Below are 72,089 nucleotides of genomic sequence, written 5' to 3'. Positions count from 1 at the left end.
GGAAATCTCAGCATGGGCGCGTGCGCGCACTTGACGCGTCCGCGTGGATAGAACAACTAGAAGCCGAAGCCAAGCGTCGAGCCACGAGTCGGCTTGCGTAGCGGCTAAGCCATGATCTTCTTGGGCGCGCACGCGTACGTCACGCCTCCGCGTACATTTCAAAATGCATCTGTGGCACGCGCGCATACCTTGCGCGTGCGCGCCGATGTTCGAATGTGATTTTTTTAAGAAGTCACGTGACTTAGGCGTGGAATTGGTTGGGGATCCCATTTTTGGGGAATGCCTTGGCGGGAAAAGCTTAAGAAGACCAGAGGAGCAAGGGTTAAAGACACTTAGTTCATTTTTCTAGATTTTAGATATTTTGAGGGATAGTTGGTTACACTCTTGGAGGAGGAGAGAGAGATCTCAAGCTCTCACTAGGGTCCTTCTTCATCCAATTTCTGAATTTTCACTCGCTCTTTGGTGAGATCCTTTGCAATTCTCACTTTACTTTGTTCATGTCATAGATTTTCTTCTCCAATTTCAAGTAGTAGTTGTAATTGCTAAATTCTCTTAGATCTAGAATTCAATTTTGTGGTTTTGGATTTCATCAATACTTTGAGATTTTGATCCTCATTGTTGCTCTTTGATACTTGTTGTTAGTTCCTTGTGTTGCAATACCTTTAATTCTACTTCTCTTCTCATTTTACTATGACTTTCTTTCTTGCTCATCAAATGTTTGATAAAATGTCAACACTAGTTATGGAGTAGAAAATTCTCACTTGGCATAGGGTTGGGCCATTAGAAGAAGTTGAATAGTTGTGTCAATTGTTGATTTGGAATTAGGGATTGCTAATTGACTTGGAGTGCACTAAAGCTAGATTCCCATGAGGTGAAGCTAGGACTTGTGACTCAAGTTGATTATTTTCATTTAACTTTCCTCTATACCTAGAGGATAACTAAATGAGGCAACGCCTAATTGTTATCTTCATTGAAAGAACTATAAGGATATGAATTCAAATGCCAACCCTAAGCCAATCTTTTAATGATTGATTGCTTGTTTCCTACTACTTTGCTAAAACTTTCAAAGAATCCTAACAATGCTTTCTAATCAATAAGATGCACATTTTGGCAATTCCAAGGGAGGACGACTCGGGAGACTAGTACTCTCGGATATAGATTGTAGGATTGTTTGGTACGAAATCTAAATGTCGATTAGACTATACTCACGATCATATTCATCTTTGAATTCTAAATCGGCATGCTAAATTTCGTTTATCAAAATGGCGCCGTTGCCGGGGAGTTTGCTTAGTGTGCCATGTTATTGTTTGGATTAAGTGTGTGCAGATGTACATAGTTACATTTCATTGTAAATTGTTCAAGTGACTAACCCCTCATCGTTACCATGAATTTCATTTCCCCTTCATTGCATGACGCGTTCACAACCGAATCCGAGCTTAGTCCCTTTTGATCCGGAAATAGAATGAACTTTGTTTCATATTAGACAAGCTCGGAGGCGGCTAAAGTTTGGGAAAGGTGAAGAGGTTCTCACTACCTCAACCACCTTACTCAAAGTGAACATTGAACCGTCACTCAAAGAAGGCATTAGTCATACTTCCATCAATCTCTCTAACAATTCTTCTTTTGTTTTAGGTAATAATACCATGGATGCTCCGAGGAGAGTTACCATCAAGGAAGCGGGTGCACCGGATTATGTCCTTCAACCCCTTCATGTAACTCACCCCAACTTGAATGCTAACTTTGAATTGAAGACCGCTTTGATCAACCTCCTACCTAAGTTTCATGGGCTTCCCGCACAAGACCCTATTCGACATCTCAAGGACTTCCATCGCATATGCTCAACTACTAGACGGGAAGGGTCCGATGAGGTTGCTATATGGTTGTTTGCTTTCCCTTTTTCTCTTGAAGACAAGGCTAAAGAATGGTTCTACACTCTATCTAGTGAAGTCACCTCCGATTGGGACCTACTTAGAAGAGGATTCTTGGACAAATTCTTGCCCCCGGAGAAGATGGATAGGCTAAGGAAGGAAATGTCTTGTATTGTGCAAGGTGAGACGGAACCACTCTACGAGTATTGGGAACGGTTTCGCAAGCTACTAGACGCATGCCCTAATCACATGCTTGATACTCAAGTATTGCTTGGATACATATGTCAAGGGATGCGAGAGCAAGATAGAACTCTCTTGGACACATCTAGCAATGGTTCTTTGTCCAAATATAAAACAGCGGAGGAGGCATGGCAACTCATCATTGACTTAGCCAAATCCAATCAACATATGAGACGAAGAGTCAACCGTCCAAGAACCGTGAATGAGGTATCAACTAGTAGTGAAACCACCGCTTTAACTCAATCCTTGAGTGAAATGACATCCATCTTGAGGCAACTCCAATTGAACCAACAACAACCACAACAACCTCAATCATACCAACAACAACCCCCACCCCCTCAACAACACAACCAACAATTGGTCCCTCAAAAAGTATGTGGCATTTGTTCTTGCTATTCTCACTACACGGATGAGTGCCCAAGCCTTCAAGAAGACAACACTTTGGCGGCTACCCATAATTTCTATGACCGCCCAAATCAAGGATACTACCAAGGCGGTAATTCTAACCAAGGGCACCCTTATCAAAGAGGAAGCTACAATCAAGGGGGTGGGTACCATAATCAAAATTGGAGAGACAATCACCAACAAGGAAATAGGGACAACAACAACAACGGAGGAGGTCAAAGATGGAACAACAACTCACAAAATTTCTCACAAAATCGGCCACCATACAACCAACAAAATCAACCATACAACCAACAAAACCCACAAAGAAACTACCAAACATACCAACCACCACATCAAAGACCACCACCCAACCAATCACAAGCTCCTCAACTCACATATACAACCACCCCCTCCAACCAAGACGAAACACTCCGGACCATTATCCAAGGCCAAAAGGAACTACAAAACACACTTGCTTCCGGTCTTACCGGCCTCACCTCTACACTACAAGCTCTTCTTGCACGCATGGATACACCATCAAACCCCACTCCTCAACCCCCAATCCAAAGTGTTATTCCCTCTCAACCCCAACCAAATCCAAAGGGGAGCATTAATGCCATCATCCTTAGATCCGAAACACAACTAAAAGAGAAGGAAGCAAAGGACTCAAATCCTATCACAACCACCCAAGAGGAGAGAATGGATGTGGAAGAGGTAGAGGAAGAGGAGACACCACAAGTCATAGTTGAAGATGAAGCCCAACCAACATGGGAGACAACTAAGGCCAAGAGAACCTTGGAAGAAAAAGAAATTGCTCAACCACTTCCATTTCCAACACTTGCAAAGAAAGCTAGAAAGCGCATAGAACTCGACCCAAAAATGGTAGAAATGTTCAAGAAAGTTGAGGTAACCATCCCCCTCTTTGATGCTATCCATCAAGTTCCTAGATATGCAAAATTCCTCAAAGATCTATGCATAAACAAGGATAGAATTCTTGAATTGGAAACCATCCCATTGGGGAGTTCTATTTCCGCTTTAATGGGAGCATTGCCCGAGAAGTGTGATGATCCGAGCCCTTGTATGGTCACTTGCACCGTTAACGGAGTTCAATTTATAGATTGCATGTGTGACCTCGGAGCATGTGTTAGCATCATGCCGCTCTCCGTCTATCGAGTATTGAAGTTGCCACCACTAAAAAGGTCGACGGCAAGATTTGTCCTAGCGGATAAAAGCATAATAACCGAAACGGGTGTTGCGGAAGACGTATTGGTGAATATTAAAGGGTTGGTGTTTCCAATTGACTTCTATGTCCTTGAAATGCCATCAAGCGAAACCGAGAGAGCATCGTCTATCCTACTTGGAAGACCATTCTTGAGAACTTCTAGATTTAAGCTAGATGCCTACTCGGGAACCTATTCATTTGAAATAGACGGGAGAGTCGTAAGTTTCAGCCTAGAGGAAGCAATGAAACATCCGCCGGAGAATCACTCTCTATTCTGGTGTGACCCAATTGATAACATGTTTGCCGAAGTGCACCTTGCAAAGTTAGATGAGAAGTACATGATTGAAGAAGCAAACGAAGATCCAAGCAAATTAAACACCACACACCATACAAACCATCCAAAAACTCAAACTTCAAAGAATGAAAAGAAGATAGAATTGAAGCCACTACCACCCCATTTAAGATACTCATATCTTGATGAAGCCCAAGAACTCCCTGTCATAATTGCAAAAGAGTTAACCCCTCAACAAGAAGACAAATTGCTAAATGTATTGAGGAAAAACAAAAGGGCAATCGGGTGGACTTTGGCGGATCTGGTGGGAATAAGCCCCCAAGTATGCGAGCATCGCATATTTCTTGAAGAAGGAGCAAAACCGGTCCGACAACCTCAAAGGAGACTTAATCCAACTATTCTTGAGGTTGTGAAGAAAGAAGTCACTAAGCTACTTGAAGCGGACATCATCTATCCCATCTCGGATAGCGAGTGGGTAAGCCCGGTTCAAGTAGTGCCAAAGAAGTCCGGGGTGACTACAATCAAAAATGAAAACGGTGAACTTATAGCAACAAGAGTGCAAAATTCTTGGAGAGTATGCATAGACTACCGAAGGTTGAATGCGGCCACAAGAAAAGATCACTTCCCACTACCGTTTATTGATCAAATGCTTGATCGACTAGCCAGTAAATCATATTATTGTTTTCTTGATGGTTACTCTGGTTACTTCCAAATTCACATTGCTCTAGAGGACCAAGAAAAAACCACATTTACTTGCCCCTTTGGAACGTACGCTTACAAGCGTATGCCATTTGGCCTATGCAATGCACCGGCAATGTTCCAAAGATGCATGATGAGTTTATTTGTGGATTTTCTAGAACAATGTATGGAAGTTTTCATGGACGACTTTAGTGTGTACGGTGATTCATTTGAGCATTGCTTAGGCAACCTTGAAAAAGTCTTAGAGAGATGCACCAAAACAAACCTTGTCTTAAATTTTGAAAAATGTCATTTCATGGTCAAACAAGGCATTGTTTTGGGACACATAGTCTCCAAAGAAGGCATCTCTGTAGATCCGGCAAAAGTAAATGTCATATCTAGTTTACCTTACCCCTCTTCCGAGAGGGAAGTCCGCTCTTTTCTTGGACATGCAGGATTCTACCGGAGATTCATCAAAGACTTTAGCAAGGTGGCCCTACCTCTTTCTCGATTACTACAAAAGGACACTGAATTTGAGCTAAGCAAAGAATGTATGGAAGCATATGACAAACTTAAAGTAGCATTGACATAAGCCCCTATTGTGCGAGGACCAAATTGGACTCAACCATTTGAAATCATGTGCGATGCCTCAAATTATGCGATAGGAGCCGCGTTAGCACAACGCGAAGGTAAGAATCCCTATGTCATAGCTTATGCTTCCAAAACATTAGACGGTGCCCAATCCAACTACACTATAACCGAAAAGGAACTCCTAGCCATTGTTTTTGCTTTGGACAAGTTTCGAGCCTATCTTCTTGGTTCCAAGGTTGTAGTGTACTCGGATCACGCAGCACTAAAGTATTTGTTGACCAAAAAGGAATCAAAATCGAGATTAATTCGTTGGGTGCTTTTGTTACAAGAATTTGACTTGGAGATCAAAGATAGGAGTGGTTCCCAAAACCTAGTGGCGACCATTTAAGTCGCCTCGAACACACAAAAGGCGACACCACTCCTATCAATGACTCTTTTCCTCTAGATGGTTTGCACACAATCTCGGAAGTAGTTCCTTGGTATGCCCCAATAGCAAACTACTTGGTTTCACGCATCTTCCCTCCCAATCTTAGCAAACATCAAAAGGATAAGCTGAAAAGCGAATCCAAATACTATGTTTGGGACGATCCTTATTTGTGGAGGTGTGGAGCGGACCAAATAGTGCGAAGGTGCATACCTCAAACCGAACTCCAAGCAATCTTGGACGCTTGCTATGCTTCCGAAGGAGGTGGCCACTATGGCCCCCAAAGAACGGCAAGAAAAGTCCTTGATTGCGGATTTTGGTGGCCAACTCTTCTCAAAGATGCTTCCCTCTATTGCAACTCTTGTCCCCAATGCATTCAATTTGGAAATATTTCCAAGAAGGACGAAATTCCCCAACAAAATATGCTTTTTTGTGAAATCTTTGACGTATGGGGAATCGACTTCATGGGACCGTTTCCAAATTCCAATGGCTTTCTCTACATCTTGTTAGCCGTCGATTATATGTCAAAATGGGTGGAGGCAATCCCCACCCGAACGGATGACGCTCATGTTGTTTATTCTTTTGTGAGGAACAATATCATTTATCGCTTTGGCTCCCCAAGAGCAATCATAAGTGACCAAGGATCCCACTTTTGCAACAAAAAAATGGAAGGCCTCATGAGAAGATATGGCATCATACACAAAGTCGCCATGGCTTACCACCCTCAGACAAACGGCCAAGCCGAAGTTTCTAACCGGGAAATCAAGCATGTGTTAGAAAGGATTGTGAAGCCGAATAGGAAGGATTGGAGCACCAAACTCTCCGATGCACTGTGGGCCTATCGAACGGCTTACAAGACACCTATTGGCATGAGCCCCTTTCGGCTTGTATATGGTAAAGCATGCCACTTACCGGTAGAAATCGAACACAAAGCTTATTGGGCAATAAAGGAATGTAATATGAGCTTGGGTGGAGCCGGAGTAGAGAGAAAGCTTCAATTAGCAGAATTGGAATGCTTAAGATTAGAAGCCTATGACAACTCTAGACTCTACAAGGAAAAGTTGAAAGCCATCCATGACAAGAACATTAGGAGAAGAGAATTCCGACCCGGTGACCTAGTTCTCCTTTACAACTCAAGATTGAGATTACTACCCGGAAAGCTTAGATCAAGGTGGGATGGACCCTACCAAGTAGAGAAGGTAGAACCTTTTGCGGTCTACCACTTGCGCCATCCATCAAGTCCGGAAATTTTCAAGGTAAATGGGCACCGTCTCAAATTGTACCATGGTGAGCAAAGAAAGAACTCCAAGGAATTTGAAGTATTCCTCTTGAGGGATGCACCTCTTGAACAAGAACTTTGAGCTATTGAAAGTCCAACTTAAGGACGGTAAACAAAAGTGCTAGGTGGGAGACACCCCACCATGGTAAGATCTTCCTTTGTATATAGCCATTGCATCATTCTTTGATTGACACTAGCTTAACACTTGACTTTATGTTTGATAGTTAGATTTCAATCCTAATTCTGCTTCATTTGTTGAGTTCATTGGTAGTTTATCAAGTTAAAACGCCTTACTATAGTACTGAAGTGGCTGTTTGGGGGTTGGAATGTCATAAGTGGTGCAAAATCATGCAAAATTTTGAAAAAGCACCCTTCTGCGCGTGCGCGCACCTGGCGCGTGCGCGCCCTTGAGGCATTTGGCGACAACCCACGCGAACGCGCACCGTGCGCGGACGCGTGGGTTGCGATAAACACCCCTCCATATATTTACCCGAGAGTTACGCCCACACCAAGCCAGCACCATGCCTGAAGCATAGGCAACTCGCGCGTGCGCACACATGACGCGTACGCGCGCTTGGGCGAAATCTGCAGATCGACGCGCTAGCGTACTGTGCGCGCCCGCGTCGATCACTTTGTTGCACCCCTGGTACATATTCCAGAGAGTTAAGCCACTCTCGAGCCCGCACTAAGCCACCAGCCCAGCACCTCTGCCACGTGCGCGCTCCTGGCGCGCACGTGTCCATACACTACCAACACAAGGTGCGCGCGCGCGCCTTCGCCGCGCCCGCGTCCCTGGTTCTGCACTTTCCTCTAGGCCACTCCATAGAGAGTTAGGCCCACCCCAGGCCGATATCATGCCTGGGGCATACCCCCGTTGACGCGTGCGCGCACAGTGCGCGTGCGCGCCGTCAACCCTGTCGCCAACTTCTGGTACCTCGTCCAGAGAGTTGTGCCTCCTCTATGCCACCATTGAGCTACCAGCCCAAGCGCATGGACGCGTGCGCGCAGCATACGCGGGCGCGCTTTCACTCCACCTCGCCCCTTCGCGCGAGCGCGCACCGTGCGCGCACGCGCGGGTGATCGACGCCAACTTAAGAAGGGAGCCTACTTGCCCCCTTCATTTTTCTTCTTCTTACTCTCTTCTTCTCATTCTCTCTACTACCCATCCACTTACTACCATCTTTTCTTCCAGTCAACCACCTCCCACCACCCACCTCCGGTGGCCCCACATCACCCCACTCTACAACTTCTTCTTCCATACCCTCTTCCATCTTTCAAGGTACTATACTAAGGTACCCTCTCATTACACCTATCTCTTTTGATTCTTAATCATTTGGTTTCACTTTCTTTTAGGTAGCCTCTTTCCTTCCCTCCTCCCTCCTTTTAGTTATTCCTTTAGAGTGTTTTTTGTTTTCCTTTTCTTTTCTCTTTCTCAATTTAACTCTTCATAGGCATTTGGGTCTCAACTTCTCTTGCATTGGTAGATGAGATGTGTTGCTTGATTTTCTTACACCCATTGTGCACTATAGTCATTAATAATGGATTGTGGAATGTTACATTGCTTTCACCTTCTTCTAATCACATACTACAAAAAGGATGCACGCCAAGTGTTCGACGAAAGGCATACTTGAGTTTTGAGTCCATTTTGACTAAATTGCCTCTCCACTAATCACTTTTGCGTGCATCCCCACATTCCCCATATGCCTCTCATGCTTTTTACTTGCATGCCTAACCTACTCTTGTACCACATGCAAATGAATTGCCTTGCTCTTCACATGTTATCTTAGTTACATGTTGCAGCTGTCATGTAATAATGATACCCACAGTTTATGGCATAACTTTTCATTGCATCACCACATTTAATTACGCTTCTTTGGGTTTGATGTTATCCCCTTTCTTTGCTATCACAGGATGGTAATCAAAAAGAACAAAGGGAAGGCCCCGAAGAAGCCAGCTTCCACTAAAGCGCACCAAGAACCTACGGCCAAGCTGCTCTTAAAGAAGACTAAGGGCCCCGTTGATGTTCTAGAGAAGGACAACCCTCCAAAAGATTCAAACAAGTTCCCCAACCGCTACTGCGAACTTGTTTATTCAAAAATGATTGAAAGGAATTATCACCCGGAACCCCTCCTAGTCCTATCGGCTCACCTCCACCCGATTTTGATGCCACACATTGACCGGAGGCAATGGCGGTTCCTCTTGAGGCAACCAAAGGAGGCCAATCTCTCATGGGTGGTGGAATTTTACTCCAACTACCACTCACCCCTTCTCACATCAATATTCGTGCGCCGGAAGCAAGTATCAGTCACAGTGGAAACCATCCGAGAAGTCCTTGGGATTGGGCCATCGGCGGATGGATATGATGCCTACCAAGAAGTCTTGGCTACATGCGATGACCGTGCTTTCGATTGGGGCGCGATCCTCCGCGTAATTGCTTTACCCGACGCATATTGGATTCGGAGAACCATAAAGCAAAGACCAAAGGGTTTAGACGTCCGCCACCTCACTCAAGAAGCCACGGCATGGGCCCAAATTCTAGCTCACTACGTGCTCCGAAGCACCCATGGGTCATCCATTACCGCCGAGCTTGCCTTATTGATATGGTGCATCTTAACCGAGAGACCGGTCGACATTTCGCATGCCATTCGGCAATCCATGGGGCGTATTCATGCCAAGGGAAATCTACCATTACCAGCTATGGTGACCGAATTAGTTGCAAAGGCCGGCATCAACCGAGAGGCTAAAGATAGGAGAACCTCGATTCCGGTCGAAGGTGATGTTATTCCGACCAAGAGATGCCTCAAGCCTCCGGAATTCACCAAGGACATTGGTCTACCCACACTGACTCGCAACACTACCACCTCATCTACACCACAAAAATCAGCCACCCAACGCCTTGAAGACCTTCACAAGAAATTGGACTGTTATGAGAGGCGTAACCAACGCCGATATGCTCATGTGAAGAAACTTCTAAGCGTAGTCACACCACCTATGGAGGAGCCAGATATCTCCACATCCACCGCAACTTCAAGCGGGGATGCCGATGACATTGGAGATGAGGGACACTCGGGACTCGACCACCCACTGCGCCTAACCTATAGCACGGAGGACCGTGCTAAGTTTTAAGTGTGGGGAGGTCGACCGACCGATCTCCATAGGTAACACCCAAATAAATTCTTGTTCCTTGAACTCCATCATAATTAGGATAGGTTGCATGATTAGGTTTTAGTTGGCACCATTCGCATGATAAGTCTACTTGGTTGGAACAATGAAACTCTTTCTTAGGAAACTAATACTTTGGGGCAACCGTGGCATTGCTAATTTTAAAATACTTTGATGCCAAATTTGCATGAAGAATTATATTTTGGAACATGGGTTTTGAGTTAAGAACACAAGCTAGTGAGTTTTGAGCCTAATTGCGTGGTTACATCTTATAACCACTTATTCTCCTTCTTGTGTGTATTATTCTCTTTCTATGATTGTAATCCTTGATTTGTTTGATTCTTTATGTCCGTTATTTTGTGTATTCATGCATTTATATGATTGAGGCCATCATTTCATTAGCTCACTCACCCAAATGGCCTTACCTTTTATCTTCCATTGTTAGCCAAATTTGAGCCTTCAATTAACCCACTTTGTTCTTAATTTAGCACATTACAAGCCTTAAAGCGAAAAACAACAAATGTCCTCATTTGGATCTTTGATTAGCTTAGGCTAGAGTGCGTGAGTATCATTCAAGTGTGGGAACCTTGGGACATTGGGTGAATAAAAGGGTAATTTTGTATTGTTATTGAAAATATTGGGAATTGGGTACATACTTATGTATTGATCAAATGTAAAACCTTATGCATTGATGTTCTTGTATATAAAAAGAAAGAGAAGAAAAGAAAAGAAATAAATATGCAAAAGACAAGAAAAAAATAGAAAAGAAAAAAAGAAAGAAAGAAAAAAAAAAGGGGGGGGACAAAATGCCCCAAAGCAAAGTGTAGCTCAATAAAGTCAATGCATAAGTGTTGTGAAATGAAAAGGAAATACATGAGTATGTGAAAAAGTGAAAAATGGATAGTTGGGTTAGAACTTAATTGTATAGGATGTCGTAGGCTAGGTGGGAAGTCTAAGCTTATCAAAGATTCAAATCTCAAGCTCACTTAACCAAATATGCATCCTACCTTAACCCCAACCCCATTACAACCGAAGAAAAGACCTCATGATACTTATATGCATACATGAAATATATGTCAATTGTTAGAAGAAAAACAAATCTTGGAAAGCATGATTAGGGGAGAATTGAGTGAATCAACCCCAAACACCGAGCGGTTAGAGTGTAAACACTTCCGGTGAGGGTTCGATGCTCAATTCCTTGATTCCCGGTTCTCACGAGCATTCCTCATGCAAGGTTGCATATACCGCATTTGATGCTTAGAAATTGGCAAGTCCCATATCTTGACCACCATTGTGTCCCATATGCTCGCATATGTCATGGGAAGGTTGATTTGTTCCTAACCAAGTAGAAAATAGCACTAGTCATAGTTGCATTCATATAAGTAGGTTGCACTTCATGAGTCTTATACTTTTGTGATCCCTCGGTCTTCTGTGTTTCTTTTACGTTTCTCTAAGCATGAGGACATGCTAGAATCTAAGTGTGGGGAGGTTGACAAACCCCATTTTAAGGGTTTATCTTGTGCTGATTTCAGGGGTTTTATCAATGATTCCACACACTTTCTGTATGAAAATACAAGAATTTGCATTCCTTTCCTAGTTTTGCCCCATGGATGAAAACATACTTATTTTGCACTAAAATAAATACATTTCTAATCTTCTCTTGATGCCATTCGATGCCGTGACCCGTGTGTTAAGTGGTTCCAGAATATAGGGCAGGGATGGACCGGAAGAGAGAAGGAGGATGGGAGCAAAGGAAGGGAGCAAGAGAATTAAGCCTTGGAAATCTCAGCATGGGCGCGTGCGCGCACTTGACGCGTCCGCGTGGATAGAACAACTAGAAGCCGAAGCCAAGAGTCGAACCATGAGTCGGCTTGCGTAGCGGCTAAGCCATGATCTTCTTGGGCGTGCACGCGTACGTCACGCCTCCGCGTACATTTCAAAATGTATCTGTGGCGCGCGCGCATACCTTGCGCGTGCACGCCGATGTTCGAATGTGATTTTTTTAAGAAGCCACGTGACTTAGGCGTGGAGTTGGTTGGGGATCCCATTTTTGGGGAATGCCTTGGCGGGAAAAGCTTAAGAAGACCAGAGGAGCAAGGGTTAAAGACACTTAGTTCATTTTTCTAGATTTTAGATATTTTGAGGGATAGTTGGTTACACTCTTGGAGGAGGAGAGAGAGATCTCAATCTCTCACTAAGGTCCTTCTTCATCCAATTTCTGAATTTTCACTCACTCTTTGGTGAGATCCATTGTAATTCTCACTTTACTTTGTTCATGTCATAGATTTTCTTCTCCAATTTCAAGTAGTAGTTGTAATTGCTAAATTCTCTTAGATCTAGAATTCAATTTTGTGGTTTTGGATTTCATCAATACTTTGAGATTTTGATCCTCATTGTTGCTCTTTGATACTTGTTGTTAGTTCCTTGTGTTGCAATACCTTTAATTCTACTTCTCTTCTCATTTTACTATGACTTTCTTTCTTGCTCATCAAATGTTTGATAAAATGTCAACACTAGTTATGGAGTAGAAAATTCTCACTTGGCATAGGGTTGGGCCATTAGAAGAAGTTGAATAGTTGTGTCAATTGTTGATTTGGAATTAGGGATTGCTAATTGACTTGGAGTGCACTAAAGCTAGATTCCCATGAGGTGAAGCTAGGACTTGTGACTCAAGTTGATTATTTTCATTTAACTTTCCTCTATACCTAGAGGATAACTAAATGAGGCAACGCCTAATTGTTATCTTCGTTGAAAGAACTATAAGGATATGAATTCAAATGCCAACCCTAAGCCAAGTCTTTTAATGATTGATTGCTTGTTTCCTACTACTTTGCTAAAACTTTCAAAGAATCCTAACAATGCTTTCTAATCAATAAGATGCACATTTTGGCAATTCCAAGGGAGGACGACTCAGGAGACTAGTACTCTCGGATATAGATTGTAGGATTGTTTGGTACGAAATCTAAATGTCGATTAGACTATACTCACGATCATATTCATCTTTGAATTCTAAATCGGCATGCTAAATTTCGTTTATCACTACACTCGGCCTATCTCATACCTCTTCTTCTCTGGGCAGCTATTAGCCAAGTGTCCAAGCTGTCCACAGGAATAACAGACTCCAGTCCCAAACCTGCATGGCCCTGAATGGTACTTCCCACATCTGTGGCAACTCAAATCCTGTTGTGGCTGCTTCCCCTGTCTTCTTCCCTGATTAGCATTGGTATTAGGCCTCCTGAAGTTACCTTGTCCTTGGTTATTCTGAGGGACAAAGCCTCTACACTTGAACTGTCTGCCCCTAGGTGCAAAATTCCTCCCTGTGGTCCTCTGGAATTGCATCCTCATACCCCTTTTTCTGCTGTAGCCCTTCTGACACACTCCTTAGCCACCCTGCTCTTATTCACAAGCTCAGAGAACACCTGAATCTCCATAGGTGCTACAAAGATTTGAATGTCACTCCTAAAGCCTCCTTCATACTTTATGCACTTCCACTCAGCAAAATCCTCAGGAGTTCCCTGACAGATGCGTGAAAAATGGCATAGTTCCTCAAATTTACTTGTGTACTCAGTAATGGTCATTTTGCCCTGTTTCAGCTGAAGCAATTCAAATTCTTTGGCATTTCTAACTGAGTTGGGGAAATATTTCTTATAGAATTCTTCTCGAAATAACTCCCAAGAGATCACAACCCCGTCAGGCTGCAGAATGCGCCTCATGCCCTGCCACCAATGCTGAGCTTCACCATGCAGCTGGTAGGTTCCAAACTCAATCCACTATTCATCAGGAACCTGCTGAGCCTGTAATGCCCACTCAATAGCTTGTATCTAGTTATCCACATCAGTAGAGTTCGAGGTCCCTCTGAAGGTCGAAGGGTGAACTTTCAGGAAGGAATAAAGTGACATTGGACCATTATCACCATTATTGCCATTATTTCCATTATTAATTTGATATCCCAGGGGTTCAGTTGTCGCTTGCATTTCTGCTGCCATATTGCCTAAAGCATCCATGAAGTCTACAGGGTTAGGAGTATTCCCTGATGCTTCAGGCATAGCATTGCCTATTCTGCCTCTACCTCGCCCGCGTCCGCGTCCGCGAGTAGACATCTGGTCCCTATACACACCAAACAAGTGATATCAAGTTGATCAGTCTCGATATCACAAGTCCAGTGCTTTAAGTCCCAAATGCATGCTCATGAATGTTTATGCCACATGTATCAGTTAGATATCCTACTAGTACATAAACACATACACAGAGAACGCACAAAAGCACAATCAAAATGTCCTCAGGCTCTATAGGAATGAACTACTCTGATACCATAATGTAACACCCTACTACACAGTGTTTTACGCCTAAGTCGTAGAATAGAGGTAGTGTGATGTTACAGACCTCTAATCAGTTAAAATATACATATAATAGTGAAAGAGATAATATACTAGGAGCCTTGAAAAATGGGTAAAACAAATTTGCAAAATGAAAAGCGCAATGCTAAAAAAATAGGATTACTTGCGTGCTAAGGAACCTAAAAGGTAACGATAGAGATAAGCAAGAGAGTAAAGGAAAGCCAAGAAAATAGCATAACTAGCTCCTGACTCAGCCTGCGAAGCCAAGACTAGCCGAAGAATATATATACATACATATACAGATATCCCAAAATACTCAAAACTCAACATAAGACCCTAGCTCTCCTTTAACCTCTATGAGGAACAAAATAAACAATTTTCTTGGAGAGCAAGCTAAGTACATAGGTACATATATATACAATCATAGAACCCAAAATAACTCAGGGACTACTCCGCTTCAAGATCCAGACGCCTAGCAAAGAGCCTTACGACCTGCATCTGAAAACAACAATACAGTATGGAATGAGAACCGGAGGTTCTCCCAATGGTAAAGGTGCCACGCGTATATTAGATAAGGTCCTGGGAATGCCAGAGGCAATCCTAGACCTCCGTCATACAATTGTAAAACTTAATTTCTAAACAGAAGCCATAAATAGGGGTAGGTAATCTAAACCTGCCTAAACTCACTCAATTGTAAACCTATAACATAACACTAAACCATTTCACCCTTTTCTCTATCCCTCCGTCATCCATAATTCAGCAGAGACTAGCAAACAAACAAGTTCACGCACAAGTGATAAGCAGGTAGTGCAAGTAGCAAGTATAACAGGTAGCAGGAGGTGTATATTCAATTAGGCAAACCCAGGAAATGCATAGCAATCAAAACAAACAAATGCACATGATTTATGCCTGTCCTATGGCTGATGAGGCTCATCTGTTGGTTATCCATCCAACCCGACAAGTCCGAAAACCTTAGACTGTCCCCCGTCGCGCATTCCCAAGAGTCTATGCATAGATTTCACATTCATTCATCATATAATCACTCAATGTGGGCTATCTATACCCGGAAATCTATACGTGCCCGATCACCCTTACGACGTAGGGTTAACAAAGTATCGAGGTTCAACCTGGAACACGTGGTGGCAAGCCCGGTTCTTACCCAGGAAAACTCGTATCTCAGATATCATCATTCATAAGACATTTCATATAATTAATATATAATCATTTATCAAGCCATGGCATTAAAGTTCATTTAACATCCTCATCTCCTTCATATAACTCATCATTTTACCTCTTACTTAACCCCCAAGTTATCTTATTTTCCTAGCTCCAATTAGCTACTAAACTTAGTACTATACTTTAAGTCTTAAAAGGAAGAAAATAGAGATTTAGAAGTGAAAATCTGGTTTAAAACAGCCAAAATCCAGTTTTGCAACAAATAGAGGCCACGCGTACGCATAGGTCACGCGCACGCGTGGAGCAAACAGCAAGTCATGCGTATGCATGATCATGCGCCTTAGCTTCTCACGCGCACGCATGGCTTCTCGCGCATGCGTCATTAAAATGCCACGTCACGCGTACGCGTGGGCCACGCATACGCATGGATGGACGTTTTTCCAAAATTGGCAGAATGCCCAGAAAGCTGCTATAAACCAGATTTTAACACCTGCATCACAGTTTTATATACCAAATTTCCGTTGTCCATAACTTTCTTCACAAAATTCTGTTTTTCACAAAATTGGTATCGTTCAAAAGTTTATTAAACTATCTTTCATTTGAAATGAACCATAATTCCATCCAAAATTTGAGGAGCAAGTTATGGACTTCCAAAGTTCACCAAAACTCACTTTTTACCAAATAATACCCAAACCTCATTTTCACCAAATTCACATTTCCTACCCATAAAATCTGCATATTATCAACATATCAATCCCATTCATCAACAACCACTCCCAAAATTACCTTTAACTAATTCAACAAGTCTTAACCACCAATATATATCAACATATAACACATATATGATCAACCCTTCATTAACATGCATCAACACTTCACATATATTATCCCTTTAACACATATATCAACTCTTTATTAACACATATCAACATCTTCATCAACCCCTCATTAATGATCTCAAGAACACATGTTAAATACTAACAATTCATGCTCATAACTTCCAACACTAGCTCAATTACAAGAAACACATATTCAATAACTTCAACAACTCATAAATTCCAATACAAGTTCAACCATAAATTTATCCAACAACTTCACAAGACTAATCATTTAATGCATTTAACCAATTCAACTTAACCTATGGTTCTCTAGCCTAAGTTTTCATAACACCTTAAATGTTAAATGCGTGAAACCTAAACCATACCTTGACCGATCACTTTATTCAATCCAAGGCAGTCTCACAAGCTATAAAACAGCCCCTCAAGCTTAGAGTAACCAGCCACAAACATAGCGTCAATCACCACCAAGCCTCCAAATGTTCACTTTTCAAGTTCAATGCTTATATACAAACTTAATTCATACCTAACACACACATATATATCCAAATTCAGATTTGTACATAATGACATCAAGATTAGATTAGGGTTTAGGTGGTCCTTACCACACCCATATGCGTAGTAACTCAAACCCAATAAGCTCCACAAGCTAAATCGAACCGAAAACACCAAATTGGGCAAAATATCACCATAGGATTTCAAATTTATTAATAGAAAGGGAACGGTGTGGCAAAAATGTAGAGCTCAATGCACTGGACGCGTGGCCGCGAACGGTGCGGCGATCGTAGCTCAAACGAGGAAGTTATGGTGGTTGGAAATATTGAAGAGGGTTAGGGAAGCTCTCCTCCTCTCCCCTTCTATTTTGGCATCGCTGAAGCTAAATGAGGGAGAAGAAGCTGCTACTTCTTTTAAGTTATGGGTCCGGTTGGACCCACAGGTCCGGTTGGAGCCACGGGTCCGATTTGGGCTCTGGTTCAACCGGTTCGGTCCTTCTGGTCCAATTTTGGTCCAAATTTTTCGAAATTGGTATCAAAATTCTTGTTTTGAGGAGCTCTATCCTATTTTGATATTAGTTTTACATTTTTTATTTTTTTAATTAAAATTCAATTTATTGACTAATTATTTATCGATTTTAGCGGGGTTTACAATTATTATTATCTTTGAGCTGTATTTTTTTTTTGAAATATCGAAAATTTTGTAACAGACATGATTCTACTCCTAAAACCAATCTATTCTTAATATATAAAAGTAGATGGATAATTTTACCCACATTACTTGTAAGACATCTTTCTCTCCCTATTAATGTCATGTCAGCAACATTGCTTATTTGGCAAAACCTTAGAAACAACCACTCAATCTTTGCCAAATCAACTATTATTTTCAAATCAGCAAAAAAATAAAATATACAAGTAATAGAAATATATGCAAATTAGACTACAAAATTACCATTAACAATGAAAATAATTAGAAATTAATAGTGTCTAACCAAATTTTTAAGCTACAAGAATCCATATCCCTATATTTATTATATCTTACCGTCATACACCAATGATTAATTTATTAATTTTTATAAATAACTCAATAAATGTAATAAATATTCATATTACAAATGTCATAATAATCTATTAATCATAATAAATTTTACGTTACAAATATTCAAATTCCATACTATTTGAACTACTTACATAAATTTCTTATTACTATTTCTTCAAATAACATGAAGCACAAGAAATTTATTTTCGCACTACACAACATCTCAAATTTACTCAATGGAGCATCATTTTTTGGACAATATCACCAAACAAATGCAAAGTCTATAGAAAATATTAACACCCACAAATGAAGAAGAGTCTCTTTGCTTAGAAATGAATATATTAGATGAAAAGGTACAAAAGAAACATATTTATTGTATTTTTAAATTAATTTACGAAAAAAAATACTTTTAATTATTTTTATTTTTTATACTTTTTATATTATTTTATAATACTTTATATATAATTGTATTTTAATATCGTTAAAATTATACTTCTTTCAATATGCTATTCATTGTTCCTTTTCTAATAACTTAAAAAAATGTAATCAAACATTATTTTAAATTTTCTAACTCTGCAGGAAACACCTCTTCATGTAATTGTGAAGAGAAATATGATGAACAAATTCAAACATTTGTTACAAGAAGAAAAAGTCTATGCTATAGACTAATTAAAGGTATAATGAAAGCAAATTTTTTACTCACAACTGTTGCGAAAGAAATTAAAGATCCAGTTTTGAATACTTTACAACATTATTTTAAATTTACATCACTTGAGACATTGTCTAAAAGGGTGGGTCAAAGAAAATATTAACAGGTAATTTCACTTTATACTATTTCAATTATTCTTATTAAAAATAACTTATTCGAAAAAGAATTCTACACATTTTTGTTCTTTTTATTATAGATATCATTGAAAAACTGCATGCACAGCAAGAGATTAAGGAGAAAAAAAACCATACAAATTCAAGACACATCTTCGGAAGAAGAACATACATGCAAAAATAGAACAAACAACACAATAGAAAGTGCATACAACTCAACAATTCATAAAGATCATGACTTTACAAGAACCTATGACAAAAAGAAGAAAGCAATAACTCTAACAATAACCAATAAAAAAAGGAGGACGAGCACCACATAAAAAGATTAAGTCCATCAACTAAAACAAATGCAAAAATCAAACCACCAAATAAAAATATCACTTTATATAACTCTAACATCCAAATCTTTTGTACTACAAATTATTTTAAATAAAACACCTTTTAAATTTAACTTTAATTTATATATATTTAATTTAATTCTACAAAATATAACTATCATTAGTATTTATTATATACTATCATTAACTTACCGTTAACACATTGCACGAGTCTCATTCTAGTGGTTAATTAAAAGGAAAAAAATATCAATTACTCTAAACGACCATGTGTTGTTCAAAAACTCTAATTTCAGTGACAATTGATGTCCCTGCTATCATCAACCGTGGAGTATATATGATTTTGGACCTTTGTGTATAAATCTTTCACCTATTAACAAACACAATTGTTCAAAAAAAACTCTAATATCAGATTTTATTGAGTTTAAATTACATTCCAACCCTTGAATTTGTTCCCCAGTTAATTGTTCGTTGAATTATGGAATTAATCATTTTCTTTTCACCTAAGTTCACAGGGTTTACCAAGATGCATGAGATGGCAAAAATCAGAGTCAGCATGAACGCCCAATTAAAATACATATATATATAAAAGAAAAAAAAAAGAAGGGGCATGTTAAATGGCCCTCTTTCATTGTTAGTTTTTATGAACAATTCCAGCATTCCAAATCTTCAAGAGGATTACTTTAAAACAAACCATTTACGTGATGGAAAAAATTAGCCACTTTTTTTTTCTTTCATAAAATCACCAAAATCATATTTTGTTCCTGTCTGGTACATATTGTAATCAATATTTTCCATTCTTCAAAAAAAAGTTAGAAAAGGCACAGGAACAAAGGCTCTAAATGGATTTCCACAATTGCAATAATAACAAACTATAAGAGTAATGATAATAAAAGATGCAGTTCATTTAATTGGTCAAAAAAAAAACGAATCAAATTCTGTTTTCTTTTTCTTTGTTCTACAAAGATACACTCTCTCTGTGAAATCAATTTTAAACATGAGATTTGATTATCTTTTTTTTCTTCTCACTATTTTATTTAATTTATCTTATTTGTAATCTTTTCAAATCTTGAAATTAACTTACCATTTTAGAAACAGAAGATACTGATTGATTGAAAGATTTAATTTTAATTTGTCAAACCCTATACGGAGGTGAGACCAAATTCCTATACGCGAGAGTTTCCGAGACAATTTTTGAAGGGAGTACTAGAAGAGGAAATTGTTTGATCAACTATTTCTCAGTGGGAAGCGCCGGTTATGCCGGAGAAGAAGGAAGAGAACGACAGGAAGCCTTATGCAAAGAGAGTGTACCAACGAACTTTCGCGACTCAATCTAATCTTTCTTTTGAACCTACATTGAAACTCTATTCGGAGCTCTTCCTAAATGGCTTGATTACCTTTCTAATTTTACTCCTTATGCACATGATTCTTGTTTCTTTCAGGATGAGTCTGAGCTTGTCTTGATATAAACGCGTAATCCTTGAATCTTGTGTGCTCGCTGTGAATAGAGTTGCTCTTATTCGCAAACCGTATTCTTCAAAGTCAGCTGAGATTCTTTTGACTCTATACATTTTGTTCTTTCCACCAAAATGTCATTGATTTGAAATCTTTTCTTGAGATGCACTTAGGATCCTCTTCTTGTGCATTTCATTATTTTAGTACAACTCTATTTGACCGTATACGAGATTTTCTTTCTGATTTCTCACAAACATCATTCGTATTGTTTATTCATCTTTCGAGCTTAATGACTTCTTGAAAATCAACTCGAGTCTATACTAGTATCGCGTATGAATCCTAGATGTAATCGTAGAAATGTTGATTCCTTAAGAGCAAGACTTTTGGACGCAAAAGATGAAGCATGTAAGCGTGCACAATCAATAGGAGTTTTGGAGTTTTAAATTCTTGCCACCCATAATGTCTATAATTAAGTTAATGCACTAGCTAGAATGCACTGTTTTCATGGATACCCGAATGCAAAGAGAGCTTTTCAAACTCCAAAATAAGAATTAACCATTGTGCTAATAGTCATGATACCCGAACTTAATTAACTAGTCGAAATTTTTGCGATGCATTACTAGAGGGGTTGAGGATGCGTGCGAATACAACATCGTGAAGTGGTGACGGACGCCTTGAGCAAGAAGTTCTTGAGGAATGCTTGGATATAATTTTCGGAGGAAGGAATGCTAGAAAAGTTGGAACTCTAAGTTGGATATCGAGAGTGTAGCTGAAGGAGTCAAACTAAACCTATTAAAGTCTTAAAACGTGGCAAAGACGAGATACAGGAAGCGTAAGAAGACGATAAAGAGCTACCGAAGATGTCGAAGTCTGGTAAATAAACAGAAAATCAAGAAGAAATCAAGGGAAATAAAGAATGAGACTGGGAGGAATGAAGAAACATATCAAAAGTACAAGAAGAGATTAGTATGCCTAATGCAAAGAGTATGAACATAAACCATTGTCCGAAACCATTAAGGACGGATCTCAATTCAACCAAGGATTGCTAAGGTGTATCACAAGTATAATAAGATAGGGTTGAGTGTTCGATACGATGGATAATATGACGACGCGTGTGACTGAATATCTGACATGTTCGAAGATAAGAAGCAAGTACCAAGAGTCATCTGAGTTGTGATAACCATGGAAGGGTTCACAATGAAATTACAAGGGATTGCTACTGATTATGAAATGGGTTATCGGGGACTAGGATAGGAAGTAATGTTGTTAGGTGATCGTGGGTCAGTCAACCCAAATCTATTCCACCCATCGGGACAAACTGTTTATTGAAGATATTAAACGAGATTAGACATCAGAAAGTAAGTAAGGCTTCACGGTGCGCTAAAAGCCTTTGTGCTGATTTGAGACTGAAGCATCAAACATTTTCATTTCCTGAATCTGATAGTCGAGACGATGGAGAAAAACTACAACAGATTCACATTAAGATTCTTATTATGAAAAGCCGATAGAAGAGTTATGCGAACCTAAAGAAAAGACTTTTCAAGTTTGAAGAAGGAAGATATGCATTTCTAAAGATTACTTCAACGAACTAGAATCAAATAAGCAATCAAAAATTAAGAAGTTAAACACCGCTACATTGGTCCATTTCAATTTTGGGAGAGCATTGATGGCTAGTGGCATATCAAATAATTTTCCTGCCGTACTTTTCGAACCTTTTCGATGTACTCCATATTTCGTAACTTCTGAAACACGCTTCTAAAACAAATTCATATCTTACAACCTACGTTAGTTTAAATGAAAGGAGATGGACGCTTTGAGTGATGAGGTCAGCTTCAAAAAACTCTAAGTATTCGGAAGGACTACCCACACCTCTTTTTAGATAACTGAATCTGAATTTTGAGGGCAAAATTCTTAATTATGTGGGTAGGATATAAATCCCGCAAAATTAGCGAATAATTAATCAATAAATTAGAAATGTAAATTTTATATTAAAATAAGATAGAGCTAATTAAAATAAAAATTTTGACATTAATTTCAAAGAATTTGGCCCAAGATTGGGCCGAACAGACCAAACCGGTCAAACCGAACCTGAACTGGGCCCGTGGGCCCAACTAGCTCACTAAATAAAAATGAGCTGAAGCTCATTCTTCCCATTTTTGCATGCAAAAACATGCTGGACGCAAGCAAACAGGGGGGGAGAACAAGTAACAATCCTAACCCTCACTCATATAATCAAATCTCAATAACTTTTGATTTGGAGCTCCGATCGTCGTACCGTTTGTAGCCACGCGTTCGCGTCGTCGAGCTCTACAAAACCCAGTCACTAATTAGGTAAGAAAATCACTTCTGTATTCTAATTTCTTCCTTCCCAATTTTGAATTATATAAGCAATTATGTTGAAAATTGCTTAATTCCGGTGTTTAGGTTCGAATTAGCTTAAAGAGAACGTTCAATCTTGCTTCTTTGGTGCTTGTGCAAGGTGAGAATCCTAGAACTCTAGCTAATTCATTAATTTTGTGTTTTGGATACTGAGTGTTGGGAATATGTTTGTGATAATTATGTTAGGTGCATGTAAACATGTGATATGAGGCAATTGAATATGTTGGAAGCTTAATTGGAAGCTTGGAGTGAGTTCTAGTTGCTGGATTTTGGTAGTTGGGGCTTACAATTTCGCCTTGTGGGTTGTCTTGGATAATACGTGGAAATTGGCCAAGGTATGGTTTAGGTTTCTCGTATTTAATATGTAAGGTTTTGTGAAAACTTAGACTAGATGACCATAGGCTAGGTATGAATGTTTGAATGCGTTAAATGTTTAGTACTTTGATAATGATTGTCGATTTTGGTTGATTATTAGCTTGGTAACTAATGTTGGTGATGGAACATGATGTTATATGGTGAACTAGTGATAATTGGCAATGTATTAAGGAATGAACTTATATATGTGATGAAGGATGATGATCTTGTTGTTTAGTTGAGTAATTTGTATATGGGATTGTGCATATGAGAGTATAATTGATTAATCTAGGAGGTGGAGGTTTTTGGCATTCTAAAGTGGTATGTTGGGGTGTGGGTATTGAGTTTGTTGTGGTAAAAATGGAGGTTTGAGGTTTTGAATAAAAACTTGATTTTAACGAACTTCGGCAGTCCATAACTTGAGCGTCAAATTTTGGACAAAAATGAAGTTTGTTTCAAATCAAAGAGGGTTTTACAAGCTTCAAAACGATATAAATTGTGCAGAAAACCGAATTCTGTAGAGAAAGTTATGGACGCCAGAAATCTGGTACAAAAACTGAAAATTTTTAAAATACAGCAGAACCAGAATTTCTGGTGTGTGCCTATGCACACTGATGTGCGCACGCACCCAGCAGTAGCAACAACTTCACTTGTGCCTACGCACGCTTTTGTGCACACGCACACCTGGTGTTTTACCGAAAATGTGCATACACATGCCATGGTGCACACGCACGCACTGGGGGATGCTTTCTGCTGGTGGCGCTCGCATAAGTGAGGCGCACGCACATTAAGTAGTTCCTGGTTGGTGTGCGCACGCACAATTGTGTGCATCTGCACACACTCTATTTTTGCCACTTGTATTTTTATGATTCAGATATGATTTCAAATATCTAAATCTCTATTTTTATTCTTTTAACGCTAGATCTTATTAGTAAGCTTAGTGATAAGTTGGAGTTAGGAAATTAAGGTAACTTGGAGGTGAAGTAAAGTTGAAAAGGTGACGATTTAGGTATGAGAAGATAGATGGCATACATATATATGTATATATATCTCTTAAATTATGAAACTGGCTAATGAAAGGAATAAATGTTACATCTGAGCACTCTTTCTCGAAAGAGTGACCCCAAGAGACAGTGGAAGGTGAGGATCCCCTTCTTTGTTCCTCTTGGTATTGTAAAATCGCCCCCATCGAGATGGTGGGAGGTTAGGATCCCCTCCTTTGTTCCTCCTGGGTATATGAGAACGTATCTCCTAGGTAAACGCAAGGGTTGTGGTTCCGCCCCACTTGCTCCAGGTTGGTTAGTATAGAGGCTCCCCGGGTAGACACAAGGGTTGTGGTTTTGCCTCACTTACTCTGGGTTATGATAAACTATGTAAAAAGATGCAAACATATGAGATGTTTATGAATGAATATGAATGATGATCTGAGACACGAGTTTCCCTGGGTAAAGAACCGTGGCTTGCCACCACGTGTTCCAGGTTGAAACTCGATACTATGTTGATCCTACGTCGTAAGGGTGACCAGACACGTATAAATTCGCGGGAATAGTAGCCCCCATTGAGCAAAGTTTTATATATGAAAGTATGAGTTATGAATGATATGAGAAAAAAGCTATGCATAAACTCATGGGGATGCGCGACGGGGGACAGTCCAAGGGTTTCAGACTTGTCGGGTTGGCTTAATAACCGACAGATGAGCCTCATCAGGTATAGGATAGGCATGCATCATGTGCATCTTGTTTGAATTGTTTGATTGTGCATTAACTGGGAATGCCTAACTGCTTATAACATGCTATTTGATATACTTGCTATATGTACTATTTGTATTCTACCTGTGTTTGCTTTTGTTTGCTTGTTTGTCTCTGTAATATCATCAGAGATGGAGGAACGGAGGAAAGGCGGAGAGATTTAGGAACCTAGTTCAGTTTTAGTTAGATTTTAAGGAATCAGTTTAGTTTAAAAAGCCTTAGAAAACCACCCTACTTTATAGCTTCCATTTTAGTTCTTTAGGTTTATAATCTTACTGTCGGCATTCTAGGATTGCCTCTGACATTTCCAAGACCTTATATTTTATGTGCGTGGCACCTTTACCATGCTGAGAACCTCCGGTTCTCATTCCATGCTATATTATTGTTTTTCAGATGCAGGTCGAGAGGCACTTCGGTAGGCATCTGAAGTTTCTACGGCGAAGTGGTTTACCTTGGGATTCCTTTTTCTTATTTTGATATATGTATATATGTATACGTGTATAGTTTCTCCTCTTATGTATAAAAATGCTTTATTTATGTACCTCTTAGAGGTTTTATGGAGAACCAGGATTATGTATGTGCATTTTTGGACTTGGGGATATATATATATATATATTCTCTGGCCAGCCTTAGCTTCGCAGGCTGAGTTAGGGGCTTGTAACCTTATATTCTTGACTCTCTGTTCCTATTTTATGTTTAGTCATGCCTTTAAATCTTAGTTTCTTCCCACGCAAGTAATCACGTTTTCCTGAGCATTGTACTTTTATATTTTGCGGTTTTTGCTTTACCTTTTATTCAGGGCTCCTCGTATATTAAATCCTTTCAATTATTATACTATATATATTTTATTGTAGAGGTCGTAGCGCCTCGCCACCTCTGTTTTACATCCTAGGTGTAAAACTCTGTGTGGTCGGGTGTTACAAATTCAATGGAACAGTACAACGCCTCCATAAAGATCTTCTATTCTGATATTTGGTTTAGGTTTTTTTCCCTAAACTTCTTGATTTTCTATTTTTTTATCATTTTTATTTCTATTAGACAATTTTATGGCTATTCATATTGGGGTGAAACGTTTGTTACGGTGAGTTAGATTATTTTTTCACGGTGAGTTGGATTATTTTCTCTCATAATTTATATGTGATTTGCTCGTCATAAGGTCTACTGCAATATTGTTGTATCCAGTAGTCATGACAAGAGTTGGTATTCATCCATATTTTATATGTTTATATGTTTAGTCAATTTTTCTAATAAATAGTTTTAGGGAAGTGCGTTAGAATTGTTGTAGATGATCCTCTCTAAAATATTTTAAATCTAGTAACATGTAGTTCCAAAACCAATTTATATTTTTTATTATTGTGGGACAGAATTGCAGAATAAATAAATAAACAAAATACTAAGATTAAATACAGAAAGAACAAACATGAGAATTTGCAGACCTTCATGTGCATTATGAAATTCAAATGGAACATTTAATTGTGTTGGTTGCAGTGATTCTTATAATCCTGTGCCTAAGGTGATGGAAGGTGTGCCTTCTTCAAGGGATTATAATGGAGGGTTTGTGTAACAACGCAAGTTTTTGAAAATCAAATAATTAGTTATTTGTGATTTGTTTTATTTGTTGATAATTTTACTTGAAGAAAATTATTTTACTAAAGGTAATTAAATAGAGTTTCATGATAATTGAAGTTTAAATTAATTATAATTTTATTATAATTTTTATTATAGTTGAATATTTCACATAATTTTGATAATAAAATAAAAGAAAAAATGGTATAATTTAATTTAAAATAAATTCTATTATAATAAATTATGATTTAATTTGAGTTCTTTAATTTTAGAAAATAATCTATCGAGCATGATTAAATTGATTTTATGAATACTTTGGGTTTAAGTTAAATCATATTCTTGTATAATTTTTTAAATTGATTATTTTATATGATTTAAAATTAATGTTTCGGTGATAGAAAAATAAATAAAAAATTATATCATTTAATTTGAATAATTAACATTGAATTTAAACTATATTTTATAAAAATGTGATTAGTATGTTTATTTTATATTTTAAATTAAAAATAATTAATTGAATTTTGTAATATAGTAATAAACAATATTTTTAAATATTTTTAATAGAATACATTTAATTTTAAAATTATTCTATCCTTTAATTTTATTAAAATAACTATTTATATATATCCATATTAATTTATAAAATCTCTAATTTCTAACTCTAATTTTCAAATTGGATCAAAAATCCTAATTCCCAAATTAAGAAACCTAACCCTAAACCCTTATAACCCAGCCACCGAAACCCCTTCCCCAAACCCAGCAGCCTAGACGCACACTGAAAAAACGGGAAACAGAGAGAGAGACAGAGCCTCAACTTTTGGACAAAAACGAAGTTTATTTCAAATCAAAGAGGGTTTTATAAGCTTTAAAACGATATAAATTTTGTGGAAAACAGAATCCTGTAGAGAAAGTTATGGACGGCGGAAATTTGGTACAAAAACTGAAAATTTTTAAAATACAGCAGAACCAGAATTTCTGGTGTGTGCCTACGCACACTGATGTGCACACGCACCCAGCAGTAGCAACAACTTCACTTGTGTGTACGCTCACTTGTGTGTACGCACGCCTTTGTGTGCACACACACCTGGTGTTTTACAGAAAATATGCGTACGCATGCCATGGTGTGCACGCACGCACCGGGGGATGCTTTCTGCTGGTGGCGCTCGCATAGGTGAGGCGCATGCACACTAAGTAGTTCCTGGTTGTTTTGCGCACGCACACTTGTGTGCGTCCGCACACACTCTGTTTTTCCAGCACTTGTATTTTTATGATTCAGATATGATTTCAAATCTCTAAATCTCTATTTTTATTCTTTTAACCCTAGATCTTATTAGTAAGCTTAGTGATAAGTTGGAGTTAGAAAATTAAGGTAACTTGGAGGTAAAGTAAAGTTGAAAAGGTGATGATTTAGGTATGAGAAGATAGGTAGCATAAATATATATGTATATATATCTTTTAAATCATGAAACTGGCTAATGAAAGGAATAAATGTTACATCTGAGCACTCTTTCTCGAAAGAGCGACCCCAGGAGACGGTGGAAGGTGAGGATCCCCTTCTTTGTTCCTCCTAGTATTGTAAAATCGCCCCTAGCGAGATGGTGGGAGGTTAGGATCCTCTATTTTGTTCTTCTTGGGCATATGAGAATGTATCTCCTGGGTAGACGCAAGGGTTGTGGTTCCGCCCCACTTACTCCAGGTTGGTTAGTATAGAGGCTCCCCGGGTAGATGCAAGGGTTGTAGTTTTGCCTCACTTGCTCCGGCTTATGATAAACTATGTAAAAAGATGCAAACATATGAGATGTTTATGAATGAATATGAATTTTGATCTGAGATATGAGTTTTCCTGGGTAAAGAACCGTGACTTGCCACCACGTGTTCTAGGTTGAAACTCGATACTATGTTGACCCTACGTCGTAAGGGTGACCGGGCACGTATAAATTTCCGGGAATAGTAGCCCCCATTGAGAAAAGTTTTATATATGAAAGTATGAGTTATGAATGATATGAGAAAAAAGCTATGCAAAGACTCATGAGGATGCGCGACGGGGGACAGTCCAAGGGTTTCAGACTTGTCGGATTGGCTTGATAACCGATAGATGAGTCTCATCAGGCATAGGACAGGTATGCATCATGTGCATCTTGTTTGAATTGTTTGATTGTGCATTAACTGGGAATGCCTAACTGCTTATAACATGATATTTGATATACTTGCTATACGTACTATTTGTATTCTACCTGTGTTTGCTTTTGTTTGCTTGTTTGTCTCTGTAATATCATCAAAGATGGAGGAACAGAGGAAAGGCAGAGAGATTTAGGAACCTAGTTCAGTTTTCGTTAGATTTCAAGGAATCATTTTAGTTTAGAAAGCCTTAGAAAACCACCCTACTTTATAGCTTCCGTTTTAGTTCTTTAGGTTTATAATCTGAGTGTCGGCGTTCTAGGATTGTCTCTGGCATTCCTAGGATCTTATATCTTATATATATATATATATATATTTTATGTAAATATTCTCCGACCAGCCTTAGTTTCGCAGGCTGAGTTAGGGGCTTGTAACCTTGTATTCTTGACTCTCTGTTCCTATTTTATGTTTAGTCATGCCTTTAAATCTTAGTTTCTTCCCACGCAAGTAATCACGTTTCCTGAGCGTTGCGTTTTTATATTTTGCGATTTTTGCTTTACCTTTTATTCAGGGCTCCTCGTATATTAAATCCTTTCAATTATTATACTATATATATTTTATTATAGAGGTCGTAGCGCCTCGCCACCGCTTTTTTACATCCTAGGTGTAAAGCTCTGTGTGGTAGGGTGTTACAAATTCAATGGAACAGTACAACAGTACTGGCCTCCATAAAAGTCTTCTATTGTGATATTTGGTTCAGTTTTTTCCCTAAACTTCTTAATTTTCTATTTTTTTTATCATTTTTATTTCTATTAGACAGTTTTATGGCTATTCATATTGGGGTGAAACAAATCTTAAGTTTGTTACGGTGAGTTAGATTATTTTTTTACGGTGAGTTGGATTATTTTCTCTCATAATTTATATGTGACTTGCTCGTCATAAGGTCTACTGCAATATTGTTGTAACCAGTAGTCATGACAAGAGTTGGTATTCATCCATAGTTTATATGTTTAATCAAATTTTCTAATAAATAGTTTCAGGGATGTGCGTTAGAATTGTTGTAGATGAACTTCTCTAAAATATTTTAAATCTAGTAACATGTAGTTCCAAAACTAGTTTACATTTTTTATTATTGTGGGACAGAATTGCAGAATAAATAAATAAATAAAATACTAAGATTAAATATAGAAAGAACAAACATGAGAATTTGCAGACTTTCATGTGCATTATGAAATTTAACTGGAACACTTAATTGTGTTGGTTGCAGTGATTCTTATAATCCTGTGCCTGGGGTAATGGAAGTCAAGGGATTATAAAGGAGGGTTTGTGTAACAACGCAAGTTTTTGAAAATCAAATAATTAGTTATTTGTGATTTATTTTATTTGTTGATAATTTTACGTGAAAAAAATTATTTTACTAAAGGTAATTAAATAGAGTTTCATGATAATTGAAGTTTAAATTAATTAGAATTTTATAATAATTTTTATTATAGTTGTTCACATAATTTTGATAATTAAAAAAAAATTGTATAATTTAATTTAAAATAAATTCTATTATAATAAATTATGATTTAATTTGAATTCTTTAATTTTAGAAAATAATTTATCGATTAAATTGATTTTGTGAATGCTTTGGTTATAAGTTAAATCATGTTCTTGTGTAATTTTTATAATTAATTATTTTATATAATTTAAAATTAAAATTTCGGTAATCGAAAAATAAATAAAAAATTATATCATTTAATTTGAATAATTAATATAGAGTTTAAATTATATTTTATAAAAATGTGATTAGTATGTTTATTTTATATTTTAAATTAAAAATAATTAATTGAATTTATTGATAAACAATATTTTTAAAAATTTTTAATAGAGTACATTTAATTTTAAAATTATTCTACCTTTTAATTTTAGGAAAAATATAGGTACCAATATATTATCTGCCAACTTATTGCCAATAATGATTAATTATTATATTTTAAACACATATATAAAGAGACACATCCAAAAAATATATCTATAAAGACACTTCTATTAAACACAGCTATAAAAAAAATATTTTTATTAGACACATCCACAAAGACACTTCCATTAAACACATTTATAAGTAAGAGTTAGCAGATGTTGACAGAAATATTATTGGTAACATAGCGGAAATGTTGTTGGTAACATAGCGAAAATTCTATTATAATAAATTATGATTTAATTTGAGTTCTTTAATTTTAGAAAATAATCTATCGAGCATAATTAAATTGATTTTATGAATACTTTGGGTTTAAGTTAAATCATATTCTTGTATAATTTTTTAAATTGATTATTTTATATGATTTAAAATTAATGTTTCGGTGATAGAAAAATAAATAAAAAATTATATCATTTAATTTGAATAATTAATATTAAATTTAAACTATATTTTATAAAAATATAATTAATATGTTTATTTTATATTTTAAATTAAAAATAATTAATTAAATTTTGTAATATGGTAATAAACAATATTTTTAAATATTTTTAATAGAATACATTTAATTTTAAAATTATTCTATCCTCTAATTTTATTAAAATAACTATTTATATATATCCATATTAATTTATAAAATCTCTAATTTCTAACCCTAATTTTCAAATTGGATCAAAAATCCTAATTTCCAAATTAATTGAGAAACCTAACCCTAAACCCTTATAACCCAGCCACCGAAACCCCTTCCCCAAACCCAGCAGCCTAGACGCACACTGAAAAAACGGGAAACAGAGAGAGACCGAGAGAGGAAGCTCGTGAAGTCGCCGCTGAGCCACCGCCGCTGTGTCCTACCTGCGCCGCCGTTCACGCTTGTCACCGTCCAGCCATTGGTGCGAGCTCGTTGCCGTCGAGGAGAAGCTGCCGTCGCGTTCTGATCGTCGTCGCGCTGCTGCCACGAGGTCGCCGTCGTCGTTGCTTCGAAGGGAGCCGTAGTCATCGCCGTCATAGTCGCCGTCGAGCATGAAGGGTGGAGGAGAGAGAGCTCGCGTCCGAGGCTGAAGAGGACATGCGGTCTGCGCTGCTGCCAGGGCCCGTCGCCATCACCGTCGCAGACATGAGACGGGGAAAACGAGCAGAACGCGAGGAAGAGGAGGAGTTCTCGTCACTGTTGTGTGCCCAGTCATCGCTGCTGCTTCCAATCCCGCCGTTGATGCTGTTGCGACCATCACCATTGAAGCTCGCCAAATCTGCTCCTACTTCTGGTTTCTGGAATCTGAGAAAACGCCACTGCCGCTGCTGTTTGTTGGGTTCAAGATCGTTGCTGCTGTTCTTGCTCTGTTCTGCCTCTGCTTCTAGTTTTGTAGTTGCTGGAGCCTTTGCCGCCCGGAACCAATGTTGGACCTGCTCTTGATGATTCTGATGCTGCTACGTAGGTTCCGAGCTGCTGTGTTGTTGCCAGAGGAAGGGAACTCGTAGGAAAAACGTCACCGAGGCTGCTGTTTGGTTTGATTGCGTTGTTAATGCGACACTGAGGTAGGGGTTTATTTTTAACGTTTTAATTTAGAATGCCTACAAAGTTATTTGGATAAGTGCAAATGGTTAACAATGGTTAATAATTTCTTAATTGACATTAATGACTTGAAATGCATTTGGAATTAGTTAGTTGTTGTGATTATTCTGAGCTGTGACTGAAATTAGATGCTGTTGTGATTAATTTAGTATAATTTATTAAAGTGAAATATGCTGAGTTAATTATTGAACGGATAATTGATGAATTGAGTTTGGATTGTTGCTGTGAATGTAATTGGTTTTGTTGTTATGAGAGATTAGTTGGTGAAATTAAGCTTGGATTGAGGTTGTGGAAATGTGATTGGTGTGGTATTAAAACTGATTTTGATTTGAGGATGTGACTTGTGAATAATGATTTAATTGTTTGAAAGTGACTAATTACTCGAATTCCTGCTTATGCTGATTTCTTGATTTAGTTGTGGAATTGAAATTTAATTGATGATGGTGGATATGGTTGCAAGCTTGTTTGAGAAATTATTGGTTACTGGATATGTTAATTTAACTGGATAATATTGTGTTGAGTGTTGAATTGATTTAAACTTGTGCTCGGTCTGGAATTATTGTGGTGATGGTTTAATTGTGTCTGCTTTCTGATTATCTTAGAGTGATTATGTCAGGTTGGTTGTTATTGTTGACTTAAGGTTAACTAGAGTTGATTTTGAGGACGATTAAAGGATTAGAGGTTGATTACTGAAGTATTTTCTTGAAATATGATCTTTAGAATGAAATGGTAACTTTGTTAATAACTAAATAACTTTAAAAATAACTAGAAATATGAAAAGTTGTTGGGATATTAGTTATGAATTCTTGAAGCTGGACTGGTTTACTTTTTAAGAATGATTTATGGAAACTCTGATTTTAATTAATGTTAGGATGTTGGTTGTTAAACTGATTTATGATGAGATGATTATTGAGATTCTGTTGTGATACCTGCTGATAAAAGGGCTGAGTTGTTGAGAAAGAGGGAACCCGTAAGGGTGGCTAAGTCCGAATTTTAGGGGAAGTGTTGTCGAAATTTTATAAAAATATGAGGTTTTATGTGAAAAGTCATTTTAGAAGATTTGAACTTGGAAAATTATATTATTTGAGTTTTATTTAGATGAGAAAAGAATTATACTATTTTGAATTTGAATTACCAAGGAAAGGTTTATGTTTCAAGTTTGAATTATTTAAGAAAGGAATTATGTTTTGAATTCAATTTAACATGAAAAGAGTTATGTTTTGGGCCTGAAATAAAGGATTACTTTTCAGGAGTTTGGTGAATTTTATAATATTTGAATCCGAATGATAAAGAGAAATGATTTGAGCTAAGATGTTGTAAAAGTGAAAGATGTAAAATTTGTATAATATGATTAAATTTGTATAGTATAATTGAACAGAGAAAGAAAGAGGTACTGCATAAGAATGTGAAAGTAATGTTGAATAATGAGAATGATAATGAATGATGATAATGAGAATGATTATGTGATGATCTGCCTCGTGAAGGCAGTCAGATAAATAGATGGTGGGGCGACCACCGAGAGTGCTTCATTGGGATACTTAGCTATAATGCTATTTTGTAAGTCAGAGAACTCTTACAGAGGTATCGAGAAAACACATAACTAGCATATGCTCCTGTAAGTCAAAGGACTCTTATCGTGAGTGTGTGTGTGCTCCTGTAAGTCAAAGGACTCTTACAGCGAGTTTGTTGGGCAGATATAAGTTAACTAGCTCCACCATGCAAGTCAAAGGACTCTTGCAGTGGGTTGTTTGGGTTGCTAGTGCCGCCCTGCAAGTCAAAGGACTCTTGCAGTGGTTTGCCTCACAAGTCAAAGGACTCTTGCGAGGGGCATTGCCAACATTGCCAACAGGGAAGCGTTACCTGGTCAAAGGACTCCGGGTAACGTTGGGAGCGGGTATGTAACCGACAAATGAGCTCATTACCTGCACTAGGGCTAGTCATGCATCATCCTTTTTTGCGCATTTGCATTTGATTGGGTTTGCTCGTTGTATTTCCCTGTGATTGTGATGTTTGTCTTGCTGTGACTTGTTTGTATGTTGAGCTAAATCCCCTGTTTGTACTATTAGTTTGTGAATGTATTAAACTGATTAAGAATTGACGTTTTGATTGAGAATTAATTATGTAACTGAGAGATGGTTAATGTGACTAGTTTTATATTTAGAATTTGTTTTCAATTTAGAGATTTTGAAAGACGTAATTAATTAGCTAAAGTAAAACTAAGAGCATTTTTAAAAAGTTTTGATAAAGATATAGTTTCCTTGGGTATGTTAATTATTTGCATTTTATTTCATTACTTTTACGACATTCCCATTCCCTACTGAGAACGTGTGGTTTGTTCTCACCCCAAAATCTTCCACCCCTTTCAGTGACACAGGTTTGAAGACTCAGTTTGAAGTTGCAGGCGATTATAAAACTTATTTATGAGTTAAGTTTATAAGTTGCGTTGTTTTCATAGAGTTCCCTCGCCCTTGTTACTTTAGTTTTTATTTTATACAGAGGGATAGGAGTTGTACCTGAGTTTCATTTGAATTCTTTTGTATAATATTTATTATTATTAATAACTGTGATTATTATTGCTTGTTGATCTTTGACATGATTTTAATAAACAAAAACAAAATTTTCTGGCTTTTTATTAAAAACTGAAATACGATATTGAACTAAAGGCTCAATATTAAATAGTTAATAAAGAAAACAGGTTAGTAACGCCTTACTTTTGGTACGATCATGACGTACTGGAAGTTGGGTCGTTACAGTTTGCATCCAAGCTTATGGTAAGTAGCTGAACATTGGATCGACTTTGCACATGCTCGTGTTAGTTTGATTAACTTTTACCATTTGGAAAGGTATAGCATTTGAAACTGTTAAAAAGTGTTTAGTTGGTGAAGAATTTCTTGAAGTAACATCACAAGCACAAAAGATGTAAGTCAATTGCATTCTTGTAGTTGTATCTTAGCAAATTATCACAAAAATGGCAAAGAAATAAGATTTTTTCCAACAAATGTACTTTGATAAGATATTAATAAATTGAAAGCTTTCAACCTATTTTTATATATCTAATGTGCTGAATGTAAATTCCTTCTTAAGATTCCACTGATGGGAGCAAAATTTTGGGACACGGAGATTGGAGTTCATGGAAATGGCAATCCATTGGGAAGCTTGATCTGTATATTACAGCTGCTGGGATAAATCCTAAAGGGTATATGTGCAACATTTTCCATTTATTATTTCTTTCAAACTGTTCAAATATTGATAAAATTAATAGCTCTAAGATGTTTGTGTTAAAATATCCAAGTTTTGGTTTAAAAGTTATGATGAATAATACTTAAAAAGCATTTTTTGATCGAAGTTCGTGCCCTGGGATGATTCTGTCGATGTGATTGACATTGTTGCTGGTCTAAAAGGATTCAGAGATGATGATGTGAAGCCATTTTCTTCTGGTTTGAATGCAGCTGAGACTCAGGTTTGTTTGTAGATAGAAATAATTTGATTCTTTTTCTTGTTAATGTAGGAATATATACAAGTAACTTAGCAAGGTAGTGAACTTAAATCTAACGCCATTGACATGAATACATGATTTTATTGCATTGATCTTGATTAGAACGAAAGTAGAGGATTTTCTGCTCTCTATTCGTTGCATGTCTGATTGCGAATCAAAATAATTTAACTAACAACGTAAGCAATAAGTTCTTTTTCTAGCTAGGTTTATATTCCCTGGCTAGCGTTAATTAGAACTAGATATTTAGCATTAGAAGAGGGATATAGAGCTAGCGTTAATTTTTTTTATTGACTTTACATTATTATTGAGGAACCTTCAACATGGGATAGTAGTAGTTAATTACTTTTGGTAGTAGTTATTGTGTATACTTAATTCAATAAAGCACCTCTTCTTATATTATGTTAATTTGTTTGACAAATTAAAATTAAATCTTTCAATCAATCAGTATCTTCTGTTTTTAAAAAGGTAAGTTAATTTCAAGATTTGAAAAGATTACAAATAAGATAAATTAAATAAAATAGTGACAAGAAAAAAAAGATAATCAAATCTCAGGTTTAAAATTGATTTCATAGAGATAATTAATTCTTAAGAAGAAATTTACAATCAGCACATTAGATATATATAAAATAGGTTGAAAGCTTCAACTTATTAATATCTTATCAAAGTACATTTGTTGGAAAAAATCTTATTTCTTTGCGATTTTTGTGATAATTTGCTAAGATACAACTACAAGAATGCAATTGACTTGCATCTTTTGTGCTTGTGATGTTACTTCAAGAAATTCTTCACCAACTAAACACTTTTTAACAGTTTCAATGTTATAGCTTTCCAAATGGTAAAAGTTAATCAAACTAACACGAGCATGTGCAAAGTCGATCCAATGTTCAGTTACTTGCCATAAGCTTGGATGCAAACCCTCCATTATAATCCCTTGAAGAAGGCACACCTTCCATCACCCTAGGCACATGATTGTAAGAATCACTGCAACCAACACAACTAAGCGTTCAAGTTGAATTTCATAATGCACATGAAGGTCTGCAAATTCTCATGTTTGCTCTTTTTGTATTTAATCTTGGTATTTTGTTTATTTATTTATTCTGCAATTCTATCCCACAAGATTGAAAAAATGTAAACTGATTTTGGAACTACATGTTACTAGATTTAAAATATTTTAGAGAGGGTCATCTACAACAATTCTAACGCACTTCCCTGAAACTATTTATTAGAAAATTTGACTAAACATATAAACTATGGATGAATACCAACTCTTGTCAAGACTACTGAGTACAATATTGCAGTAGACCTTATGACGAGCGAATCACATGCATTATGAGAGAAAATAATTCAACTTCACCGTGAAAAAATAATCCAACTCACCGTAACGAACCTAAGATCTGTTTCACCCACAATATGAATAGTCGCAGAACTGTCTAATAGAAATAAAAATCATAACAAAAATAGAAAATCAATAAGTTCAAGGAAAAAAAAAACCTAAACCAAATATCAGAATAGAAGACCTTTATGGAGGCCAATATTGTTGTATTGTTCCATTGAATTCACTCTCAAGTAATATACATTTAATCTTCCTCGAGGCTAATACTCTCTAATTAGTAATTTCTATAGTTTTATAATCAACACCCTTCCACAGTGTTGACTAGTTACTGTAAATTACATTGTAAATAGGCTTGTTGTTTCATATTTAGAATGTCAAACAAATAAACTTTAGAATTAAAAGAAAACATAAAAACATGTAATTGATTCTTCCAACTGTAATAAAGATAATTTTATCAACCATTCCAGCCAAAAAGAAGAAAAAACTAATAAAGTTCATTTGGGATCTATCTGTCATAGTTCCCACAATTAGCAAATTAGGCTAAAAATGATTAAAGAAAAACAAAATTAAACAATAAATCAAAGCTTGACAATTGCCATGCATAATTTCTTGTCAACTCGGAATGACCAAACTTGAACAACATCATCCTTTTCTAGATTGTTAGCCTTTGCAACTTTGACCCAATTTGACATCAGAATATAGGAAATGCTGACTCTGGGCCCTTGTGCATGAACCACTTAATCAAAGTCAACTCGGTGATTTTCTAGCGAGGGTTGGATCAATTTCACTTTTATTCCCTTTTTCTCCTCAGAATTTCTAGTTCCGTAGGAAGCAAGAAATCTTGTCCTTGACCACGGTATTGAAAGCCGGTTTTGTTGCGGATTCAAATCCGAGTGATAGAGAGTTTTTTTCGATAAGTAGAGTGATCTTGCTGCCACCCATATCATGGATCAAGTTCTTGAAATTTTGTGGCAATTCAGAGGGTTTTTGGTTGACTGGTTTCTTTGATTCTTTTTTAGACCGAGAATCCACCGTCTTCTTGGAATTCTTGTTGGAAACCTGTTCTTGATCAGCACTCAGGCCTGAATTCACTGCACTGGGGCTGTTTCTTTCTTGGTTGATTGGTTTCTCTGTTTCTTTCTTGGACAGAGAATCGATTGAGCTAACGGTATTCTTGGAATCCTCCTTTAAAACCTATTCTTGATCAGCAGTGGGGTTGAATTCGCAACACTCCTTGAAGTCTCTAAATTAAGCCTTTCCAAGAAGTTACGGGGAGGTTAAACAGAATATCTACAACTTCAAGTTCATCACCGTTGAAATCAAAATGTTTATTTTGAATAAAATAGTCTGTTTTTGTTCTCTTGATATTCATAGTCCTCTTCTCCTCCTCGTTAGCCCCATTTCTCATGCCGTGACTTCTACCCTCAGATTCAAGGCAGTAACCAAAGGCGTTTGCTGTCTTCCTCTTGCTTGAGAACGGCAACTCAACTGTAGAACCATCACAATCAACAGTAACCAAAGGCGTTAGATCTTTCAGCTTGTTCTTGGCGCTGCATGAAGAACCTGGCCTGCATGGGAACCATTGGCAGCTTAGTTTGGCTGTAGCGCCAAGAACAAGCTGAAAGAATATCGTTAGCTCAATAGATTCTCAGTCCAAGAAAGAAACAAAGAAATCAGTCAACCAAGAAAGAAACGGCTCCAGTGCCGTGAATTCAGGCTTGAGTGCCGATCAAGAACAGGTTTCAAACAAGAATTCCAAGAAGACAGTGGATTCTCGGTCCAAAGAATCAAAGAAACCAGTCAACCAAGACCCTCTGAATTGCCACAAAACTTCAAGAACTTGATTAGTGATATGGGTAGCAGCAGGATCACTCTGCTTATCCAAAAAACACTCTCACTCGGATTTGAATCCGCAACAAAACTGGCTTTCGATACTGTCACAGTAGGTCAAGGACAAAGATTTCTTGCTTCCCACAGAATTAGAAATTTTGGAGGAGAAAAAGGGAATAAAAGTGAAATTGATCCAACCTTTGCTAGAAATCACCGAGTTGACTTTGATTAAGTGGCTCATGCACAAGGGCCTATTGTGATAGAAAGTAAACATATCCTATATTCTGAGGTCAAATTGGGTCAAAGTTGCAAAGACTAACAATCTAAAAAAAGGATGATGTTGTTCAAGTTTGGTCATTCCGAGTTGACCAGAAATTATGCATGGCAATTGTCAAGCTTTAATTTATTGTTTAATTCTGTTTTTCTTTAATCATTTTTAGTCTAATTTGCTAATTATGGGAACTATGTCAGATAGATCCTAAATGAACTTTATTAGTTTTTTCTTCTTTTTGGCTGGAATGGTTGATAAAATTATCTTTATTACAGTTGGAAGAATCAATTACATGTTTTTATGTTTTCTTTTAACTCCAAAGCTTATTTGTTTTACATTCTAAATATGAAGCGACAAGCCTATTTACAATGCAATTTATAATAACTAGTCAACACTGAGGAAGGGTGTTGATTATAAAACTATAGAAATTACTAATTAAAAAGTATTGGCCTCGAGGAAGATTAAATGTATATTACTGAGAGTGAATTCAATGGAACAGTACAGCGGTATTGGCCTCCATAAAGGTCTTCTATTCTGATATTTAGTTTAGGTTTTATTTTTCTAAACTTTTTGATTTTCTATTTTTTTATCATTTTTATTTTTGTTAGACAGTTTTATGACTATTCATATTGGGTGAAACAGATATTAGGTTTGTTACGATGACTATTCATATTGGGTGAAACAAATGTTAGGTTTGTTAGGGTGAGTTGGATTATTTTCTCTCATAATCCATATGTGATTCGCTCGTCATAAAGTCCATTGTAATATTACTCAGTAGTTATGACAAGAATTAGTATTCATCCATAGTTTATATGTTTACTCAAATTTTCTAATAAATAGTTTAAGGGAAGTGCGTCGAATTGTTGTAGATGACCCTCTCTAAAATATTTTAAATCTAGTATAAGTAGTTCCCAAACCAGTTTAAATTTTTCAATATTGTGGGACAGAATTGCAGAATAAACAAAATATCAAGATTAAATACAGAAAGAATAAATATGAGAATGACCTTCATGTGCATTATGAAATTCAACTGGAACACTTTATTTCTTTGCTTTATATGAGCTTTGGTTCTTGCCATGTAATGTACTCTCTTGCTGCTAATCTTCATTCCATGAGTAATGGAAATTGATGAATTATTGCTGTTATATAGGCCATGTAATTGCAGTGCTAGTGAGGGAGAACCATCAAGTAGTGCTGCACAGGCAACCATTCAAGGACACACTGTAGTTGAAGCTCTATGAGGAAGAAAAACACTGAAATTGATGAACTGTGTATATATTACCATTAATAAATGCATTTAAAATTCAGAACTAAACAAGCCTCCCCCTCCCTTTCTTTTCTCTCTCTCCAAGATAATAGCCCTAATATCATTACAAGGTTGAAATATAATCATACTATTAATGTATGTACTTATAACCCCCCCCCCCTAATGCCATGTCATTTATATACTTGCATTATGTAGCTATGTAGCATACTATACAAGCTGTACTGTTATTTTAATATGAATTTTGAAGTGATCACATAAATTGACATGAGCCACAATTTAAGGTTGGGATGTAACAATGATTAGGGGTGGCAAAGTGGGCCGCCCAGCCCAACTCGCCCCGCCAACTAAAATGGGTTCAAAATACTAGTCCGCACCGCTTTATGATGGATTGGCGGGCTAGCCCGTTTGACTCTTTTTTTTCTTTGAAAAATAAAATTCATTAAAATTAATTAAAAAATCAAATACAAATAAAAAATAGTCAAATTATAATATAAATTTTTTACTATTTTTTTTAATTTTTAACTTCAATAAAATTATTCAAAATAATATTTGTCAATAGAATCATCTTTATTTTAAAAAATAAGTCACATAATTTGAGTATATATACGAAATTGTAAAATAAAATAAATAAAGTTAATAACTAAAAGAAGAATAAAAATAAAAAATGAAACAAAGTGTTTAAAAATTCTATAATTATTAATTTTATAATAATAATCACTCTTTTATTTAATAAAAAAAAAGAAAAATAAAAATCTTCGGTTCGGCAGATCGGCTCGCCTCGCCCTGCCAAAACCTGCCAATTTGGCAGTGCGGGTTTGGTGGGTTTTTTTAATTTAGCGGGCTACAAATCCTAACCTGACCCGTCTTTTTTAACAGGTTTAGCGGATCGGCCTGACGGATTCGATCCATTTTGCCACCCCTAACAATGATGAGAAAATGTATTAAAAGATCATCATATCGCCTTCATGAAGTTATTATTTGAAGAAAAGATGCTTGCTGCTTTTTCCAAATAAACTTTGACCTTGTCCTGACTTCTGTTCATCCTCGCCAAATAAAATCTGGACCACATAAAGGTCAATGAGCTATCTGTCACGACTCGAAATGAGCCATGACCGGCGTTCAGGAAAATAATTCTATAGTAAGTCTATCATACTCAACTATAAGTTGAATAAACAAATTACAAGTATTTTACAAGTTTTAAAATAAATAGTTATATATTGTTAACAAAAAAAATTAAAATAACTAAGAATGGTTGGATCCTGCCTGTGACATATGGAGCATATACTTCTAGGAATTCGACAAAAAAATAGGTACTCATTGCAGACCGTTACTCTTGAATAGAAAGTCTCACATAGTCAAATATTTGTTTCTGAAAAATATTTTTAGAAAAACGGGGTGAGTTTTGTAACTCACTGACTACACAATACATCTATAATCGACATGAAATTATACAAATATTATCATCAAAGTAATTTTAATTAAAAAAAGAGTTGATAATAATAAGTGAATCAATAAGGGAGTTCTTATACAGAAATCAAATAAAAAATCTACACATAGGCGACTCCACCTCTATGGGTAGCCCTTTCCTCTTGTGTGGCCTAACAGAATAACAGATCTAACGTGTGACCTACACGTTAGGCTAGCAACACTCCTGCTAGGGTTGGAAGTGAGTCAAGCAAGCTCATGAGCTAGCTCGAGCTCGACTCATTAATAGCTCGATAAGCCAAGCTTGAGCTTGGAATTGAGCGCTCATAAATTAAATGAGCTGAGCTTGAGCTTGGATAAGCTCAACTCATTAGCTCGTGAGCTGACTCGATTATATATATAATATATACTTTTAATATTATATACATACATATGAAATAGTAATATATATATATAAGACATAAATATTTAATATTATATATGATCTTAATTATTTAAAATTTTATATTTATTTTTTACATATAATTTTGATGTAAGACAAATAAAAAAGTTATAATTTATTGATAGATAACAATATATAAAATTGATCTTTTTAAATATTTTTTAAAATATATTAGTTATAATTTATTGATATAGAATTATAGATTATGGATGAGGTAATGACCAAATCAGTACCCGAAAGATTGAAACGCTGACATTCCGGTACCTGACTATTGTAATCGACAAAATGGTACCTAGTTAATTTTAAAAACTGACAAACGCGTCCATAAGCTTGCCGGACCAAAGCTCCGATGAGGACAATGCTTACCTGGACACCAGATTTTGCTGACAAATCATGTTTTATTTGAGTTGTAATTTCTAATTAATTAATTAGTTAGGCTAGGTGGAAATTAGATCAATTGGATTTCAATTTGCCCCAAATCAGAACTCTTTGCCCTAATTCCAAATTAACAAGCTCTGTTATTGCTTGGTGACTTACTGTGACTTAGTGTTGACTAAGAGTAAAACTGAAAGGTCATGTAAAGAGGGAGAGACGTTGCTCTAGTTACTGGGTGCAAAGAAGAACGAAGACGAGTTGAGAGACATTGTCGAAGTCGTAGCGTCAACAATGAGGGGTTGGTAGTGGCATCATCACGACCCCAGTCTTCGCTAGGAAGCAACCTACAAAGAGGTAAGTTCGCCTTAACTCCATCCTCTCATTTACGTGGCTTTTGTCGACAGCATTATGATCATTTTGATTGTTTTATTCATTGTATCTTTCCTCTACGATTTTTTAGCTGGATCATCTAATTACGTTTGTTTATCATCACATGAGTGCCTTGAAAAGGGGTGTTGACGGTAATGTGATATACGAAGGGGGTTTAGTAACTGAGATACACATGGTGAATGTGGAGACATGTAACTTATTCTTCGTTGAGGGGTTATTTCTAGACTTGGGTTACCCTGAATACAATGAGGTGTACTAGCTAGAACCTGGTTTAGACTTAGGTAAGGGTCTTAGAGTGCTTAGGACAGATGCTGAAGTCATGAGAATGTGTGAGAGTGCGATGAAGAATGACAACACTGTCCACCTATATTTTGATCACCCAATTGATGCAAACCCTGAAATCATTGATGAAGAACTCGTGTCTGATGGTAGCAGTGATAGTGTGGTTGAAGTCAATCCAGGTGGTGATAATGTCAAAGAGGTTGAAGTTACTAATAAGGTTGACGGTCAGGCTAATGAGAAGGAGAATAAAGGTGTGAATGAGACCAGTGGTGAGGTTAATGAATTGGACATGGTGTTGAGTGTGGTTGTGAAGGAGAATGTGAATGAGGTTATAAATGAGGCCACTGTTGATGTTAACGAGTCGAACAAAGGTGAGAATGGTGCAGGGGAAGAAGCTGTGAATGACGGGAATGTGGAGAAAGACACTGAAGGAGCATCAGCTCCGGAGAAACCTGCTAAGAATGTTAGAAAGAAACATCCAAGACCACCACCTAGTGGTTTACCCCGAGAAAGAAGAGCTGACGAGAATGAGGTTCCTGAGAGTAATCCTGCAGAAGCTGAAGCTGTGAATGAACCCACAGAGGAGACCAATGCTGATGATGTTGCTGATTTGAATGAAGGTTCTGATTTGAATGAAAGCACAGATTCTGTTGTATGATCTGAACAAGAGATGGAAGGATAAGGAACTTAAAGCAGCATTTTGGCAATGTACAAAAGCAACAACTGATCAAGACTTTAATGATGCAATGGGAGCTGTGAAACGGATCAACAAACAAGCATGGGAGTATCTGTCCAAATTTGAACAAGAACAGTGGTCGAGATCAAGGTTTTCAGACTGGCCAAAGGTAGACAATTTGACAAGCAACAACTGTGAGCCATTTAACTCAACAATTGTGGGTCTTCGGGGAAAGAGCATTTTGAGAATGCTTGAGGAGCTTAGGTTCTACATCATGAAGACAATGGCAACTCACAAAGACTCACTGATGACTTATACTGGACAGATAGCCCCTGTACAAATTAGTAGGTTAGAGAAAGAAAAAAGACAAGCCAATTACTGGGTAGCACAATGGTGTGGTGATGATGAGCACAACCAGTTTGAAGTAATAAAGTGGCAACATAGAGTGAGATTCAATACACGAGAGAGGACATGCTCATGCAGAAAATGGCCGCTCACTGGACTACCATGCTGTCATGGGATTGCAGCAATCTAAAGAAAGAATGAGAAGTCTGAAGACTATGTCCATCACAAGCTCACCATTGAGGCTTATAATAGGACTTATATGTTTCACATTAGCAGCATACCGAGTCAGGAGTACTGGGAGCATCACGAAGGGCTGCCATGTCTGCCCCCTCCATAGAAGAGGCCTATTGGCAGACCTACAAAGAAGAGGAGAAAGGATAGCACTGAGCAAAGTTCTGGCAGCCAATACAAGGCCAAGAGAAAATACGAACAGATAACATGCCAAACATGCAAAAGGGTGAGCAAAACAAAAACCATTATCAATATGTATTTACTTTACATTTTATTTCCTATCTGTAACTTCATTAATGCTAATTTTCCTTACTCATGTGCTTTTTGTAAGGCTGGACATAATAGCAGAACTTGTCCTGACAAAGGTACTGGAACACCAACTGAAGAACCAGATCTTGATGAAGAAGAAGCTAGGGAGCAAGAAGCTAACTGGAAGGAGACCATGGAAGCTGCACATGCTGCACATGTTGCGAATGAGGAAGACCTCACTCAAAACCATCCACAAAGTCAGCCTGATAAGGTAAGCAATGTGATTTATGTTGCCTTATTGTACTAAACTGTTGGGTCTGTTTCCATAGAAAATTTGTTTTCATGAATGGACAAAATGATGCAGAATACCATCAATGATGGCAACACTACAAAAAATGCTTCACCCCCTAATGGAGCCACCATTCCAGCAACAACCAACTTGGTTGGTCCAACAGCTAGTTCAGAACCAGCACCAGCACCAAAGAGGATAGGCAGACCAACTTTTGTAAGGGGCAACCTAGTTCCACCAAGAGGAAGAGGCAGCACCACTCGAAGAAAAATGGCAGCCACTACAACACCTCCAACTCCAGCACAAAATGCAGCAGCTGCACCACCATCCCCTGCTCAACCTAGGGTTGTCAGGTATGATGTTGGGTCTAGATCCCAAATTCCTGCATCTCCATCCAATGTTGGGTCATTGTCTCAAGGTCCATTATTTAGGCCCACTCTTCAAGCCCAACCTACAACACCATTTAGGCCATCAACTGTGACTAGGGAGACCATGGCAACAGCAAGCCCAGCCACACAGAGCAGGTTCACAGGCTTCATACCCACCCCATCCTTGAAGAAGAAAAAGCCATCCGGACCACCACCATCAAAGCCATCAACAAATGACAAGAAATGAGCTGAGATTCTTGGGTTTTTTAGTTTGTTGTTATTTGCATTTTGGACAGGATTTAGTTAACATGCACCCAACTGCCATTATGGCATGTAAGTGCTAACCTAGTGTTTTTGTGTTTTGTTACTGTCATTTTGGGCTGTAGCAGTTACTATGAACATGTATCATTTTGGTACTCTTATTTGGGGCCTGAACTTTGTTAGTTTGAATAGTTAATGGTTATAACTTGATGTTATTTTGGTGTTTATTTAGATTCTGTTCACAAAACTATTTTACATGGCTTACATATACTCCATATATCTTGCTCAAATCACAACAATAATAACTCAATCAAGGCACAAGAAGAACACAGCATACATTAATTCATCTCAATTACAATGAGAACAAGATTACAAAATTCCAAGTCTCATTGTTATACTATTATATTGTGCAATGTCTACCTACTTAGCCAAACTAAACATAATCAAAGCCACATTTAACCCAATCAAAATACACATAAAAATTAGGCATAACTCAACCCTCTTCAGATTCTCCTTCATGTCATTCACCCCAGATAGTACCATCATCATCCTTTGAATTTCCTGGCCATCCCCACAGTCGACATTGATTCGGCCTTTCCTTTTGGGTTCTGATTTCCCCAGCATATTACTGTTCTCTGAAGAAACTTCTCCTTCCACACATTCCGCTTGTATTTCATCCAACCATTGGAAATACCCGCAACGCATTTGTGTGTTCTAGCACAACACGAAAATTTCAAAGATCAGGGAGCAATTGAATACCAAAACTGAATAAGAATAGACGACAAACCAAGAAGGGATATTATTCTACTTCCTCACATATTTATCACAATTCAAACCTTACCTTTCACATAGGGCAGCGTAGAAACCATCTATCAGGGTTGCTACTTGTCTTCGACTTCAACGGAACCACTAGAAGGGGACAAAAGCAACAGCCATCATAAGTTTTGCTCACAGTGCCCGAAGCACCATCCACGTCGAAGGCTTGCATCGATGACTGCCTTCTCAGTGTTGCAGCTTTTCCACGAGCCCTTGCAGTATGCATCTTCCAATCTTGGATCCCCTCCTACGAATGAATGAACAGAGAGCTTGTTAATTTGGGATTAGGGCAAAGAGTTCTGATTTGGGGCAAATTGAAATCCAATTGATCTAATTTCCATCTAGCCTAACTAATTAATTAATTAGAAATTACAACTCAAATAAAACATGATTTGTCAGCAAAATCCGGTGTCCAGGTAAGCATTGTTCTCACCGGAGCTTTGGTCCGGCAAGCTTATGGACACGTTTGTCAGTTTTTAAAATTAACTAGGTACCATTTTGTCGATTACAATAGTCAGGTACCGAAATGTCAGCGTTTCAATCTTTTGGGTACTGATTTGGTCATTACCTCATTATGTATTTATGTTTCTATTATTTGAGCCAACTCGTGAGCACGAGCTAGCTCGTGAGCTTTTAGCGAGTCAAGCTTGAGTTTAAGAAATAGGCTCGATTGTTAATGAGTCGAGCCGTGAGTCAAGCTCAATTTTTGTGAGCCAAGCTTGAGCTTGGTCTAGCTCAGCTCAGCTCGGCTCACTTCCAGCCCTAACCCCTGCTAGCTGGAGTCTGAGTTAGATGCATCTAAGTTAACGTCATAACCGCTGTTAACTACGGTTTTCTAATATGAGCCTCCCAAACCAATTTAAAACATATAGTTTCAAATACAATAAAAATTTAATCTTTCAAATTATAAAGTATCGAATCAAATCAAATCAGATAATATATTCTCATCAGAAATCTTTTTCAATCATAAGAACATATTTCATAAAAAAGACGAAGAAGAGACACGGAGAAAGAAGAAGAAGAAAAAGAGGAGGCATAGAGAAAGAAGAAAAAGAGGCACGAAAAAAAATGTAAAAAACGCATGAATATAAATGACTTGTATGGAAAAACGCGTGTATGTGCAGAATAACTCTATTCTAAAATAATATAAAGCTTTATCAAATATATATAGTCTCATGTAAAATTTCTAAGATATGAACTTCATAAAATAATTATTCAACTATTATAAATTAATTATTTTAATCAAATTAAAATTGTTCAACAATAATTTTATAAATATAATTAAAAATTCAAAATAGCATAAACAAGAAGTTAACAGTTATAAATATAAAGCCTACTTATAAGTTGTTCCCAAAGTACCCAAGAGACCGAACTCGAAGAGCCAAATTAAATGGCAAGGAAGGCTGGAATAGAATGGGACGAAAGAGCGCAGAATTTGGACTGAGTCACTGACAGCAACTTCAATTCTCACGGCAGCAACAACTCTAAAGACATCATCACAGATGTAATCTCAACAACTGCAATAGCATTGCTACCACAAGGTAAAGGAAGAGCAATAGTGGCTCTTGGAAACAATTTCGGCGACTGACTCCAGCAGCAACATTCATGGCCTCAGAGACTCCAGCAAACAATGGAAAACCAAAAGTAGAAGCAGAACAGACCCTTCTCTAGTGACCTCCTCCACCTGCAATGGAGGCAACCACAATGACAGTGGAAGAACTTAATGTCGGCTCTGTCTCGCGGTGTGGTGAAAGGTAGCAGTATCTCGGCGACAAGCTTCAGCAGAGCTCCCCTTTCTCTCTCTCCTTCGCGCGCCCTCTTCTCTGCCCTGTTTGGCGATGACGATGGCCTCAACCAGGATGGCGACGATCTCGATCAAAAGCAGCGGCGGCAACGAGATTCCCTCCTTCCTCTTCCCCGTCGCGCGCTATCCTCTTTCTCCATTGAAGTTCCGCGACCTCACTCTCTCTCATCTCTCATGCGTTTCTTCCTTTTTCTCTGCGACAGTGACGGCGGCGCCTAGCTCCGCCGGCATTGTCTCTTCCCTCTTCTCCCCCTCTTCTTCCTTTCTTCTCCACTCGCTCGCTCTCTGATTCCTGTCTCTCCTCCCTTTTTCTTTTTCTTTGTCCTGTCTCTGAGTCTGAGTGTATATGTTTTACTGAAATTAGGGCAGAATTAGGGATTTAAGGATTGGGTTTGGGAAAAGAGAGGGTAAAGGTAGTTTAGGAATTTTATAAAAATTAGAGGATAGAATAGTAATTAAAAACTAAATGTATTCGTTATTTAGTTTTCAAAACTCAGGTGTTACACTATCATATTGATATATGGGATTAAATTTCATCCATAATCAATGTAAAAGTTTATACTGATATCTAATCACGTGCGTGTTTGTAATAGAAGGGCACCACTTGTGTTAAATGCTTTTACTAATGTAATAATCCATGATTGACTTTTTGCTAAAAACCCTACTTATAGTCACAAGTCACTTTGCATTAAAATTGAATTCTTTGTATATCACTGCACAGAAAAAATCTTGAGAAACTTCTGGTTTTGTATTATTTAATGCATGTATAACATCTTTTGGTTCAATGTGGTTAACCAAACAATTTAACATATTGCTTACAGCATGAAATTTGACCAAATTTAAATAAACAAAAATGACAGAATTGGAATATCTTCACTCAATTATCTTCACATAAGTATCCTGCAGCACATATATTACAGCCCTATTAACAAGAATTAAGAAAAGGAAAATACAAAATGACATAAATATAAGTATTTTCAAGTATTTATGACAGAAAAAACTAAACAAGAGGATGAAGCTTTCTTTATGTATTCATAAAGTTCTGTTTCAGTTTGCACTCAAGATTTCTCACAAACACAAAGGAAAAGTACAATCAAAAGAAACGTATAGCGCAGTAAATGAAGTTACAAGTGTAGCAGAGAAGAAATAAATGGTAGCTGGCAAGAAGAAAGCATAAAGTAAGAGAATTGATAGAAAACTAATTGCAGTGGCAGCACAAAGTGTAAGCTATTGCTCCTCAAATATCTACAGAATAATGAGTTATTTGTGGTGGTTGCAATACTTTTGCTAGCAACTTTTCTAAAACCAGTCAAATATATTGAGTGTTAAAATTAAATAATTTCTTTTTGAGTACTTGTGTTGTTGGAAGTTATTGGCCGCATTAACTAATTATCATGTTTTTTTATGTGAAGTTAGTTTAATTGTTGTAATATCTGTTGATTTTGCTGATTTCTTCTCATTCATTTTGAAGCTATTTCTTTTTTCCAACTACTGCTGTTAACTAATTGCTACTGCTTTATTGATTTGTTTTCTTCTCCATAGTGTTGTTTGATATGCATCACTGCCCTCCATCCGTTTTTACTTTGAAAAGATGTTTAAATTATGTATTTGTTGATTTATTGGGGTTGTGTATTGATAATCCTATTTGATTTAGGTTTTGCATTAACGATCCTTGATTCTGGGGGACGGGGGGTTCTTAATCCTTTTTCATTTATATCAGTTTCATTTTGTGAAAAACTAAAGTAGACAACTAATTGGGACTTGGGCTAGATGCTTTACTGTGAATTCTTATCCAGTTATGTATTACAGGTTTACACACATATTATTGGGTCAGCTCCAAATCAAGTCAATTTGCAATTCTGATCCAAGGAATACCCTAGTCTCAAGAAAGCACATATTGTGACAGTGAAAAAGTTTTTTTCATATTATTATGAATCAACATTTTGTCTCATCAAATGGTGTACAACTCTGGTGTAGTTCAGAAATTGAAGATCTTGCATGCTTTTTACTTTTGTAGACTATTTAGCATTATATATTTTCGAGTAAATGTTCTTTTAGGTCTCTAAACATTTGTTTCAAGGATGAAATATTTTTTCACCATTCGAAAATCCCTTAACTAGTTTCTAATTGATAATTGGTTTAAATAGTTCTTATTACTGGTCTTATTACAGAAACCGCTTAAATCAATAATAGAAATCGCTTAGACCAATTATTTAAAAAGTTAGAAACTAATTAAAAATTTTCGAATTGGAAAAAAGCACTGTCTTCTGAACAAATGGTAAATTGAGAGGATATTTATTCTTTTTTCTCTTCAAGGTTAACCACCAAAAAGGCCCCCAGATTATTTAAACACTGACAAAAATACACTCAAATTTTACTATCGATAAAAATGCTTTCAATTAATATAAAAACACAACAATACCCAATAGTAAATATATATTTTCAAAAAATACCTTAGAGATTGAATTTTAATACAACTTTTTGCAAGCATGATTATAAAAATAAGATATTATTATATATAAAAATTGGTGATTTTTCGTTAGGCATGTATTTTTTTAATAATTTTTTTGTTAATAACCAATAATACTTTTAAAAAATCACTAAACAATATATACTTAACAAAAAATCACCAAATTTTAAGAATAATAATATCTCATTTTTCTAATCATGATTGCAAAAAATTACATCAAAATTTAATTTCTAATGTATTTTTTGAGAAATACATATTTAATGTTAGTTTTTTTGCAAGGTTATCTAATAATAAATATGTATTTCTCAAAAAATACATTAGATATTGAATTTTGATACAATTTATTGTAAGCATGATTAAAAAAATGAGATATTATTATCCTTAAAATTTGGTAATTTTTCGTTGAGTATATTTTTTTTGTAATTTTTTGTTAATAACTAATAATACTTTTAAAAAATCACAAAAAAATATATACTTAAAAAAATTACCAAATTTTAATAATAATAATATCTTATTTTTTTAATTATACTTGTAAAAAATCACATCAAAATTCAATCACTAAGGCATTTTTTGAAAATATATATTTACTGTTGGGTATTGTTATTGTATTTTTAAATTATTTAAATGCATTTTTGTCGATAGTAAAATTTAAGTACGTTTTTGTCAGCGTTTAAATAATTTGAGGGCATTTTTGGTGATTAACTCTTCTCTTTAATTTGTCCACTTAATAATATTTTGTTCTATTTAAAGAATTTCATTTTTGTTGTTCGTTAGTAGATGACAAGCATAGAATTTATTATATATAATGTGACTTGCAATTTTAAACTTTTGAATTTCTTTCGTTCTTTTATCCATTTAAAAAGAGTGCCCCAATGTTTTCTTTTTGGGTGGGACTAATATATAGAGATGATGTATTGGCTGTTTGATTATTTCTATGCTTTTATGCTTAGGTTGAGAAGCTTGTTAAGAAATCAAAGTTTTGAACTCGAGATTTATTTTATATTTGAGTATTAATGTATAAAACAATTATAGAAAAAAATATATGTCACTAATTACTGTTTGATTTGTCTTGTAATAAAAATTGCATACTAAAAAGGACTACAATTTTACATTGTGCAGTGATAAAGGTAAAGTTAGAAAAATGATTTTTTTTAATTTGATAAGGCTATCGCCACGCTTTAAAAGTGTGGCCGTATGTCACGCTATCGTCACGCTTTTAAAACGTGGCCATATCTCTCGTTATTGACACGCTTTAAAAGCGTGGCCGTATCTCTCTATCGCCATGTTTTGAAAGCATGGCTGTATCTCTCACATATCAATTTGCAAAAGTGTGGAAAAAATAAAACATAGCGATAGGTCACTAAAAGCGTGGCGATAGAACAATTGCCACGCTAGCAGATGTGACCCTTTCAAAAACGTACCGATAATTAAATAAGCATGGAAAAAATTTATCGCAATACTTTTTTAGTTTTTTGCCACATTTTAAAAGCGTGGCAATAAAACTATTTTTTTTTACAGTGGCAATGCATCAACCGTGTCAGTTTTATTTGTTGTTGGAGAAGTGGCGAAAAATGTAGGAAGGAAGAATAGGATAATGTTAATGTATGTTGTTAATGATGACAAATATATTTGACAAGTATATATTTTATGTAGCTTTGCTGAATATATATATATATATATATCCCGACCAGCACTACGGGCGGGTCGTGTAATTAATCCATTTTATTATATTTATGTATAATTTATTTAAAAAATTAATATATATTAAAAGAATTATATTTTCAGATGATATTTATTTAAAAAATAGATGAATTTATTATTATATAAAAATAAAATAAACTAATCAATTATTCTGATAATTTTTTTATACACGTTAATAGATTATACCTTTTAAGTATTTATATATTATAAAATTTAGAAGCTTTACTCTTTATTAAAAGATGTAAACATATTAAAAATTAAAGAAATAAGTGAGCATATAATTTAGATTCTTATAGCTTACAAGCTATTTTTTATGGATTTATATTAAATTTTTTATTTTTTAGTATTTATCTTTTTTTTATTTTTTTTAATAAAAAAAGATATTAAATAAGATATCAGTAAAAGTCATTAAAAGAAAAGGTAAAGAGAGTTATTTAGAAAAAGTCAGAAAATTATGTCAAACTCTTTTATTTTTATTTTTGTTTTGTACACATAATTCTAAGAAGATTCTCTTGCAAAATTGGTGAGCACTTAGTGGTTAAAAGTCTAGGGAATGAACCTAGCTAAATCTAGCTTGAGTAAAAACTAGGTTTGTATCATATAGGATTTGGTTAAATCCTAAGACAATTGGTGATTGTAATCTTTAAGAAAAATAGTAAAAATTTTATCACTTGATGTTAATTAATGGCTAAGAGAAGGGGGTTGAATCTTAGCCACTTGTTCTTGATATTACTTTCTGCCTTTTTAAAATAGTTTCAGGAGATATTTCTTCTTTTTGTCTCATAACTAGTCAAGAGTCATTTTCATTTTGTCTCGTAACCGATTAGGAGATATTTTTCAATTTTGTCTCCAATCGCAACAGAAACAGAATAGGAGTAGAAGAGAAAGAGCGAATCACACCCAGAAATATCATGGTTCAGCTGCTAAGTGCAATGCAGCCTATATCCAGACTCCATCACAACAATGACAGAATTTCACTATAATCATCAGATTACATACACCAATTCTTCCCTAGGAACTACCCATTCCTATCTGGGACAAGTCCAGATTCTATCTCCCAAAACTGAACTTGACTTGGACATCTACCAAGCTTTCAACTGCAAAGTGCCAACCCAACTTGCAAGGAATCCTCACAGGATCATGAAACACAACATACAAATGTATAAAGGAACTCTTAGACATCTATGGCTTTTTCTTTAATTATGTTCTTTCTACCTTTTTTTCTCTCACTGGCTTTTTCTTACAAACCTCACTCTGTTTGTCTTTTACCATGAGACTCATACAGACAAAACTAAAGAAAAGAATACAAAATAAAACTCATTGAAGGAGAAGAACTCTGTTAGCTTAGGGTAGCTATGAGAATTCTGTGCTTTCTCTCCTTGATCTCAACCCTTTGCCGTTCACCCTTATTATAGAAGGGGAAGCTTCCAAGGTTGAAACCGGTTCAACCAAGTCACCTACATCTTCTCCAACTCACAAGCAGATTCGGTTCGGACAGAGAGAAGAGAGAGAGGGAAAACCAAAATCAAACCAACATGCATGTACCTCTCTCAACCCTTCTCATCAAGCTTCTTCAATCTGAGCCTTTTTATATTTGCTTCTTCGTCTTCGTAGCTCCAGTGGCTACCTTCTCTCTTGGATGAACAAAAATGGAAATGAGCTTTAGCCACAGAGATCTTCCTTTCTGACCGAGACCGATCCTTTCTACTCTTGGCATAAAGATCTTGAAGCTTCTTCTTGAAATCTTGCCTTCAATGGCAAAGATCTTAGCCACACCATGCTTCAGATCTTTCTTTGGCAAAGGCCATCATCAACCTAGCCTTTTTCTTCTTCATAGCTTCACTGTCTTCTGTACTTCTCTTTTCTTTGATAACTTGTTCACCCTTCCTTCTTGGGTGAAGTGACAACCGAAACAACAAAGAGGGAGAAGAGATAGAAGAAACAAAGCATTTAATGTGAAATTAAATGAAATTAAAATGTGGACTTCGGTTACCAATGGGAGCAATTAATCAAATTAAATTTTGTGTTCCAGTAACCAATGCATGCAATCAATTTAATTAAAATTTGAATTTCATAACCCATGGAAGTAGGTAACCGAATAGAGCATGCTTCATTTTCTTTCTCACTTCTTTAATTTCGGACCAAAGACTTTTTTGGTCTCTTAACAAAATTGTTTTAGGTTGCATATTGGTTTCTTGGCCCAATTAGCCTTGCTCTTTCTTTAAATAATTCAGCCATATTGCATGGAATATTTTTGCATAAGGACTTATCACAATTTTATCACATTGGACTTATATTACCTTTTAGCCCAAAATTAATTTTGTACACTAACAAACACATTAGCCAAACACTTTGAAGCAAATATGTTGCTAAATATATGTTGTAATCATAATCAAGGCTTCTAGTGTTTATCTTTAAAAATATGTTGCTAAAAAACTTCTTGCAAAATATGAAACAGAGTTGGTCAGAGTACATTCAGAGTACATATCAACAAATGATCAAGACTCAACATACTGCTTAAAGCAACATAAAGCAAAACAGAAAAAAAATTCTGCCAACAAAGCAATTAGAACATATAGCCAGCAATAAAACACAATGTTCATCCACCAAAACAGAGCATCAAAAGGATGGTATGAAACAATAATCCAAAGGGCTAGCACAAGAATTGGCAGTCCCAATTCTATTTTCAATTCAGCCCTTTAATTTTTCTCCCCTTTTGTCATCAAGGAGGGAACCTACAAAAACAGAAAGAACAGCAATGCCATGCATAATATTGATAGTAAAATATAGACATAGTATCAAAGTTACTGAGTACAGTTATCCAAACATAAAACAGTTCTTGTGAAACTAAATCCAAAAAGGACAGCAAAAGAGAAATTGTCCAAGAACATAAGCAGCAGTGAGCAAATCATTCAGGCATCAGAAATATTGATATCAAAATCAAGATGACATCTTCTCCTTCAGAATGAGCCATGTCCTTCTCCAAGCTCTTAATCAACAGATTAACCTTTTCATGGCATTTGGTCCAGGCCTTCTCATTTTCATATGCTTGCTTTCGAGCCTCTTTGTAGGTCTTGACCATCATACTAGACATATTGGAAAACTCATTCAGAATATTCTTGATAGTTTCAGAAATCTTAGAAGATTCAAGAGGAAGACTGTTATTTTCACTATCAGAAAGCATTGATGCCATTGAACTTTTGCCCTTTTTACCTTTCACAGAATTGGGAACACCGCCTCCTTTAATGGTGAAAAACCCTGTTCTCAACTGGTTCATTGCTCAAATCCACATTAAAATATTCAAAAGATGCAAGTCAGAAAAATTTCATATGGCAGATTTACTTTCTTATCACTGTGGACACAGTACCACATGTATCTCACCATGAGATATGCAAATGAAATGGATGTAGAATTAAGAATAGCGAACAAGACAAGAATATCACAAACAGTAACACGCTGATAAGAACCACTTATGAGACATCAAAATATGATTAATGATACGATGAAATAGCTTCCTGCCTTGATGTCGCCCTTGCATGGGTTCCCTTACGTGCCATGGATTCTGTTAAGTGAGAGGAAGGTGAAGAGGACAAGTTGGGGTAAATGTGAATGTGAGTGTAGGTTTGAGAAACTTTGGGAGATGGAGGATTTTTTACAATAGGGGTTCGGCTACTTCTGCGTGTGGCAAGCTTCTTTCTTATGATGGAAGGAAGTGAAGTGGAGAGGGAGAAGTTGAAGAGAGGCCAAAGAAAGTGGAGCGTGGAAAGAGGTTAGTCCACAATAAATGCTTAGTGGGAAAAAAATATTTAAAGTAATGAGAATTTAATGGAAACGATTTTTAATCAAGGAAATTAAAAAAACAAAAAGGAAACTGAAAAGTGGGAAAATATATGGAGAAAGATTTGATTTGACAAAAACTCCCTTTTTGAAGATATGATGTTAAAACCTTCCTAAAATTATTAAAAATAATTTATTAAAAAGAAACATGATGCCAAAAAAAAAAAATTAATAAGCCAGTATCATGGAATGGGCTTAAAGGAGGTTGGTTGGGCTTGAGTCCAAGGCACCAAAGTTCAGTCTCCCCCTGTTTAATAGCTTGTTCATCATACGCCTAAATTTGTCTCCCTGCTACCTACGAGACAAAAACAAATAGAAGCATGAAAATCACATTTTTTCAACAAAACTCAAATCCATCATTCCCAAACTATTCCTTAATGAAAAAAAACCTATCTTCACACAGAGGTTTAGTGAAGATGTCAGCAATTTGCTCTTCAGATTTCACAAATTGGATATCAATAGTACCTTTTTACACATGTTCCCTAATAAAATGATATCTTACTTCAATGTGCTTAGTTCTATAGTGTAATACAGGATTCTTAGAAATGTTTATAGCACTCATATTATCACAAAACAAAGGTACACTATCGATTTTCAATTTGTAATCCTCTAATTGAGTTTTTAACCAAATTAATTGTGAGCAACAAGCTGTGGCAGATATATATTCAGCTTCAGCAGTGGACAATGCAACAGTGACTTGTTTCTTGCTTGACCACATGTTGAGTGAGCTTCCAAGGAAGCAACACATTTCAAAAGTGCTTCTTCTATCCACTTGGTCACCCGCATAATCTGCATCACAAAAACCTACTGCACAAAATTCATTAGATTTAGGATACCACAAGCCAAGATCACATGTGCCTTTAATGTATCTAATGATTCTTTTAACGGCCGAAAGATGGGATTCTTTTAGGTGAGATTGAAACCTTGAGCATACATCCACACTTTGAACAATATCCGGCCTAGAGGAAATAAGATACATGAGGGATCCTATCATTCCTCTATATTTTATTTCATCCACATCTTTCCATTTTCATCCTTGTCAAGTTTAGAGTTTGGATGCATAGGGGTTCCCATTGGTTTGGAATTTTCAAGACCAAATTTCTTGATTAATTCTTTGGCATGTTTTTCTTGGTGAATAAAGATACCACTAGGAATTTGTTTAATTTGAAGACCAAGAAAGAAGGTTAATTCACCCATTAAATTCATTTCAAACTCACTAGTCATAAGTTTTTCAAACTCTTCACACAAGGCTTCATTGGCCGAACCAAACACAATGTCATCCACATAAACTTGAACAAGTAAGATATCATCATTAGATTCTTTTATAAATAAAGTAGTATCGGTGGTACCCCTATGAAAATTATTTTCCAACAAGAAGGCACTAACCCTTTCATACCAAGCTCTTGGAGCTTGCCTAAGGCCATAAATAGCCTTAGATAGTTTAGAAACATGATTTGGAAATTCCTTGCTCTCAAAACCGGGGGGTTGAGCCACAAATAATTTTCTATCTATAAAACCATTAAGGAAAGCACATTTGATATCCATTTGGAACATCTTAAAACCCTTGTGGGCAGCATAGGCAAGAAGCAACCTAATTGCTTCCATTCTTGATACCCGTCGGTATTCCTTGAAGCTGATCGCACAGTTGAGCAAGTTGAATGCTTTGGCGTTGAACTCTACTTTCTTTCTGTCTTCTTCATTCCAATCGGCTTCACCTTTAAGAGTAACCACACCATCAACTCCTGTAATAGTTGGAAATTGTGCACCTTCCAGGATTATCTTCCAGTCTGTAGTCTACAGATTGAACAAATAATTTGAAATATCTTCACTCAATTATCTTCACATAAGTATCCTGCAGCACATATATTACAGCCCTGTTAAGAAGAATTAAGAAAATGAAAATACAAAAGGACATAAATATAAGTATTTTCATGTATTTATGACAGAAAAAACTAAATAAGAGGATGAAGCTTTCTTTATATATTCATAAAGTTCTGTTTCAGTTTGCACTCAAAAGATTTCTCACAAACACAAAGAATAAGTATATTCTATATAGTACTATGCTATAACACATAAAATTAAATAGAAACGCTATAACGCAACTAACCTATAGCGGCCATAACAGAATTACCTAATTCAGCCTAATCATTCCTTATTACTAAAATGCAAAAGTACCTGCTACCACAATATTTGCCATATGTATTTCATAGTTTTAACATAGTAATTGTTGTTACCATAACCACTGCGACTGCATCAATGCAGCAATTGAAGCCATGTCAACCAATTTTTCCATCAAGTTTCCGCAATTACTTTTATATCCGCCAATTTTTCAGTAATCCATAAAATGCAGTCATTACAAGCCATATATATAAGAAAAAAAGGAAGGCGCATGTTAAATGGCCCTCTTTCATTGTTAGTTTTTATGAACAATTCCTGCATTCCGAATCTTCAAGAGGATTAATTTAAAACAAACCATTTACATGATGGAAAAAATTAGCCACTTTTTTTCTTTCATAAAATCAACAAAATCATATTTTGTTCTTGTCTAGTACATATTGTAATCAATATTTTCCATTCTTCAAAAAAAAGTTAGAAAAGGAACAGGAACAAACGTTCTAAATGGGTTTCCACAATTGCAATAATAACAAACTATAAGAGCATAGAAGATGCAGTTCACTTAATTGGCCAAAAAAACGGATCAAATTCTGTTTTCTTTTCCTTTGTTCTACAAAGATACACTATCTCTATGAAATCAATTTTAAACCTGAGATTTGATTATCTTTTTTTTTCTTCTCACTATTTGATTTAATTTATCTTATTTGTAATCTTTTCAAATCTTGAAATTAACTTATCTTTGAGGTCGCTCAGGGTGTCACTCCTAGAATTACTCTGCAGGGCTGGAATTACAGTGAAGGACACACTGTACTTGAAGCTCTATGAGGATGTCGCAGAGAAATACTGTGAAATTGATCAACTGTGTATATATTACCATTAATAACGAACCAAATTGGCAAAAAAAAATTAATTCTACAGAGATATACTATCTCTATGAAATCAATTTTAAATCTAAGATTTGATTATCTTTTTTTTTTATCTTCTCATTATTTGATTTAATTTATCTTATTTGTAATCTTTTCAAATCTTGAAATTAACTTACCTTTTTTAAAATCAGAAGATATTGATTGATTGAAAGATTTAATTTAATTTGTCAAACAAATTAACATAATATAAGAAGAGGTGCTTGATTGAATGAAGTATACACATTAACGTTACTTTCCAAACTTGTGCCAAACTCACGTTCTCTTCAATCTTCATTGCTAAAGAAAAGAATGGAAACGCAAAAAGCCAAACTACGCTGCCAATGGTTACAATGCAGACCACGTTCTTCATTCAACAAGAGGAATTCTGATGATTCTACAGTTGAAGTGCCGTTCTCAAGCAAGAGGAAGGCAGCAAACGCCTTTGGTTACTGTCTTGAAGGGGCTAATGAGGAGCAGAAGAGGTTGATGAATATCAAGAAAACAAAGACAGACAGTTCTATTCAAAATAAACAGTTTGATTTCAACGATGATGAACTTGAAGTTGTTGATATTCTCTTTAACCTCCCCGAGAATTTCTTAGAGAGAGTTAATTTAGAGACTTCAAGCAGTGCTGCGAATTCAACCCCCAGTGCCGACCAAGAACAGGTTTCAAAGGAGTCTTCCAAGAAACCAGTCAACCAAGAAAGAAACATCCCCAGACCAGTCAACCAAAACCAAGAACCCTCTGAACTGCCACAAAATTTCAAGAACTTGATAAGTGAGATGGGTGGCAGCAGGATCACTCTGCTTATCCAAAAAACTCTCTATCAGTCAGATTTGAATCCGCAACAAAACCGGCTTTCGATACCGTCACAGCAGGTCAAGGACAATGATTTCTTGCTTCCCACCGAACTAGAAATTCTGGAGGAGAAAAAGGGAATAAAAGTGAAATTGATTCAACCCTCGCTGGAAATTACTGAGTTGACTTTGATTAAGTGGTTCATGCACAAGGGACCAGAATCAAAGAAAGTAAGCATTTCCTATATTCTGAGATCAAATTGGGTCAAAGTTGCAAAGGCTAATAATCTAGAAAAGGATGACGTTGTACAAGTTTGGTCATTCCGAGTTGACGGGAAATTATGCATGGCAATTGTCAAGCTTTGATTTTTAATTCTATTTCTATGTAATCATTTTTAGCCTAATTTGCTAATTGCGGGAACTATGTCAGATAGATCCCAAATGAACTTTGTTAGTTTTTTCTTCTTTTTGGCTAGAATGGTTGATAAATTGTCTTTATTACAGTTGAAAGAATCAATTACATATTTTATATTTTCTTTTAATTCTAAAATTTATTTTGTTTTACATTTTCAATATACTGTTATATATACACTCAAACTACATTGAATATAATGGGTGTGGTTTAAGTCTAGGATTATTGATCAATTCGATGGTTGAGGATCGGGAAAGGGTATGTGATTTCATGATTAATATGGGAGTTTCCTAAGTCAAACTATTTTGATAACATAAAGTGGTATTATTGAATTGAATTTTGTTTGGAATGTACGCACTAATGGTGCTCATGAAAATTGTAGTAGCAGTTTATATTTTGTTTAGCAGTGGTTAGGTCTATGTATAGCTAGCCTTAAGTAATACTCAAAAACTTGAACCAGAAGAAGAATAACAATAGAAGACAGATAACAATTCTGGTTTTTTTTTTCGTTGTAATTACAATATTTCCATGAAATCTATTTTAAATTTTTATTCGGAGATTTGATTTTTGTTTTCCTTTAAAATATGATTTTATGTACGTTATCTTTAATATTCTCAACTGTTGATATTAAATTGTCAATTTTTAAATTAGAAGATTAGATAGAACTGATTGATAGATAAATTTGAATTTAATTTCCTACTGCCTTTATATTTAGTGTTTATATAAGAGGTTACACTTTTCCTTTCTAAAATTTTTGTTCAATTCACTTTCACTTTATTGTCAAATAAACGAATGAAAAACCATAGAGCAAAGTTGCAAGAGGTGCTAAGAATGGTTGGATTTGACTCTTAAAGTACAAGTTTTAGATTTAACAAAATACAAATACATTCATGGATACAAGCATCTAAACTGTGGACAAGAAGATCAGTAGTTTTATATTTAAGATGCAAATACATGTATAACTACTTTTAAGAAGAATAAGGAGTCAGTCATGACAGTTGTAACAGATTTTCTGTTATTCTGTTTTTGGCTAACAGTTACAACTCACGTTCTCTTCATTGCTAAAGAAAAGAATGGAAAAGCATAGAGCCGCACTACTTTATACAGATTCAGTGACTTAAACCACAAGTAAACAGTCTAACAATATAACAGAATGTATAACAAACTTGTAACTTACAATCTTGATTTTCTTTAACTATAAGCCTAACCACATTCTTTTTGATCTATTACCCTATGATCCCAACATGGTTTAACAAAATACAAATACCTTCATGAAAACAAGCATCTAAACTGTAGACAAACAGATTGGTAGTTTTATATCTAAGATGCAAATACATGTATAAATACATTTGAATCTAATGACGTTAATTTATTTATTTATTTATCAATGGTTCAAATGCTACAATTTAGTAGTGAAAAGAGAAAAGTAGTTACAACAGATAAGGAATAACGAGTTTGAAGGGTAGGAGTCAGTTATGAACTTATGACAGTTCTAACAAATTTTCTATTACTCTGTTTTTGGCAAACCCTGTACACACTTTTCAGTTTACAATTTTCACTAAATTTCTCTTTCACTCTTCTTCTTTTTCTCTGCCTTTTATCTCTGTTCTTTACTGTTATCCCCCCTTCTTTTTTCATCAAGAATTCTCATTCAAAAGTTCCATAACAAAGTGCATTTCACAAATTAAATAAAAAATCCTAATAATTAATAGAGAAATAGAATCCAAAACCGACTTGTGTCCAACTCACGTTCTCTTTGCTAATGAAAAGAATGGAAAAACATAATAATGATAAATCCTCCTAATTAATTAAATTTAATATCTATTCACTACAAGAAAACATTTCTATTGTTAAAGCGTGGCAAAAAGCTGAAAAAAGCATAACGATAGCTTTTTGCCACGCTTTTTGAGCTACCAGCACGCTTTTAAAAGGGTCACATCTGCAAGCGTGCCGGTAGCTCTATCGCTATGCTTTTGGTGACCTATCATCACGCTTTATTTTTTGCCACACTTTTACAGATTGCCACACTTAAAAACGTGGCTGTATGTGAGAGATATAGCCATGCTTTTAAAGCGTGACTGTTGATGATTACTGTCCAATATGGCCACTCTTTTAAAGCGTGGTTATAAATTTATTCAGTAACCTATTATTCTTTTTTAATCTTCGTAATAAAACCTTACAAAATTCATAAATAATTTTGAAATTTAGGCAATGGCCAATAATTTTAAATCAACTAATCCAACCTTCATAAAGTTATCACTAAAAAAGTGTTTAATCACATGACATGCTCTAACAAAATTCCAAAAATCAAAATCATAATCATTACCCATAAATTCTTAACACATGAATTACAATTCCAACAACCATTACATTATCTACTTTCTTTATAAATACTTTATTACAAAATATGAAACTTCATGATTTCTAATCATCCATTGTGAGCGAAAAGCTTCAAATCTTCCAAAAGAATATTATTTGCATTGTTACTAGACACAACTTCATTATTTGCAATGGCTGAAACAGATCGAGAAACTTTCTTAGAGCCTGAAGCATGCTCTTTATTTTCCTCTCGAACTTGATCCACTTCTATAGTATCCTCATTATCAATGTCAACAACTACAGGGCATGGACTTTTTCCCTGTATTGATGAGTTAACAAAGATAGAATAAAACTTCAATATAAAATAAAAGATCAATGAATTTCTAATTTCCTACATTTTAATGATGATCAAAGAAACAAAAACCAAAAAGGACAAATAATGTTGAACGCAGTTGCAAGTAATGAGGGTAAAGTTCTGCAAATCTGATCCAAAAAAAGAACCACATGAGTACGACCTTCAGTCACAATAATACTAATTTAAGTCAGATCATTCTCCTAAATAACTCAGCAAAATAGTTTAACAGAAAATTATAAAGGAACATTTTAGCACTAAGTTTCAAGGCAGATTAGGCCCCTGGTTCCAGCACAACTTCACAATATGGCAATAATGTGTTTATAAGAACACCATAACTTTTCATGATTTTATGTCCAGTTACCAGTACGCATAAAGAAATATGGAAGAATTCTGTTTACAAATCAACATTATCATCAACAAGAATTAAAAAGCCTTTCTTGACTAAGAGGAGTTGACTACATAGATTGAAGAATGTCTCCAATTACAAAGCATGTCCATAGGCAAGCATTTAAAAATACGGAGTTCTTAATAATTTTATTTAATCTCCTGCTAACATGACCAAACCATGATAATTTTTCATGACTTTATACTGGCACACATCAAGTAAACTAATATACGTCATACTTATATGATTTTCTTGTAATTCTTCCTGAATGGCGGACTGGGACCATTTCCTTTGTATCTTTTGAATTCATTTCACTATCTGATAAATCATTGTCAATTGGTGCCTTTTGTGAATCTGGTTCTGCACATAGAATTTGCACCTGTGCACCCCCTTTAAAGTCATATTCAGCTTGCTGTCCCTGAAATAGAAAGAAATTCCAAACAGTTAGATAAATATTAGATATAAACCAAAAACTAGGAAGGGCAGACTTAAAATTTAAACAGGGAAAATGAAAAGGCCAATAAAGACTTAATAAGAAGCATAAACCAAGAATCTGCTATGAACCAGCCCTATATATGCCATTTCCAAGAATCGCAAGCAATATCCAAATATTTAGAGTATAAAGGTTGATGAGTTTCCAATAGCAACAGAAAGTGACCTTTTTCTTTCTCAGCAAACATTCCAAAGACTGGAAAGGCAGCTCCAACTAATTAAGAGATGTCATGACATTAAAGGTTTGCCACACCACAAAATATGAATTTCCTTTGGTATTTTTTAGCAAAGAATAAGAGAGTATACATGGCTAACCAAATACAAGCAACCATGACATAACTACTTGCAAAGAATAGAAATTTCCATACAACATGAGAAAATAAATTAGATATAGTCTTCATAATTTTACGAGTTCATCATCTATCAAGTTGCTGGTAAAACTATTTGAGCTTGAACTCTTCTAATCAGCATTAATAAATGAAAAATAATTAAAAAAAGGACAACAACAGATGTATAAAAAGAATTCATAGATGTGGCTTACCCTATTTCTGTGCTTTCTCTTGTACTAATTATATCAATGCGTGAAGCTAGTGTGCACTTCATTTTCCTTGCTTGAATGGAAAATTTTTGCAGAAAATATTCAGATAATGTAAATGACACCACATTGACAGATCCATTTAAATGTTAGATATAAACCAAAAATTAGGAAAGAACATACAGACTTACAATTATAGACAAGGAAATTGAAGAGACAGACACAGACAAAAGAGAAAATTAGCTCAAGAATCTGCTAAGAACTGCACTCTATTGAACAGCGAGCTATATGTCATTGCCAAAAGAACTCCAAGCAATAACCCAAACATTCTCATTTATGAAACATAATTTTAAATATGAAAGTTGAAAAGTTTCTGATAGCAACAGAAAGTGACCTTTTTCTTTCTCTACAGATATTGCGGAGGCTGGACGGCAGCTACAACCAATCAAGAGGAAGTGATGATATCAAGGGTGTGCCACTCCATCCACAAGCAGATAAAGTAGTTCAATCCAACTTCTGATAATTCTTATGAAAATAAATCTGCAATGCAAAACAAAATAACAACTAATCATGAAGAAGTATGACAACTATTCTTACAAATCCACAAATAATTGAAATAAACATACATGGACAATGCAAAAAGCCTAAAAGCGAAGATGTTCACTGAAAAAAAGCAATTACTCTGTGTTAAAAGAAAAAGAAAACTCCCATTAGCACATTTAAAGATTGGTTTTGACTTTATATATTTTTGTTTCCAGTTCTGTATGCCATATATATAAATTTATGGAGTAAAACAACTTTACATATTAGTTGTGATTAGTAGAATTTTTTAAGGCACCAAATAAGGGTATGAAATTATTAATGCCTTGAAACAAGTAGTGATACATAATCAGCATTGAAGGCTTCATGTTTGAATCATACCAAGGCAACCAATCCCTATACAGCTCTTTGTGAATGACGTCAGTGTGCTCAACCACACTGCCTTTGTAGAAACAGAAATCCCATCTACAAGTCAATAAATAATAGGCATAGAAACGAACTCAATAATACCACAATGCAAATGGCAACAGTAATCGTAGCTAGTAAAATTGCACTTTTCGAAAGGCTCTGACCTATCCGATTACAATTCTTATTTGAAGACAATGAATCTTTATTTAATGTTGAGGCCTAGATTTTCAAATAAAGCATCCAATAAGAAGATATGACCTTCCTAAAGGAAAATGGGAACAACATAAAAAGTCTACTATAAGAATGCCATGTTAACTTAATGGACTTACGCTGATCTTGAAGGACCAAGTGACATAAGAGTATGGAAAATGGATTCGGAACTTCCATCAACCACACCAACAGCCATGATTGCACGGTGATCATCCCACTTCTGATGATGTGACCATATGCAAAAAATTCAAATTCAACCATAAATATTGTTTGAATGATATAAAAGGAATCTCACAGGGATAGAACACCAGCAGAGAGGGTTCTCATTAGAATATCACAAGCTTATTATGTCAATGAATCAGCAGCAAAGCAAGCTCAAATTCATCACACAGAACCAATCATGAATTAATCACTGATTACTATAGGATTAACGTTTCACCCGTAGTTTTTATTCCAGGTCCAGAGACATAGTAATACATCAAATGGATGCTTTTTTGAAAACTGGAAACATTTCAATTAAACATCATAAACTAGCATAATGGAATTTTCTTTTGTTTGTTTTATGCCTAAAATGCAAAATGCAGAATCATAATGAAGCAAAATGCAAAATCAATAAACCCTAACAAAGAAGGATACAAAATCATAAGCAAATTGCAATAATAAAAAAGTAAACACTGAACCCTCGTGAAAAAACAGAATAATAAAATTACTAAATTCAGAAAGCCCAACCTTCCACCTAAAACTGCACAGAACTAGATAAAAAATCTTTCTCTATTCGGTGCTATTGGAGTACTGTCTTAGTTTGCCATCGCCAGCTTGTCATTCTTTTCCGTTCTTCAAAACTAAAATATTTTAAAGTGTATTATTATTTTCAAAATTATTATTATTATTTAAAGTGGATACTATTTGGTCTACTTAAATATTTTCACACCAAAAAATAAAGAAAAATCTATCTTTTTAGAATAGATTATATTATATAATCTACTTAATATACTAAAACTGGGTTTTTCCCCGCTAACAAAAGTGATGTGTCGATCTCTCGTGAGTCCGTTTTCCCTCCAAAACGAATAAAATTTTTCATCTATTCTAAATTATTTTATAAAAAATACCTTTATTATAATTATATTATTATATTATAATTAATATTTAATGAATAATATATAATTATACTAATTTAGGAACATATCTTCATTATAATTATATCAAATCAATATTTAATGCACTATTAAACTACTTATCAATTATAATGTGTAATTACTGTACATAATAAAAAATTACCTTAATAATAAGTAATTTACATATTTATTTTTGTTTTACTATGGTCTATAAATAGTATTTTTCTATGGTACATGAATCTAAATTTGAGAGTCAGCTCATAATTTTATATTTAGTATTTTTTTTTACTACTTCATAGAATAAGATTGTATTTTTCGTTTTTTATTGAAGTTGATCTTTTTAAGGTACAATTTATAATTTTTTATAATATTTTTCATATACTCATTCTATTATATTATTCTTTTAATAATTTATTAATTGTTGTTACTCTAAGTTATTCTTATCGTCTAATGTTCCAGTTCAATTGTCTTTTACCACAATCATTTACAATGCATCATATCCATGAAATACCTCATCGAGTTGTCTTCACTGATTCAGGTTCCAACTACATGGATGTAAGCGTTCAAATAAGGGGCAATAATCTCTACTTTACCGAAGGATGGTTGGATCTACTTACCTATTATGATCAACCTAATGGAATGTGGTTAAAGTTAGCTTTCTTGGGAGGAGCTCGATTTTTTATTGAGGAATTGCATCCACGGAATTTTATAGGGCAAGTTCAAGTTTTATCCCCTCCATGATTTTTAGGTCTACCCGAAAATTTTTAAAGTGGAGCACATAATGAGATTGAATTCTCTCAGTTTAAGTTCAGTTTTGCTAAATTCGTGACAAACTCGGATATGCAATTTCAACGATTGATAATATATTTAAATTTTCTTATTTTAAGTTGTTCATTATTAGAATAATTTTATAACATATTGTGATTTTTTTTAAAAATTACCGGCTTTCTTTTGCATGTATGCAATGCCATTGAGAGGAATAAGGGTTAGTTTAGTTTCTCGGTGTGGCAATTCTATACCTTGCCGCATTGCATGGATAGCGGATGATGAAACTTATTTAACAAGAGGATAGTTTGAATTTGTACGAATTCTAAATGTTGATATTTACGATGTTATTTCAGTTGGTTATCGTTACGAGAATGACTCTATATTATACGTGACTAAGAACTAGAATAGATTCAATATTGTTTAAGTAATTTGGTTTTAATATTAGTATTTGATTAAATTATAATTAAAAAATTTTAAATTATTGCCTCAATTTATATATTATGAATATTTTTCGTGGATGTGCTATTTTTAAATAATTTAATAATTAATAAAATGAAGTGGTGCCAGATATTTTATTTAAGTTTATTTTTATCCTTTATTTTTTTATTTGTATTTTCATTATATTTGACAAAAAATCTCTACCTAAACATATAATTTTCGTTGACCTAAATACAATTTAGTTGCCAATAAAAACCGATTTTATCTATAAAAAAATAATAAAACATGTATCTTTTGATATTATATTAATATAGTAAGTAGACATTATGATATAATAATATCTTTAATTGTATTATAATTAGTTCATAAATAATGTATGATTATATTATTTTAGAAAACTTTTTTCATTATAATTATATCAAATCAATATTTAATTATGATAAAATATGTTAATTATAATTATATTATAAAATTATAATAATTACGATAGTTATGTTATATAATTTAATCATTTATGTAAGTAAATAAACTAGAAAACAATCAAATCAAATCATGACGGTAAATAAATAATATAAAATAATATTATACATTTAATTGCATTATAATTAGCTCATGAATAATGTATGATTATATTATTTTAGGAAAATATTTTTATTATAATTATATCAAATTAATATTTAATATATTATTTAAATTTATTTTTTATATAATAATAATATTATGTTCCTTTCAATAGCCTTGACCAAAGCCTGACAAAATTGTTGTCCAGATCCAACTTGCGCCTCTGCTGTTTGTCCCCGGAGCACGAATAGCTCAGCAAGCCTTCCGTATGTGGACTTTACCAAGGAAGTGACCGGTAGGTTGCAAGTTCCCTTTAACACGGAGTTCACGCATTCACTGATGTTCGTCGTCATGTGTCCGAACCGTCTACCGCTATCCTGGTGTTGGGTCCACTTCTCATACTCCATCCAGTTCGCCCAGTCACACATGGCCGGATTCTTTGTACGCATGATGTCAAACCAGTAATAGAACTCTGCCTCAGTTTTTGCGTACGCCGCATTAACCAGCATCCTTCTGGCATCCTTACATTTAAAAGAAAGGCTGAAATTTGCTGCCACATGACGGATACAGTACGCCCGATAAGCACGTGGTGGCAGCCAACCATTCACGGGATTCTCAAGTGCAGCCTTGATGCCGTTATGCCTATCTGAGATAACAAGGATACCCTCTTGTGGCGTCACATGCGTTCTTAAGTTGGACAAGAAAAAAGACCATGACTCGGCATTTTCTCCCTCCACAAGGGCGAATGCTATCGGGAGGATGTTTGAGTTCCCATCCTGTGCAATCGCCAACAGTAAGGTGCCTCCATATTTGCCGTACAAGTGCGTACCATCAATACTCACAAGTGGCTTGCAATGCTGGAAGGCCTCAATGCAAGGTGGAAATGTCCAGAACAGACGATGAAAGTACACTGTCGACTCATCAACCTGGTCCACAACTCGAACAGGAGAGGTCTGCAACACAGTAACTGTCCCGGGCATCGTCAACTGCACTCCTAGCATCCAACGTGGCAACTCAGCATAAGACTCTTCCCAATCTCCATATATTTGTGCAACTGCCTTCTGTTTTGCTTTCCAAACCTTCCGGTAACTGGGCTTGAAGCCGTAATCAGCTTCAGTTGCTTGTTGCAACACCTTGATCGGTACTGCAGCATCCGCACTAACCAACGGAAAAATTCTCGCACAAATAACGTGGTAATCAAGCTGACGGTGATCACTGGAAATAGATGTGGCTAAGCAAGTGTGGAGACCGTTGTACCTCCTTACCTCCCAAGTGCCCTTTCGTGCACGGAGCGAAATTCGAATCAGCCAACTACAACTTTTGCTGAAATCCTTGCACTTTCCATGATACTTCAGATGGTCCGATTCCAACACTCGGTACTCAACACCTCGACGGATGCTATAGTCCTTCACACTAAGAACAGCTTCATCTTTACTCTGGAAGGATTGCCCAATATGAAATTCTGTTGACGAACCGCCAAGTGTAGCAACTCCCGCCGGGTGTTCACCCAGAGCCTCCAAGTTTAGCGTCGAGAAGTGTGGAGGGTAATGCTGTGTGCCAGAACTTGAAGGACCTTGTTGTGCATGTGGATTAGCACCGGTGTCATCATCGCTGTCCCCAAATATATTTTCAGGCTCCTGGTCAGAGTCATCGTCCCGCATTGCATTCTCTACTCGATCAGGTTCCCCAAAGCCTTGAACTTCATCATCTGTGGCACGACCTGATTCCCCCTGAAATGCTTGCTGCAAGACCCCTTGATTTGGGGAAGGTACAGTACGAACTGCCTCCGTTTGTACCAAATCAGCTGCAAAGGAAGGTGAGGCAACCTGCGGAATAGATGGCCGGATCGCAGGCACCGAGCAAGACGCACCGCCTGCGGCAGTCGAGCTATGAACAGGAGCCGATGCCCCAGAACTATCCAGAGTAACCTCCAACTTCGCATACAGCTCGTGTATTCTGACCTCAGGAAAACTCCTTACGCAATGAAACAGAACCCTAATATCTTCGTCAGCCGCTAACACGAACGTATCATACATGACACCGCTCGAGACTACAGCGATGGGAATCTTGTAGAAGATCTTCTTCACAAACTTGCTCCCGAAAACCCCAAGCTTCTGCAAGATGCTGCTCTTCACATCTGACAAACTGTTTGATGAACTAACAAATACACTCAATGGTTCTCTGTCAGTGAACTTCACACCATATTTTTTGTTTTTTTTATTTTTCCAGAGCAATGCACTAAGACAAGAACACACTCTTCCTCACTTGACATTGTGATAATGATCTTCTCACCAGCTTGAATCTCACTCAACTATATATATAGATTTTCAATCTACATAAACCATTCTAGGTTACAGGGTTTTATGCCCATTGGTTGTATCCTTCATAAACCGTGGTTGCCAGCCACGTTTCATGCATTTCTTTCTTCGTAAACTGTGGCTACTTCCAGTGGTTTCTTACTTTTATTCATAAAGAGTAAACCGTGGCTACCTACCACGGTTTATGTTGTGCTTTTCTTCCATGTAAAATCTTCCTGCCAGCCACGGTTTATGTGTAGCTTGAAACCGTGGTTGGTTCCCACAGTTTACATAGATAAGAAAACAAGACATTCAGGTATCAATTTCTCCATTGTTGTAATCTGGTAAACCTTTCTCTTGTTTATTTTAATTTGGTCATTTGCCCTATTTTATAAAAAATACCTTTATTATAATTATATTATTATATTATAATTAATATTTAATGAATAATATATAATTATACTAATTTAGGAACATATCTTCATTATAATTATATCAAATCAATATTTAATGCACTATTAAACTACTTATCAATTATAATGCGTAATTACTGTACATAATAAAAAATTGCCTTAATAATAAGTAATTTACATATTTATTTTTGTTTTACTAAAGTCTATAAATAGTGTTTTTCTGTGGTACATGAATCTAAATTTGAGAGTCAGCTCATAATTTTATATTTAGTATTTTTTTACTACTTCATAGAATAAGAATGTATTCTTTGTTTCTTATTGAAGTTGATCCTTTTAAGGTACAATTTATAATTTTTTATAATATTTTTCATACACTCATTCTATTATATTATTCTTTTAATAATTTATTAATTGTTGTTATTCTAAGTTATTCTTATCGTCTAATGTTCTAGTTCGATTGTCTTTTACCACAATCGTTTACAATGCATCACATCCATGAAATACCTCATCGAGTTGTCTTCACTGATTCAGGT

The 72,089-nt window shown here is 35.7% G+C and overlaps 2 protein-coding genes and 1 long non-coding RNA gene across 9 annotated transcripts; 2 read left to right on the top strand and 1 right to left on the bottom strand.

The window, feature by feature from the left end:
* Positions 1-31,484: 31,484 nt before the first annotated feature.
* LOC112747670 (uncharacterized) lies at positions 31,485-40,788 on the top strand. 2 transcript variants are annotated; one of them, XR_003174948.3, is made up of 5 exons: positions 31,485-32,295; positions 35,417-35,528; positions 35,679-35,792; positions 36,639-36,799; positions 40,413-40,788. It is a non-coding gene; the product is annotated as an uncharacterized lncRNA (long non-coding RNA). The 2 variants fall into 2 exon arrangements; XR_011873199.1 differs by lacking the exon at positions 31,485-32,295 and adding an exon at positions 34,699-35,251.
* Positions 40,789-41,367: 579 nt separating this feature from the next.
* On the top strand, positions 41,368-45,994 carry LOC112747662 (uncharacterized). Of its 2 annotated transcripts, XM_025795818.3 has the most exons (3): positions 41,368-44,921; positions 45,027-45,215; positions 45,309-45,994. In XM_025795818.3, the coding sequence occupies exons 2-3, from the start codon at positions 45,138-45,140 to the stop codon at positions 45,846-45,848; spliced, it is 618 nt and encodes a 205-aa protein (XP_025651603.2). In that variant the 5' UTR covers positions 41,368-44,921; positions 45,027-45,137; the 3' UTR covers positions 45,849-45,994. The 2 variants fall into 2 exon arrangements, with proteins under 2 accessions (XP_025651603.2, XP_072074821.1); XM_072218720.1 differs by lacking the exon at positions 45,309-45,994.
* Positions 45,995-63,018: 17,024 nt separating this feature from the next.
* Positions 63,019-66,830, bottom strand: LOC112747637 (uncharacterized). 5 transcript variants are annotated; one of them, XM_072218715.1, is made up of 7 exons: positions 66,694-66,830; positions 66,084-66,184; positions 65,728-65,811; positions 65,433-65,469; positions 64,813-65,346; positions 64,019-64,197; positions 63,019-63,358 (listed from the first exon to the last, which is right to left on the bottom strand). In XM_072218715.1, exons 2-5 carry the CDS (start codon positions 66,175-66,177, stop codon positions 65,271-65,273), a joined length of 291 nt encoding a protein of 96 aa, XP_072074816.1. In that variant the 5' UTR covers positions 66,178-66,184; positions 66,694-66,830; the 3' UTR covers positions 63,019-63,358; positions 64,019-64,197; positions 64,813-65,270. The 5 variants fall into 5 exon arrangements, with proteins under 5 accessions (XP_072074816.1, XP_072074803.1, XP_072074810.1 ...); XM_072218702.1 differs by lacking the exon at positions 66,694-66,830 and having other exon boundaries at positions 64,813-64,882; positions 65,201-65,346; positions 66,084-66,655; XM_072218709.1 differs by lacking the exon at positions 66,694-66,830 and having other exon boundaries at positions 64,813-64,878; positions 65,201-65,346; positions 66,084-66,655.
* Between the last annotated feature and the right edge of the window lie 5,259 nt (positions 66,831-72,089).

This window comes from Arachis hypogaea, chromosome 2, assembly GCF_003086295.3.
Source record: "Arachis hypogaea cultivar Tifrunner chromosome 2, arahy.Tifrunner.gnm2.J5K5, whole genome shotgun sequence".
NCBI lineage: Eukaryota > Viridiplantae > Streptophyta > Magnoliopsida > Fabales > Fabaceae > Arachis > Arachis hypogaea.
The sequence above is the reverse complement of the archived record's forward strand: the minus strand, read 5'-3'. Positions and strand labels throughout refer to the sequence as shown.

Bases quoted from the DNA above. Each gene is read 5' to 3' on its own strand.
- LOC112747662 (XM_072218720.1), top strand. From the start codon at position 43,481: ATGAGAATGTGTGAGAGTGCGATGAAGAATGACAACACTGTCCACCTA.
- LOC112747637 (XM_025795774.3), bottom strand. From the start codon at position 66,225: ATGGTTGAATTTGAATTTTTTGCATATGGTCACATCATCAGAAGTGGG. The intron at 65,812-66,083 runs GTAAGTCCATTA...ATTGACTTGTAG, and splicing joins CTTGGTCCTTCAAGATCAGC to ATGGGATTTCTGTTTCTACA. The intron at 65,470-65,727 runs GTATGATTCAAA...GCTTTTTTTCAG, and splicing joins TATAGGGATTGGTTGCCTTG to TGAACATCTTCGCTTTTAGG.